Source organism: Schistocerca americana, chromosome 9 (assembly GCF_021461395.2).
Source record: "Schistocerca americana isolate TAMUIC-IGC-003095 chromosome 9, iqSchAmer2.1, whole genome shotgun sequence".
Lineage (NCBI taxonomy): Eukaryota > Metazoa > Arthropoda > Insecta > Orthoptera > Acrididae > Schistocerca > Schistocerca americana.
Window position 1 is genome coordinate 4,541,323 of NC_060127.1, and position 60,948 is coordinate 4,602,270.

The window sequence follows — 60,948 nt, forward strand, 5'->3', positions numbered from 1 at the left end:
AGGGAAGCAAGTGGGTGCTTAAAACATCAATGTAGGCCTGTGCTGTGTTAGTGCCACACAAAACAACAAGGGGTGTAAACCCCCTCCATGAAAAACACAACCACACCATAACACCACTGCCTCTGAATTTTACTGTTGGCACTACACACACTGGCAGATGACGTTCACCAGGCATTCGCCATACCCACACCCTGCTATCGGATCGCCAAATTATGTACTGTGATTTGTCACTCCACACAATGATTTTCCACTCACTGTTCAATCATCCAATGTTTACGCTCCTTACACCAAGTGTGGCATCATTTGGTATTTACCAGTATGATGTGTGGCTTATGAGCAGCTGCCTAACTGTCATAGTACTTACTGTGGATCCTGATGCAGTTTGGAATTCCTGTGTGATGATCTGGATGTATTGTCTATTACACATTACGACCCTCTTCAACTGTCGGTGGTCTCTGTCAGTCAACAGACGAGGCCAGCTTGTATGTTCTTGTGCTGTACATGTCCCTTCACATTTCCACTTCACTATCACATTTGAAACAGTGGACCTAGGGACGTTAAGAGAGTTGGAAATCTTGCGTATGAATGTATGGCACAAATGACATCCAATCACCTGACCACGTTCAAAGTCCGTGAGTTAAGTGGAACCTCCATTCTGCTCTCTCATGGTGTCTATGGCTACTGAGGTCACTGATATGGAGTACCGGGCAGTAGGTGGCAGCAAAATGCACATAATATGAAAAACGTGTGGTTTTGGGGGTGTCCGGATACTTTCCATCACATAGTGTATGTCTTCCTGTTTCTTCATTCCTGCTTTTACTTCATCACTTAACTTTAGCTTTTCAGTGACTGTCAGATATTTCTGTGTAGAGGCCATGGGTAACACTTTCAGCTCACACTCAACCAAAATAAACACTGCATCAAATCACACCTGCACAGAGGGCATGGGAATTGCAATGTGACACCGATCTCACTGACGCATCGATGCAGGGATGGGAGGGACTGGGATTCCCCCTTTTGTGTGCTCTTCAATGTATGGAGGTACTGCATGAAAGACTTCAGTATATAAAGGTGACTTTGATATGAAGAATTTTTTTCCACTGAACTTCGATATATAGAGGTAAAAATCTGCCTTTCTCAAAACTTCCAAAAACTTCAATATAATGGTGTGTTTTCTTTAAAATATCAGGGTTTTTGGCTTCTGAGGGAAGGGAATGAAGAAATAATTTGATACAGATAGGCCTTCAATATATTGAGGTTTGATATATCTAGGTATGACTGGATCACTAATGCAAAACTAAATTTCTCTTTTCTCCCATAATATTCTGCAAACCATGGGGCTGTGACTAACTGCTGATGATGCTGCGGTGTACAGGGAAGTATTGTTGTTGAGTAATTATAAGGGGATACGGGTGACTTAGACATTTGTTGTGAAGTATGATAGGTCAGTCTAAAGTGTAAGTTAATCTACATTAGTAAGAAAAAAGAATAATGTAATGTTTGAATATAAGATTAGAGGTGTGATGCCTGTCAGAGTGTTGTGTACATAGTTCTGCGTAGTCAGTGCATACACAACATTCCCATTAGAGCGCATCCCGCTAAGCACAACAGCGCAGGCGCAGTGCTCGTCCATCTCCGACTATGAGATGGCGCTGCCTTAGAGACGGACCAAATTCTGCTTCCGCCGATCCGCATATTAATATGTAACACAGTCAATGAGATTGCTGCTAATGTAGAACCTGTTCTCCTCACGGATCACACTCGCGCAGTGATACCTGAACGCGCGAGGTATTATAACGAGTGTACAGACCTCCGATTAGTCAGTCTGCATTTGTCTGCACCAGTATGTGCCAGTCTGCGTTTGTCTGCACCAGTCTGTACCAGTCTGCATTAGTCTGTACCAGTCTATAGTCAAGTTTCAGTCTGCACCTAATAAGATTATCATATTCCTGTACTTAGCCATAGAGATAAATGTATAGACACTTTTGTCAAGTATCAGAGATATGTGAGAATAAGATTAACGTACCAATACCAAGGGAACTTCAGATTGCCAATGTTGGTCACCATCAATCTGGTACTCTAAGCGTGCAAGTGGCATTTCTATCGTCTGACCTAACGGCAGAAGATAAACACGCCATAATAAGACCACGAGACATGTTGCTGACACTCACCTACTTCGTTAGAGCGACAAGTCAAATAAACTGATGGTGTGTGCACTGAAGGTCTTACAGTACGCACACCACACAGAATAGCATCAATTGAATATCTAGGTGTAACGAAAAGTGGCATGAAATGGAACAAACATGTAAGACTGGTATTAGAGGAGGAAAATGGTTGACTTTGGGTTATTGCTAGAACTTTAGGAAAGCAAAAATTGTACAGAACAATAGTGCAATCCACAGGGCCAGTCTAAGGCACAAGTGACACAAGCCACTGCTTGGGATGCCAAGCTAAGAGGGACTGCAGGGGCTTCACAGCTACAAGATTCCCACACAGAATGTATTGTAGTTAGTAGCAGCCAAGATGGAGGGGTGCCAAGTGTGTGCATATCACAACTGGTAGTGAAAAATGACGTGGAAGAAACTGTATAAGGTATAGAGAGAGGGGGGGCTGGGGGGTACCAAACAACTAGTTGCTTGTGTGCAAATATGTTCTCAAACCGGCTCTGGCAATCCATTCTCGAGTACTGCTCAAGTGTTTGAAATTCCTGCCAACACAAGACATTGAAACACTTTAGACGTAGTCTGCTAGATATTCAATCAACATGCAGGTGTTATGAGGAAGTATGTGACCTCCAGTGATTTCCTACATCGCTTGTCATTTCCTATGTAACTTTATTTTCCTGCAACAATTAACTTCTGTGCAATCTTTTGCAGATGACCATATTGCACTAGCATAAGATGAAGATGATCAGAAATATATGGTAAGAAAGTTGAAAGAGGAATAGAATAAAGCTGGCCTCAAGATGTAGATGAGCAAGAGTGAGTACTTCGCCATTGAAAGAGGAAAACTAAAGAATTTGGAAGTAGACAGTGAAGTAAATGGAGGCATGAAAAAGGCAAAATAACTTATGGTATTAGTTAACAAACAGTAGAGAAGTAATGATGAAACAAAGGGCGAGCTGTAACAAATGCAACGAACACTGTTCTTTGGAAAAAGAAGATACAAACAATAAGAAAGAATGAATAAGACTACAATTCTGAGTGTTATTTTGGATGGAGAAGAAACCAAGGATGTTAGAGGGGGAGAAAAAAAGCCACTGAGGTGTGTCAGTTGAGACAAAGCTCAAACCATTATACTGTCTAACCATACTAGGACAGATATGATAAAAAATTAAATAATCTGCAAAGGATGAATATTGATTACAACTTACAACAACAACAGCTGATGTGATTTGGCCATGTGAGTAGGATGAATAAAGACAGGATACTGAATAAAATACTGAGGTGGATACTATCACAGCAGAAAAAACGGGTTGCCCACAGCACAGCTGGCAAGATGATGTGCAGGAAGCAATGGAAGCAAGAAATATGAACACTGAGGAAGTTAAGAAGCAGAAAATGGAGACTTGGAGCACAGAAGTGGTGCCAGCCTTAGATACCCCAGAAGAAGAAGAACAAACAACTGTGGAGCAACTTTACAGAAAGTGGCCATGAGGGACAAACCATTTGGTATTCAAGTAAAACAGCAGAATTTGATGGCTGTGAGTGTGTCTCGCAAGGGGATCTGATGGGCTGCACAGTCCTCCCCCCCCCCCCCCCCCTCCTCCTCAATTCTCTCCACACTTATAAGATTTTAAGGTCAGTGCCTGAATGTCAGTTTCTTAAGTCAGTATGACACAGTTTTCAAAAATACTTCAAAAATTTGCCTTTCAGTGTTAGCAGATTTCTAACTGCTGTTAAATACTAAACATTTGTTTCTTAGTAGGCGAATTGTAATGTATAAGGCTTCTCTGCCTGAGGTTCTTGTTTCAATTACATACGGGAGCAAGTTCTTTTACTTTAACATACATTCTATGCCTTTTATATAAGGTCTATACATGTTATAAAATAGAAATGTTAATTAACCAATAGCAAAACATGTTTTTAATAAAGGTAGCATACTGCTATTTTTTAACTGCTAAACACATGAAAATAAATTAAAATTGGATAGACACATGTAAATTATTTTTACTTCAAAAACTGACATATAGCAGCAACACTGTTCAATCTTCAGAAGTAGAAAGATATTTTATTTTCTATTTAATACTATGGTAGTCAGCCTGGCCATTACAGCCCACTACTTGGCAGTCAACTTTCAACATGGGTAGTTGGTGGTAGAGGTTTTAAAAATTTTTCATTAGGCTTCATAAAATTTTGTAATAAAGTATTTGGTGAGTAACTGTTATTATATGTTTTAACTTGATATAACCCTGCTTTATAAATTGTATAAAGTTACTTCTCTACATTATAAATCACTATTATTGTAGAATTGGTGGGCAGTTAGAAAATCTTACTACCAACAGAGATATGAAAGTGTGTGTTTAATATGTGAAATTTTAGTACCAAACTTTAATTTATTCTTAATACTTGCATTTGCCTGTGATTAGTAATTAAAAATAAGATATTTTATTTTTATTTAAAAAGCTGTAATTCAATATTTATTAATTTTATATCCATTCGATAATAAATAGAGAAATAATAAACAGTAAATATGCTACTAGTGAGAACATGGCCGAGCACCTCGTGACTACATGATACAGTCAGCTGAGAGTGATTCTTCTAATATGTTGCAAATGTATTGCATTTAATAGCAGCCAGAAGAACTGCATTGCACTATTTTAAGAAACTGATGCATGGGCATTGCTCTCCAAGTCCTCTAACTATGAGCACAAAGAAAACTGAAAAGAAGGGCACACTGTAAGTTCCCAAACATACAGAGGAGAGGTTGGAGCAAAGCACCAGATTCCACATTTCCCCTGGGAATTCTTTGCAATTTGAAAGTTTGTTTATATATTTGTACTTTATCATTATGTAATGTGTCTGAAAATTCAAGTGTTTGTATTAGTAAAACTAACAAATGAAATCACTGTATGGCATTATTGGCTGGGAGACCGCATCTAGGGTTTTTTGGCTGGCTAGTGCAAGTCTTTCTATTTGATGCCACTTTTTTTTAATGAATATAAACTTTTTATTTACAGGTTGGAAAAATTACAGAATGTTAAAATGTAGAGCATTAATGAATATGAGATGAAATGATTGGGATGACAAAAATGTGCAGCCCCCAAGTGAAGAAAATCTTAAACCCTGCCACGAATGGAATCTGGGACCCCACAGTCAAGAGGCACTGACGATAACCGCTCAGTGATGAACTGTGGGTGAGAATACTAGTGAAAATGACTCACCACCTCATATGACATGAGCATCATGTTCAAGATCTTTAAGCAAAGATAAAATACTTGAGAATATACTTAATCTCTTGAAAATTCCACATACAAGTAAAGAAGATAGACATATCAAATAGTAGGAGGAACTGTTTCTGTGTAGAAAGTAAAACAGTTGTTCTTACTATCAGAAAAATACAGAGCACAAGCCAGATTGGGGACGTAAAATGAAAGCGTCATTCTTAAAGGAACAGTTCTGATTGTACTCAGTTTAGCACATTTCTTTCTTTTTAGGACTTCTATATGAACCTAGTAATGCCTCCCCCCCCCCCCCCCCCCCCACCACCACTTTGTCCCCTCACCCTGATTCTTTAAGGAACTGAATCACCCAGTTCTTTTTTTTTAAGCTAGTTTTTAACTCATGTCAATGTTTCTGACATCATCTCTCCCAAAATATGTGTCATACAATGATATAATTTGGCAGGTACATTCAGTGGCACATAGAGATGCTGTCCGCAATATATGTTGCAAATACAGTTAATAGCAAAGGACTAACAGATTAAAACATCATACCTGATGCAACACTTTTAGTGCATGGACAGTGAAAATTAGTAAGTGATAATATTTCTTTGTTTCATAATTTTGTGCGGGATGAGAGAGAAGAGGTTTTCTGTAAAGGTTTGAAATTATGTGCAAAGTTTGTTGCGAGTTAGTAAGTACACTCATTCTGAAATACTGGATGAATACAGTCTGGGTAATATGCATCCTGTGAGTTACACAGTTTCTTTCTTTCACACTTGACTTATTGTGTTAAACTTTTAATGTGAGATTTTAGCTCTTAATGAGTAGATTACGATAGTATTTTAAAGTTATACATTCACTCAATAATGATACTGAAAATCAACCTCTTGTTGCCCCTGACAACCTGCAACTGTGAGCATTTTATCTGATTGGTAGTATAAACTATGCCCGCTAGTTTGTCACATGGGCGCATCTACCACTGTTAGATAAGAGACTATGACTGTTACTTAAGTAGCAGAGTTGTGGTAAGTTATCAACCTACAGTCACATTCTGTGAAGATATGGGTGAATGGCCACTTCATTTTAATAGCAGATGTTCTCTGATAGCAGTTATCTCACTGTTTATGTAGTGTCATTAAGGACAAGCAACAGATAAGGTAATTATACAGATAACTGCTGTAAGTACTGAAGAACTGAGTCCCACAGCACAGTCTGCAGACAGTACACAAGTATTACTCACTACTTGCTAAACCTGGAACAGCAAGATGACTGGCAAAATGGAATACTTAACTTTCTTCAATGGACACAAAATGCCCATTCTAGGGCTTGGAACAGCACAGGTATGTCAGATTTTGTTACATGTCTACAGCAGTATGCCCATATTCTCACATTCTCTTCATTATTTACTGAAAAGTCAGAAATCTCTCAATCTGTGATTTGTGGGAATACAGACAAGATTTGTATTCATTTATTCACATCATATGGCGTATTACAATTGAGGTATATTGTATCATGTGGTTCTTTTCAACCATGCAAATTGTAACTGGAGTCCTTTTTTTTTAAATTAAATAGATCTGTTTTTTGTTTTTATTTGTGAATAATTTGTGTTGATTTTGGAAATCATTGCGTTCAGTCCGCCATGACGATTTCAGTTGTATTTTACAGAATGTAATTGGCAGGAATGCATATCAGATAGCTTCAGCATATGACTTATTATGATGTGCAGTTAAGATTTTTGGTTTAACGTATTTAATGGAAGAATTCTTAGCCAGCCGCTGTGGCGAGCAGTTCTACGCGCTTCAGTTTGGAACCACGCGACTGCTAAGGTGGCAGGTTCGAATCCTGCCATGGGCATGGATGTGTGTTATGTCCTTACGTTAGTTAGATTTAAGTAGTTCTAAGTTCTAGGGGACTGATGACCTCAGATGGTAAGTCCCATACTGCTCAGAGCCGTTTGAACCATTTTGAAGAACTCTTTTCGAGATTTTTCCTTCCTATATCGACTCACAGCGATCCAAAGAACATAAGTTAACAAAGAAATCAAGCATTAGATTATTAATAAGACAAGGATGTTGTGACAACAGTCCAGGATTTTCATAATAATTGGCAAAAAATCTAATTGTACGGTAATTGTACATTCTTGCATGTATTTGGTCTTAGTGGAATAGTATAATTTAAATACTACTTGAAGTTTACGGGAATTTCAGTGTCTCACAAGGCAACCGGTACTACAGAAGCATGTGTGACACCTTCAGCTTCAAAAAACTGGCCATCTAAGCAGACTTAAGTGCAGTCATTTTTATTATCAGAAAATGGCACAAAATCTGAAAGCTTGTGGTGCTTACGCACAATTTATAATCATTTGTCAAACTGGAATTCTGCTGATGACGTGTAATCATTACCGGAAATGTTTCCAGATAGTCAAATTGTGGCAAAAATGCAATTGCAAAGAACAAAAATTGCGTACAGTGTTAGTTATGGTATTGCTATGTACCTTCATGGCAAACTTATTGATATGTTTAAAAAATGCGACAATGTTCTTGGATATGATGAGAGTTTAAACACCGTTTCTTGAAAAACACAAATGGACATTGAAGTTAGATTTTGGGATGGAAATAAGTCACAGGTTTGAACCTGATATTTACTCTGCCTTAATTCAACGCACAAGGGCCAGTGACTTATGCTTTGAAAGGATCTTTTGGTTTACAGGATCTTCCAAAAATTTTGCAGTTGCCTATGGCTGGACCAAACGCGAATTTTAAAGTTTGGAAGGCCTTGAATTATGAGCTAAAAGAAATTTCTGAAAGCACGGAACTCTTACAGTTAGGTAGTTGCAGCCTGCACGTAGTTCATGGAGCTTTCAAAACTGGCATGTTGCAAACACATTGGGAAATTGCACAATTTTTAAGAGCCTTATATTATTTGTTTCATTATACACCTCCACGAAGAAGTCAATATACAGAATATACAGCCTCCTCAGATTTTCCTTTGCAGTTCTGTAGCACAAGATGGATCGAAAATAAAACTCACTCTAACTCAGCAAGTTTTAAAACCTTATCAGAAGCAGTTAAAGATAAATTCTTAGGTCTAGAATTTTTTGCTGTGACTTCACGTGCATTTGAAAGTTTTTTATGTGATTTCCAAAATTATGTACGTATGGGACCTTTTTTGTACAATGAATTGTTCGCTCTTACTACCTCTTAAATGCAGCGAGTTGTCAGATCAGTGCCGGCCATTGTGGCCATGCGGTTCTAGGCGCTTCAGTGTGGAACTGCGTGACTGCTATGGTCGCAGGTTCAAATCCTGCCTTGGGCATGGATGTGCATGGTGTCCTTAGGTTAGTTAGGTTTAATTAGTTCTAAGTTCTAGGCTACTGATGACCTCAGGAGTTAAGTCGCATAGTGCTCAGATCCATTTGAACCATTTTTCAGATCAGTCACTTTGCCAAAAGAAAAATCCCCCATGAAGAATAAGAAGAGGAATCGCAGTAGCATATGTCTCTACTGCATGTGTGGCATTTCTTTCACTATGATTTGCCATGCTTTCTTAGGCACTCAGCTTGCTCTACTGGTATATAAGATGGGTGCGAGTGTTCCACCATTACCACCTAAGTTCTAAAGTGTTCCACCATCAGCACCTAAGTTCCATCATTTTTTTCCAAATCCTCAAATGTCATGCATTTCGCCTTTCTTTTCGCATCTGTTTACTTCCCCTCCATATGGATCTTTTACCATCTCATCAAATTACCGTCTTTACTAACTCACATTAAATGCTTCCAACAAACTGCACCACCCACAAACTCGACTTTCCACTGACCCGACAGCTACACTCATCCCTCCTCTCGCACTCTATGAAATTCATCCCAACATTTATCTATCCTACTAACCATACATGCGTCCCATCCACTGCCACCTCATCATGGCTCCCTTTTGCTTCCCTCCCCATCTCCCGCTATTCCTTTGTGCTCTTCATATTATAGGCTTGCTGATATTGCCAACTACTCCTTCCTCCCTGCCTACCCACATCCACTACTCCTCCATTGATACTGTCCATCAGTCTTCCATCTTTATACCCACACCCAATCTTTTCATCTCCAACTACAGATGACCATTACCAGGACAGTCCTTCAGCTTTTAGTGACAGTGCAGTGGTTCATTTTTAAGGTCACTGTGTTCACATCATGTTTTGAATGTATTCTTGTTATTTTCATTCTACATTTTTCTAAAAATTATTTTTCTTTTACATAAGACCTTTCACAAATTCATCTTTCCAAATTTTAGTATCAGTTATGAATATATCACCTTTTAATATAATAGAGGGAAACATTCCATGTGGGAAAAATATATCTAAAAACAAAGATGATGTGACCTACCAAACGAAAGCGCTGGCAGGTTGATAGACACACAAACATACACACAAAATTCAAGCTTTTGCAACAAACTGTTGCCTCATCAGGAAAGAGGGAAGGAGAGGGAAAGAGGAAAGGATGTGGGTTTTAAGGGAGAGGGTAAGGAGTCATTCCAATCCCGGGAGCGGAAAGCTTTCAACTTGAAATTAGCAGAGATTGAGGCCTGGTGGGTAACAGGAAGAGAGGATATATTGAAGAGCAAGTTCCCATCTCCGGAGTTCGGATAGGTTGGTGTTGGTGGGAAGTATCCAGATAACCCGGACGGTGTAACACTGTGCCAAGATGTGCTGGCCGTACACCAAGGCATGTTTAGCCACAGGGTGATCCTCATTACCAACAACCCACATCCTTTTGCCTTTCCCTCTCCTTCCCTCTTTCCTGATGAGGCAACAGTTTGTTGCGAAAGCTTGAATTTTGTGTGTATGTTTGTGTTTGTTTGTGTGTCTATCGACCTGCCAGCGCTTTCGTTTGCTAAGTCACATCATCTTTGTTTTTAGATATATTTTCACCTTTTAATATATTGTTTTTTCATCTTTATGTGTGTTACATGTCCTCTGGCTGATGAATGGGTTGATTGTATTGCTGACAGCCCACCACCTGCCCCCTATGAAATAGTATTAAAAAAAATAGAAGGTTCTGTGGCAATCTGTGCAACTTGCTCTGCAGGTGACTGATGGGTTTACAGCTGATATATTAGCAGCAGACAAGGTCTGATTATGGCTGAATTCCCAAATTTTATGGGTCATAAGGTTTGACTAGGCTGTTATGAAGGTTAGAAGGTGGCCTAAAACAACAGTGGGTGGCACGGGAAGGAAATCAGAGAAATAGGACATTATTTCAGGGCTCAACTTGAGAAAGTCACAGCCTTGACAGGGTAAGTATTGAGCCACTCAAGGCCTGCCTAGTACTGGATGACGAGGAGGGTGCTCCTTGGCTTTTCTGTAACTTTTTAGTCGGAGGGTGAGAAGAAGATACTATCTGGGACATTTGTTTGTGAATAATACCTGTGGGGTAGTTCTGGGAGAGGAGAGTCCAGATGATGTTGTCAGTGTTGAGGGATTCCATGCTGGAGCAGATTCATCTGCTGCAGATGGCTAGGATGTAGAGAAGGGGCCGTCTGATGTGGACAGTATTGTACTTGTCAGAGTGTTGGCATTGTTGCTTATCGTTTGGTTTTATATGCTCTGGTGTTTGGATGTGGGCTTCAGAGAGGTGGAGGTCAACACTGAGGAAGGTAGCTTTGGACATGGAAAAGGACCAGATGAATTCGAGCTGGGAAAAGAAGTCATTACAGGAACCCACTCACTGTCAGGGGACTAGCGCTCCCAGGATTGCCTGCGGGGTTCACTACTGCTTCCGTAGAACTTGTCATCCATCCTGATCATTGACCCCCAATTTCTACTCTCTTCCCAAAACATACAAAAACCACCGTTCCTGACCGTCTCATAGTAGCTGGTTCCAAAGGCTGCACTGAATGGTTTCCGGACCTGGATCACCTGCACCTCCTGAATTCAATGACTCCATATCGGTGTGACAGTCGTGAGGTCCCAATCGACACGAGTAGTGATACTGTGAAGCAGTAAACTGCAGCCTTGATACATGGATAATTGGGGTTGAAAGGAAAGGAAACAAAATGGGATTGAGAAGAAGATGGAAGGAAAGACATTTGGTCTGCTTCTGTCTGTGTATGTGCGGATGGATATGTGTGTGTGTGCAAGTGTATACCTGTCTTTTTTTCCCCCTAAGGTAAGTCTTTCCACTCCCAGGATTGGAATGACTCCTTACCCTCTCCCTTAAAACCCACATCCTTTCATCTTTCCCTCTCCTTCCCTCTTTACTGATGAAGCAACTGTTTGTTGCGAAAGCTTGAATTTTGTGTTTGTTTGCGTTTGTTTGTGTGTCTATCGACCTGCCAGTGCTTTTGTTTGGTAAGTCTCATCATCTTTGTTTTTAGATATATTTTTCCCACGTGGAATGTTTCCCTCTATTTTATATATATACGGATCAACACCTTCAACCCATTACATGCAGTCTCCCATCCTTCATCAAAGACACCAACCACTTTCTCGAACGCCTGGAATCCTTACCCAGTCTGTTACCCCTGGAAACCATCCTTGTAACCATCGATGCCACTTCCTCATACACAAATATTCCTCACGTCCAGGGCCTCGCTGCGATGGAGCATTTCCTTTCACGCCGATCACCTGCCACCCTACCTAAAACCTCTTTCCTCATTACCTTAGCCAGCTTCATCCTGACCCACAACTTCTTCACTTTTGAAGGCCAGACATACCAACAATTAAAGGGAACAGCCATGGGTACCAGGATGGCCCCCTCATACGCCAACCTATTCATGGGTCGCCTAGAGGAAGCCTTCTTGGTTACCCAGGCCTGCCAACCCAAAGTTTGGTACAGATTTATTGATGACATCTTCATGATCTGGACTCACAGTGAAGAAGAACTCCAGAATTTCCTCTCCAACCTCAACTCCTTTGGTTCCATCAGATTCACCTGGCCCTACTCCAAATCCCACGCCACTTTCCTTGACGTTGACCTCCATCTGTCCAATGGCCAGCTTCACACGTCCGTCCACATCAAACCCACCAACAAGCAACAGTACCTGCATTATGACAGCTGCCACCCATTTCACATCAAATTGTCCCTTCCCTACAGCCTAGGTCTTCGTGGCAAACGAATCTGCTCCAGTCCGGAATCCCTGAACCATTACACCAACAACCTGACAACAGCTTTCGCATCCCGTAACTACCCTCCCGACCTGGTACACAAGCAAATAACCGGAGCCACTTCCTCATCCCCTCAAACCCAGAACCTCCCACAGAAGAACCACAAAAGTGCCCCACTTGTGACAGGATACTTTCCGGGACTGGACCAGACTCTGAATGTGGCTCTCCAGCAGGGATACGACTTCCTCAAATCCTGCCCTGAAATGAGATCCATCCTTCATGAAATCCTCCCCACTCCACCAAGAGTGTCTTTCCGCCGTCCACCTAACCTTCGTAACCTGTTAGTTCATCCCTATGAAATCCCCAAACCACCTTCCCTACCCTCTGGCTCCTATACTTGTAACCACACCCGGTGTAAAACCTGTCCCATGCACCCTCCCACCACCACCTACTCCAGTCCTGCAACTCGGAAGGTGTACACGATCAAAGGCAGAGCCACGTGTGAAAGCACCCACGTGATTTACCAACTGACCTGCCTACACTGTGATGCATTCTACGTGGGAATGACCAGCAACAAACTGTCCATTCGCATGAATGGACATAGGCAGACAGTGTTTGTTGGTAATGAGGATCACCCTGTGGCTAAACATGCCTTGGTGCACGGCCAGCACATCTTGGCACAGTGTTACACCGTCCGGGTTATCTGGATACTTCCCACCAACACCAACCCATCCGAACTCCGGAGATGGGAACTTGCTCTTCAATATATCCTCTCTTCCCGTTACCCACCAGGCCTCAATCTCCGCTAATTTCAAGTTGCCGCCACTCATACCTCACCTGTCATTCAACAACATTTTTGCCTCTGCACTTCCGCCTCGACTGACATCTCTGCCCAAACTCTTTGTCTTTAAATATGTCTGCTTGTGTCTGTATATGTGTGGATGGATATGTGTGTGTGTGTGTGCGAGTGTATACCCATCCTTTTTTCCCCCTAAGGTAAGTCTTTCCGCTCCCGGGATTGCAAAAACCCACATCCTTTCGTCTTTCCCTCTTTCCTGATGAGGCAACAGTTTGTTGCGAAAGCTTGAATTTTGTGTGTATGTTTGTGTGTGTTTGTGTGTCTTTCGACCTGCCAGCGCTTTCATTTGGTAAGTCGCATCATGTTTGTTTTTATATATATATAAATTGTTTAATGTATGCTAAAGAGAACATAAAGAACTTTAATGTAAGATCCAAAGTGCATGTTCAAAATACTCGAAATAATAGTAACATAGACCTACCATACACAAGGCTGACATTAACACAAAAGAGCCATAAACACCTTAGCTTGAAATTTTATAACAAACTCCCAAAGGGGGGGGGGGGGGGGGGAGTGTTGGTGGATTTGGCATGCAAATAGTTGTGCGTATGTGTAGGCTTCTGGTATAGTCTCTGCCGTGGTGTGCCGTCTATTGTCCTGCATACTTCCACACCCAGGAATGGAAGTGCTCCACTCTTCTCTACCTCGATCATGAACTGTATCTTCCTCTGTATTTTATTAAAACATTCACGAAACCTGTGTAGATCTATTTCAGCAAGAAACCCAGTTGCGAACTTATCGTCCACATATCTTAACCAGAATTGTGGGTGTAAGGCAGCTGAACAAAGTGCTGTCACTTTGAAGGCCTCCGGGGATACATCTGCCGCTAACAGGGATCAGGAAAAGCCTGTTGCTAAGCCACCTGTCTGCCTGTAGTATTTTCCTTGCCATTTTAAGTATATTGAAGACAAACATAGCTCATCGAGGTCACATATATCTGGCGGTACTTGCTCTTGTAGGATCAGACAGTTTCATCTACTGGCAAGTTTGTGAATAATGACTTTATGTTCATGCTGATCGTGATGTCTGTAGGTAAAATTATTTATCTCTTTGCACATTCTATGAAGTGCCTCAGGTTCTTCACATGAGAGTCTGTTTTGCCGGCTAGAGGTCTTAGTTTACAGACTAGACATTTTGCCGAATTACATGTAGGTGAATTGATTCCATTCACTATTGGCCTTAAAGGATAATTTTCCTTTTGTATCTTTGGCTATCAGTAGATTCTAGGAGCAACTGAGAGTCTGGGAATGCATCCCTTGGCTGTGTCGGTGTCAGCTCTGGAGTTCCTGATTATTAGTTTTCTCTCATTATCTACCTTTTAATTTGAAGAAATGTGATCCAATATTTCACAACCATGACAACAACCTCACTACTGTTTGCCATATTTCTTTTTGGTTTAGAACAAACATGCCTGATGTTTATCACTGCAGTGCTGATTGATAGTTGTCTGATTATCCAGATTCAGTAATAAAGATATCTGTTAGCTGAATGATAAGTAGCAGTGTTAATTGTAAACAGGTCTCTTTTCTTAACTGATTTACATAAGTGCCATTATTTGACAAGTGTGAGTGTGGTCTTGTACATATTAAGATAAGGATAGCAGATAAAGAGGCCAGTTTGGTATGAATGATGAAGTGGCAGCTTTCCTATTAATTTCAGTGTATTACATGTAATATGTGTAACCACAAATACTACCTACTGGTACAGTGCTAATTTATTATTGATACTGTGTACCAATGTGAAAAATTCATTGGGGTTGCGACGAAGCAAGCTGGGATCTCTTTACTTCCTATCTTGTTATGCCCTCTACCTCCTTAAATTCATTTTTTTCGTTTTTGATTGATTACCAGTACCATTAACATACATGAGTATAATCTGCAAAACCCCTGGGTAACAGCTGCTAGCTCCAACCGAGTGTATGGCACAGTGCTCAGCTGCAGCTGCGGCAGCACGAGGACACTGGATGGGAGAGCTGCCTCAGTGAAGCAGTGGGAGCTGGTGCGGCACAGCGAAAGTGTCTGGCAGGCAGTCGTTGCATAGCCACTCTGGTGGCCAATCGAGTGTATGCCGTGCTGGTGTGCAGTTCCCAAACCTGGGACCCCTCAGAGATGCCCACAGATGAACGCAATTGCCCGGAGGTTGTCCCATCCCGGTGACACCAGCTCGAGCCACAGGATCCTCAGGGCTGTTAGTGGCTCTTAGACCGACAGCTAGTGGCTAAACATAAATGTAGAAGAAACTGACTTGGCCACACGGAACCAATAGCTGACACAGAGTACGTCTCGGTTTCAGCAGTAGTTGAAGGTGAGGTACTGCTAGTTTGGAACCGTGGGTATTTGTAGTGGCACTGCACTGCTTTGCTGTGACAGGACACATAAATGACTGAGCCAGTGCAGCACTGGGGCACACCGTGAGGAAATTCAGCTCAACACTACGGAAGACCATGGCATCTCACCATGCTGCTTCAACAATATTCCATTTACTTCAGTGGGATTTCATAGGTGGCTAGCTTGCGTGCCTCACCAGGCTTATTAAATTTGAATGTAAAGGTGTTGCCATAACAATTTTTTTTAAAAAAGTACTTTAGAACTGGTAAAAAAATCCTGATACACCATCTGCAGTTACAGAATGTTATTCTGTAAGAAATTCATTACAAATAGTTCACTGGGGCAATTTTTTTTAAAAAAGAGCAAAAAAAATATTTCGTTTCCTGTAACTCTCTGTTGCATGTAATATTTATGTTGATAATTTTTAGATTATGTGTGTCTGTGATTAGCTGAATAAAACCAGTGTGAATGACAATGTCAGCGGCATGATAAAATTGTTCTTTATTCAGTTGCACGTCGATGGACATAACCTGAAAATAATCATTGACGTACTTCTTTAAATGTAAATTACTACAAGCAAATTATCACACTACTGTTGATGTTACAGGCACTGGGAGATGATGTAGAGAAGGCGATAGATGCAGCACTGGAGATTGGGTACAGACACATAGATACAGCCCGGAGGTATAACAATGAAGCCCAAATTGGGAGGGCACTGAAGAAATGGCTCGATTCTGGAAAAATCAAGAGAGAAGATCTTTTTATTGTCACAAAGGTAAGACGTTCTGAAATAATCTAAGGACTACCTGCCAATAAGATATGACAGCTGAGTTCAAGCATATCAAAGAACATGACACTGCACAGAAACCTGAAAACACTAGCCTGTCAAGAGTAATAGCTTTAGTAAAGCTAATTTCACATAATTTGTTGACTATTGTGACCATGCTATATATTCAGATGATTTCGCCACAGTGTGAATAAACAACATGGACATTGTAGTTGGTTCATTGTGTGCTGAAATGAACTGCACAAATATGAACACAGCAAAAACAAACAGTTACCTAGATTTTATGAGCTGTGGTCCTAGGCTTACATCAGAAAAAGCAGTGAACTGAAAACAAGCATAAGTTAAGGAGACCTGAAGATGAGGACATCTGGCATTTCTGAACACAGCAGCAGAAACTGAAACTGCAAGAATGAAAAAAGTGAAACTATCAGTATTAACTGAGCTAAAATAACTTAATTGAACTGGAAACTTTTAAAACATTAAAAAAAACTGAAAGATTGGTGGAAAGAAAATGGAATATTAGAAAAAATTTTAAATGTAAGGCTCTATGAAAATTTATGTTGGATAAATCTTCTGATAGTGAACATGGTGAAGCTCTTTTACAAGATAACTCTCATTATGAAAATGTGGACTTGAAATTATGGCACTTTAAGGATGGCAAACAAATTCTTTCTTATTTGTGGAGTTTATAGAAAAGAGCAACAAAATATGACGAGAGCCGATAGGCTATAAATAAGACAAGTTCATAGAAAACAATTATTTTATTACCAAAAGTTTTGTACACTTATGGTTACTTTTCAGCATAATCACTGAAAAGATTGAGACATTTATCGTATCTGTGGACAAGCTTTGCAATATCCGCTTCAAAAAATGTTGCCGGCAATGATTTCAAATGAGCATTGATGTTGTTTTGAAGATCTTAGTTGGCTTGAAAGTGCTGCCCTCCTATCCATGTCTTCAGTTCAGGGAAAAGGTGAAAGTCACTGGGTGCCAGGTCAGGACTGTACGGTGCATGATTGAAAATGTCCCATTGAAATTGTTCAAGGAGCTGTTGGGTTGTGCCAGTAGTGTGTGAACGAGTGTTGTCCTTGATCAACACAATTCCTGAAGTCAGCATTCCTCTTCGTTTTTTTGCATCTCTCTCCACAAACATCATAAAGTTTCACAATAAGCAGCTGCCTTGAAAGTGGTTCCAGTTTGCATAAACTCTACAAGCAACACACCTTTTTGGTCCCAAAATGTGGTAGCCAAATCCTTTATGTTGTTGAATGTTTGTTTGAATTATTTTGGTTTGTTTGGTGAATTTGGATGCATCCATTGCTGTGATTTTCATTTTGTTTCTGGTGTCCCATATTGGATCCAAATTTCATCTCCAGTAACTATTGATTTCAAAAGTTCTCTCCTTCATCGTGAGAAAGGCCAACAAAATTCAAAGCTGATGCCATTCGATGACTTTAGTGGGCATCCGTCAACATTTTTGGAACCCAGCAAGCACAAAGTTTTTTGTAGCCTAAATGTTCAGTAACAATAGAGTGTACAGTGGATCTTGAAACTTCCGAAATTTCCATAGACAAAGCAGCTATTATGAACCTACAAGTTTCTCTAACCATTCTGTCAACTCATTCAACAAGCTCAGCTGTAATGACAGACTTGCGTCCTTGGACGTCTTCGTCATGCATGTCATTTCAGCCATCTTTAAGCTTTCAGCACCATTCACGCACAACACCGTCAGTCATGAAGTTATCATCATACACTCGGTTCATTTTCCGATGAATTTCTGCTGCGCTATTCCCTCCTGCTTGCAGAAACCGAATTACACTTTGTAATTCACACTTGGCGGGAGCAACAATGACGGCAACCATGTTTACGTGGCTGTAGTGCAACGCAAACTGATGCCTTGAGGTCAGCAATGGCGGAGTGTGTAGGTCAAGTGTTGTGCAGCAGCCTACAGTGCATGTCCACTTTCTGCCACTCGCGTAGCTTCTATACTAAGCAATCAGAGGTTGAAAAAAGAAAACAGCCCTCATATAAGCAGTGGAACTGTGTACAAGTAATTTTTCTGCTTTGTATCCATAGAATATTATAGATCTATTACGTCAATAAAATGTTGTTTGGCTGATTTAAAAATAAAAAGAGCTGTTGTTGTTTAGGTGTTGAAAGATGACCCACTCTTGGTTGAAATGTGTGTCATCTGCACAAAACACATTGTAACTGGAATGTAAACTTTGACCTTTCGCTTATTACTTGGAAATACAGAGGTATGTTTTCCAGAAGTGTGCAGGGAAATAGAAGAAATGTACACTTTTTAGTGCTGAGACTGCGGCTGAAGAACATTTGTACAAAAATACACTACACAGTGTCAGACAGAGCGCATGCTCACCATCACAAAATTCAGTTGCATCTGGAAATGCCAAATCTAAAAACATGACTAAAACAATAATTGGTACAAGAGAAAAACAAGGAATGCTATGTGGTGAAAAGAGAGGCTTTGTTTCATCCGAGGAGAGTTAGAAGTGAGACAACTCCAGAAGATGTCATTAGTTTCCTGCAAAAGACGTTTCCTAAGCATAACAACTTCACTACTGAGAAGCCTGAAACTAAGGGGCTTAATAATAGTTTCAAAGCAATGTTGACTCTTAGCTAAGAGATAAAGTAATGGATAGCATTATATGACCCAAAAATATTATGAAAAAGCATTTTTTATTCCAAAGAAGACCAACCTCCTTGTAAAATAGGCTCCCTTGTGACAGGCGGGTACCAAGAGCAATTAATAGGAGAACATTCCCAAGTGTCAGTGAATGGTGGCTGTGTAAAGGGGGTAAAATAGTGCAGTACATATTTTTTGTGTTTCTTTTCAGAACATGTATATCATTTGTTTATCTTGTGTAGTAACTATCAATCCCGCTCTCCTTAAAAAAGAAAAAGCCACAATCATGTCACACAGCTACATGTAGAGAAAATCTTTTGTAGAATAGGAGTTGCCAAGCAGGTATAATTTCAGTTTGTGTTTGAAGTTACTTTTATTACCCATTAAATTCTTTCAACACAGATTTTATGACAGAATACACCTCATTGCTCTTGGTATCACACTGATGATACAGTGAGGGCTAGTGTACAGTAAATCATTTCACCTTCTAGTATTATGTTTGTGAATGTTACACTTCTTTTCATACTGATTGCTTACTGACAACAGCAGTAAATGTACTGTGAGACTGTTGTCAGTGTACCAAACTATTTAAAGAGCTTCTGGAATGAATACCACATATTATCCTTGTTACACACGCCTCTCTGTGTTGTACATTAAGATGTTTGTGAGGGATTTGCTATTTTTTCTTAAACAACAAATGTGTAAGACTTTTCTATCACTTCCGCACTTCGTTTAATGACCTATCCTAGATGAGGGTTTTCTCACTGTGGATCCACAGAACAAAAAGTACATCTAATCTAAATGTTGCACGTTGCTCTCATAGCCACAGAAAAGGGCAGCCAGACACCTCCCTTAGTGTGGTGTCATGCAATGGACTGCTCAGTTGCTTTCATAAAGAGCAGGTTTCTTCATAAAACACATAAAGGAAAATATGTACTAAAGAACTGGTGACAAGTATTCCCAGCTGCTTGAACAATTTAGAATGGGAAATCCTGGGACTTACTTTTCAACTTATTCTGATCTCTCTAATCTGTGCAGTGAAGATTTTTGTGAGCATCTGATGGGAAAATAATTTCAAATGGTATACATACAAGCAAAATAAGTTGTCTTCATGAGCCTGCCTACTTTGTCAACCATTGAAACTAGCTTTGTTTTCCAGTATTACTTAAAAAAGAATTTTCCTGTGTTTCAGCTGCCATTGACAGGAAACCGTGCAGAATGTGTGGAGAAGCACCTCAAGCAGTCGCTGCATGACCTGCAGCTAGACTATGTCGACTTGTACCTTGTACATAACCCGGTCGGTTTCTACGACGTGGATCCAAAGGATAATGGGAAAAAAATGGTGCCAGATATGAACACAGACCATGTCAGCCTGTGGAAGGTTTGTATATAAGGTGACAAACTTTTTCGTAGGTAATCTGTAGAAAGATGATTTAAGGGAACATTTGATTTATTTTGATTACAATGATGTGATTTTAAAATACTCACTCATATTATTGCAAAACTATGGATGTTGAACAATCTATGGGTGGAAATTTAGCTCCTGAAATAGGCATCACACATTGCTTGAGAGTTGCTTAAAATATCTGTAGGTTAAAGGAGAATCGTAACTAAACAGTCCTGTACCGTGATGTTTCACTCTGCTTAGGATTCTTAGGAATCCTAAAGAATAACAGACATGGGGTCCTATTTTTGTGGCTACTGCAGCTGCTCACGATTCACACACTCCCTATTGTATAGTAATGTAACAGTGTTAGGTTTAGTCTTGCGGAGTCTGCAATACGCACTTTTAGTACACTTCTCAATACATTACGTGGAGTATTATGTTGCCATATAACTTCCATTGTGTCACAGAGATGCTGAAAGAACTGAACTGGCAGATAATTGAAGGTAGATGCAAACTATCCTGTGAAAGCCTAGTTAGAGTGTTTCTAGAACCAATTTTAAGTGAGGAATCTAGCCGTATGCTAATAACCCCTACATATCGCACCCATAGGGATAATGAAGACAACATTACTGTAGTAACAGCACACACAGAGGTGTTGTTGTTGCACTCCATATGTGAATGGAAGAGATGAAACGGTGAAGGCAGCACAGGATGAAATAGATAAAAAGATAAGGACAGGTAGGAATCCACGGACAACTGATGAAATAAGAAAATTTAAAAATGCAGCAAATGGTGCAGGTGGAAGGCAATAGAAATGTCTAATAAATGAGGCTGACAGGAAGTGCAAAATGTCTAAACAGGAATGGCCAGAGGACAAATGTAAGGATTTGGAAGCATATTTCACTAGGGGAAAGATAGAGACTGCCTACAGGAAAATTAAAGAGGCATTATGGAAAAAGAAAAGCAGTTGTATGAATATCAAGAGCTCAGATGGTCAAACAGTCTAAAGAAAGAAGGGAAAGTTTAAAGGTGGAAGGAGTGTGTGGAGAATCTATTCAAGGGACATGAACTTGAAAGCAATATATTCAAGAAAGGAAGTGGATGTAGATGAAGATGAGATCGGCAATTTGATACTGCGAGAAGAATTTAACAAAGCTCTGAAAGATAAAAGTCAAAATAAGCCCCAGGAATAGAGGATGTTCTGTCTGAATTACTAATAGCCTTAGGAGAGGAATCTATCTGGTGCACAAGTTGTATGAGACAGGCAAAATATCCTCAGACTTCAAGAAGAAAGCAGTTTCTGAGAGATGTGAAAACTACCAAACAATCAGTTTAATAAGTCACAATTGCAGAAAATACTAGCGCTAATTCTTTATAGACGAATGGAAAAACTGGCAGAAGCAGGCTTCGGGGAAGATCAGCTTGAATTTTGTAGAAATGTAGGAACACACAAAGCAATACTGATCCTACAGCTTACCTTGGAAGACAGGTTAAGCAAAGGCAAACCTACATTTATAGCATTTGTGGACTTAGAGATAAAGCTTTTGACAATGTTGAGTGGAATAATCTCTTAGAAATTCTGAAGGTAGCAGGGGTCAAATAGAGGGAGCAAAAGGCTATTTACAATTTGTACAAAAACCAGATGGCAGTTACAGGAGTTGAGGGGCATGAAAGGGAAGCAGTGGTTGTGCAGGGAATGAGACAGGGTTCTCGCCTATCTCTGATGTTATTCAATATGTTCATTGAGCAAGCAGTACAGGAAACCAAAAAAAAAATTGGATTAGGAAGTAAAGTCCAGGGAGAAGAAATAAAAAATTTGCAGTTTGCTGATGACATTGTAATTCTGTCTGAGATAGCAAAGGACTTGGAAGAGTAGTCGAGTCTTGAAAGGAGGATAAGATGAACATCAACAGAAGCATGAAGAAGATAATGGAATATCACTGAATTAAATGCTAAGGGAATTACATTAGGAAATAAGACTCGTAAAGGAATAGATGAGTTATGCTGTTTTGCAGCAAAATAACTGATGCTGGCCAAAGTAGAGAGGATATAAAATGTAAACTGGCAATGGCAAGAAAACCATTTCTGAAGGAGAGAAATTTGTTACCATCGAAAAGAGATTTAAGTGTTATGAAGTCTTTCCTGAAGATGTTTGTCTGGAGCGTAGCCATGTATGGAAGTGAAACTTGGATGATACACACTTTAGATAATAAATGTCGTGTCACAGAAGGGTGATGAAGATTAGATGGGTCAGTCATGTAACAAATGAGGAGGTACTGAATAGAATTTCAGAAACAAGGACTTTGTGGTAAAGCTTCATCAAAAGAAAGGATCAGTTGATAGGATACATTCTGAGACATCAAGGAATCACCAATTTGGTATTGGAGGAATGTGTGGGTGGTAAAAATCATAGAGGGACACCAAGAGGTGAAGACTGTAAGCAGATTCAGAAAGATATAGGTTGCAGTGGTTATTCGGAAATGAAGAGGCTTGCACAAGGTCGAGTAGGATGGGGAGCTACATCAAACCAGTCTTTGGACTGAAGACCACAGCAACAACAACAACAACTAGGGAGATCAAAATTTAATTATAACGGGGAAATGGAAGAGTCAAGGGACATCAAAAGGAAGCAGTGACTAAGAAGGGAGTGAGACAGGACTGTTATCCACCCCAATGGTATTCTGTCTGTGCACTAAGCAAGCACCAAAGGAAAGCAAAGAAAACTTTGGAGTAGGAGTTAAAGTCCAGAAAGAAGAAATAAAAACTTTTGAGGTTTGCTGATGTTATTGTATTTCCGTCATAGAGAGCAAAGGATTTGGAAGAGCAATTGAACAGAATGTACATTGTCTTGAAAGTAGGATATAAGACGACCATCAAAAAAGCAAAACAAGGATAATGGAACATAGCTGAATTAAATCAGGTGATGTTGAGGCAGTTATGTTAGTAGTAGGTGAGTTTTGCTATTTGGGCAATAAAATAACTGATGATGGCTGAAGTAGGGAGGATATAAAATATGGGCTGGCAATGCAAGAAATGTGTTTCTGAAGAGGAACTTGTTAACATCCAATATAGACTTAAGTAATAGGAAGTCTTTACTGAATCTATTTGTCTGGAGTGGTAGCCATGTTTGGAACTGAAACATGGACTATAAGCAGTTTAGACAAGAAGAGATGAAATGTGCTGCTATAGAAGAATGCCAAAGATTGGATGGGTAGATCATGTAACTAATGAAGAGGTACTGAAGAGAATTGGGGACAAAATAAATTTGTGTCACAACTTGACCAAAAGAAGGGATTGATTGATAAGACACATTCAGAGACATCAAGAGATCACCAATTTAGTACTGGAGGTAAGTGTTAGGGTAAAATTGTAGAGGACAGCCAAGAGATGAATGCAGTAAGCAGATTCAGAAGGATGTATGTTGCAGTTGTCATTCTTAGATAATGAGGCTTGCACAGGACAGAGTAGCATGGAGAGCTGCCTCAAACAAGTCTTCAGGCTGAAGACCACAACAACAACAACAATTGTATGTTGTTTGATCTGTCTATCGCCCTCCCTCCCCTCCCTCCTCACATATTTACCACATATAATGCACTTATCTTCCCACTCTTACTAACTCTTGCTTGGTGTTTTGTCAGTAATCTTCATTTTGCATTTTACCCTATCTTCCACCTTAAGCTCTCATGTTTTCAGATTTCATCCAGGTGCAATCCACAACCATCTTTCTTTCCTTCTTGTCCTGTCTGACACATTATGGGTGACTTTTCTGTAACTTTCTCCATTTCCTAAACCTAACCAGTCTTCTCCCCTAATCCCTCACCTCTCTTCCTCCCCTTCAATCCTTCTGCCAGAAGAAGGAGCCACTGACTCCTGCTGCTGCCATTGGTGAGTAGATTTTTTTATCTGTCCAATTATATTATGTTTCCAAAACTTGATAATTTTGGTTGGCTTAATATGATTAGCTAGATTAATCAGTTTTTCATGTTTAACATTTGAATATTTTTTCAATAGGTTCTAATCCAGTTACAATTCTCTTGGATACGAAAGATGTTGATTTTTCTCCATAAGTTATAATTCTTAATGCTTGGTTCTGGACTATCTCTAACCTGCTGATCTTTCTGGTGGTAGCCATAACAAATGCTTCACTACTGTGTGTTAAAATTGGTCATATGGGGGTTGTGTAAGTGTTGTTGAGCAGTGTTCTTGAACATCCCCATTTACTACTGGCTAATGTCTGCAGTACACTGACTCAGCTTTTTTGCTTTCTCAGCAGTTTTATTTATGTGGGGCTGCGAGTTTAATTTTTGATCCCTACACATGCCAAGTATTTAGGGTGTTCGTTCTGCTGTATATACTGCCCTTCAATTTTTAGAGTTAATTTTGGGTGAGAGTGACACAAAGAAAATATTTCCTAGTGTGTTTTCCAAGTACATATTTATTTCCATAAGGTTTTCATGTGACCAATCCTTTGGTGCAATTTGTTACTTGGTTCATTTTATGATATTTCATTGCAGTTTTATCTGCTGACACCACCTGAAATAGTTAAGGTGACCACTAGCAACAAGCAGGAAAGCAATGTTTGTGTCCCAATCCGGCACAAATTTTTGATGTCATCATTCCGTTCTACAGTTGGATGTTGCCCATATTTGCAGCTGTGAATATATTTTCAGGTCCATTTTATTTGATAATTGTCTCCTTTTGTCATCTGATAATGAAATACAAATAAAAAGGTCTTCCGCATATATGTAATTTTTACTTCTTCTGTTGTAGATATGTATCAGGAGAGGTCATTGATGAAAGTATTGCATAATTTTCACTGGTCACTGCACTTGAGAAACTCCCTTCTTGGATTTGTTATACATATTTAGTTAATGCATTGCTTATCTTAGTTTGGTATAACATTCCTTGTGTGAAGTCACATGTCCAGTGCAATATTTTCCCACAAATGTTTACATTGTGGTGCTGATAAACTCGTCACCAGAAGTATCGGTACATAAACAAACCATCTTTGCATTGTATTTCATCTCTGACTTCTTTGATTCCTGCCATGTTAAAGTTCAGTTCCGTATGTGTTGTTCTGCCATGATGTGCAATAAAATATAGTTCTCAACATCCACCACAGTGGTGACACCGAGCTTCTTAGTTATTCGTTTTCGGTTTCCGACAGTGCCCGCGATGACCGCGCCAGATATTTTCATGTGTTTTACCACAACAGTGTTCAAACAATGACTTTGGCTCCACGCCTAATACCCGATTTTGTGACAAATATGCACCGTGTTGCTGGTGATGTACACCCGCCAGGATTGCAACACGGCGTTTCTCCTTCGACGGCTCCCCTGGTGTTGCTCGATATTTTCGAGCCTGTAACAACAAGTGAGGTTAGAAACACGCATGACTCTGGTTACCAAACGCCATTGTTACCGCCATCTCATGTGGTCTTGAGACTGGTTTGATGCAGCTCTCCATTGTACTCTATCCTGTGCAAGCTGCTTCATCTCCCAGTACATACTGCAGCCTACATCCTTCTGAATCTGCTTAGTGTATTCATCTCTAGGTCTCCGTCTATGATTTTTACCCTCCACACTGCCCTCCAATACTAAACTGGTGATCCCTTGATGCCTCAGAACATGTCTTACCAACCGATCCCTCCTTCTAGTCAAGTTGTGCCACAAAGTCCTCTTCTCCCCAATTCTATTCAATACCTCCTCATTAGTTATGTGATCTACCCATCTAATCTTCAGCATTCTTCTATAGCACCACATTTTGAAAGCTTCTATTCTCTTCTTGTCCAAACTACTTACCGTCCATGTTTCACTTCTGTACATGGCTACACACCATACAAATACTTTCAGAAACGACTTCTTGACACTTAAATCTATACTCGATGTTAACAAATTTCTCTTCTTTAGAAATGCTTTCCCTTGCCATTGCCAGTCTACACTTGACACTTAAATCTATACTCGATGTTAATGAATTTTTCTTCTTCAGAGATGCTTTCCTTGCCATTGCCAGTCTACATTTTATATCCTCTCTACTTCGACCATCATCAGTCACTTTGCTCCTCAAATAGCAGAACTCCTTTACTACTTTAAGTATCTCATTTCCTAATCAAATTCCCTCAGCATCACCTGATTTAATTCGACTACATTCCATTATCCTCGTTTTGCTTTTGTTGATGTTCATCTTATACCCTCCTTTCATGACACTGTCCAATGTCCATTCCGTTCAACTGCTCTTCCGAGTCCTTTTCTGTCTCTGACAGAATTACAATGTCATCGGCAAACCTCAAAGGTTTTATTTCTTCTCCATGGATTTTAACACTCTAAGCGCCAAGCCCGTAAAATTTACGGGCCTGGGATCGCGCGAAAATCACCAAGCCCGTAAAATTTACGGGCCGCTACATTTAATTTCATTCAAAACACTGCAACGTTATTTCTACGGGTTTGGCCAGCGCTATACGTTTTTCAGATGTTTATTAACAAAATGCGTCCATAGATGTCACGGCAGCGCTGTAATTCATGTTAAAACTTATCTTTGCGTTCTCAGTCTGTATATCATTCAGTTCATCAGTTGTTTGTCATCATGTTTCGGCGCGGTTTATCAGACGCAGAAATTGCGGATTTGATCAATCATAGCGACACTCTGGATAATGTAGAGAGTGATTCAGACGATTCTGAATGCAATGGTGTGTTTGAAGGTACGTATTTCCGAATTTTCCACGTAATTGTGCAGTACGCACATATCTGTTGAACATGTGTAAACGATGTATGTAGTTACACATAATGTGATATTCTTTTTAGAAGACGAGATTGATGACAGTTTGTCTTCAGATGAAGACGAGAATGATGTTGAAGGTGTTGCTTCAAATCCAGCAGCTGTGCCGTATCCGAAAGACAGTGAGTGGACTGCAGTTGACACCTACCGACCTCTGCCTGTCAACACGACACCCAGGCAGATACTAGTGGATATTGATGAGTCGAGTTCTGTACTGGATTGCAGTAAAGTGTTCCTTACTGACAGTGACGTAAATGAACTCAAGAGACAGACAAATTTGTATGCATCACAGACAATACAGAAGAAAAGAAGAGGAAATAATCTGAAGCCCCATTCAGTTTTGAGTTCGTGGAAGCCAGTGACTATAAGTGAGATGAGGCGTTTCTTGGGTATTATTTTCCACATGTGTGTTTCGAAAAAGCCAAAAATTGCGGACCATTGGAGCACTAATCCTGTTCTTAGTTGTAACTTTTGTCCCCATGTCATGAGCCGTTTGCGTTTCACTCAGATACTGTCATGCTTGCATCTTGTTGACAATTCAAATCAGAAAAAACCAGGCGAAGATGGATTTCATCCACTTTACAAAGTTTTGCCATATTATAATAATTTGAAGGAGCGATGTATCCAGGCATATCGTCCCTCAGAAAAAGTGACAATTGATGAAGGAATTTGCCCATTTCGAGGTCGTGTGAGTTTCCGTGTTTACATGCAAAATAAGCCTCATAAGTATGGACTGAAAGTATATGCTGTTGCTGAAGCCAGTAGTGGCTATGTTGTAAATTTTGAAGTTTATGCTGGTAAGCATATTGTTGACAATTCTTCGTCTGCGGTTATTTTGCGATTGTTGTCTGACAGCAGCTTGCTGAACAAAGGCCACACTGTGTATTTAGATCGATTTTATTCCAGTCCAGAGCTATTTCAGCAACTGGCAGAGAAAGGCACTGGAGCTGTTGGTACTGTGAACAAATCCAGGAAAGGATTGCCTAAAGATTTAGTATCTGCTAAGCTGAAAAAGGGCGAAATGTCTTTTCGGCGTAAAGATAATGTATTGGCAATGAAGTGGAAAGATAAGAGAGATGTGTATACATTGTCTACAAGGCATCAAGCAACATTTGGTACGCATACTAAGAGAAATGGGTCTGTAGTATTGAAACCACTTCAGGTACTTGATTACAACCTCAATAAAATTGGAGTGGATATTGGAGACCAACGCCTGCAGTACAATCCGTTCCAGCACAGAACTGTGAAATGGTGGCGAAAATTATATTTCCATTTGCTGCTTATGGGAGTATCAAATGCATTTTGGCTGTACAATGCAGTGCACAGGAAGAAAATTACAATAACAGACTTTATAACAGTGCTTGCAGTTCAGCTTGTTGAAGACGACACACTTGAATTCATTCCAAGAAATGAAGGAACTGTAGGTCGGCTAACAAAGAGACATTTTTTGCAGCACATACCTGCAACTACTAAGAAGTATGCTGCTCGTGTGTGTCACGTGTGCAGTTCCAGGAGCAAGAAACAGAGTGGCAAGGCTTCTCGCAAAGAGACACGATACGAATGTGAACAGTGTGGCGTTGCACTCTGCCTGGAACCTTGCTTTAAAATTTTCCACACTAAAAAACAATATGATTCTGTGTGAAATTTATATGTAATACTGTATACTATCAGAAACATGTAATGTAGTGCCACAATTTTGGTTAAAAATAAATCACAATTGTATTCCCTTATTCGTATGACTTTTTCTAAATTCTTAAAACATCTAAGTGATTTCTATAACTGTACCTTAAAGCTGTGCATTGTAAAGTAGTTTCTTTCACTCAGAATTAAAGTAGAAATGTGCAGCTTCAAGATGGTACCAAATTTGCCACAATCCAAACAGTAGATTTGATGCAGTAATTTTTTTAATATTGGTAAAATTGCCCGGTTTCTAGGGACGGGTGCATAAAATAGGCCTGGTACAGAGAGTGTTAATACCTACTCTGAATGTTTCTTTTGTTTCCTTTACTGCTTGCTCAATATATGGTTTGAATAACATTTGGGAGAGGCTACAACCCTATCTTACTCCCTTCCCAACCACTGCTTCCCTTTCATGTCCCGCAACTCTTATAACTGCCATCTGGTTTCTGTACAATTTGTAAATAGCCTTTCACTCCCTGTATTTTACCCCTGCCACCTTTGGAATTTGAAAGAGAGTATTCCAGTCAACATTGTCAAAAGCTTTCTCTAAGTCTACAAATGCTATAAACGTAGGTTTGCCTTTTCTTAATCTAGCTTCTAAGGTAAGTTGTAGGGTCAGTATTGCCTCATGTGTTCCAATACTTCTACGGAATCCAAACTAATCTTCCCCGAGGTCGGCTTCTACCAGTTTTTTCCATTTGTCTGTAAAGAATTCGGGTTAGTATTTTGCAGCCGTGACTTATTAAACTGATAGTTCAACAATTTTCACATCTGTTAAAACCTGCTTTCTTTGGGATTGGAATTATTATATTCTTCTTGAAGTATGAGGGTATTTCGCCTGTCTCATACATTTTGCTCACCAGATGGTAGAGTTTTGTCAGGACAGGCTCTCCCAAGGCGGTCAGTAGTTCTAATGGAATGTTGTCTACTCCCGAGGCCTTGTTCCAGCTCAGGTCTTTCAGCGTTCTGTCAAACTCTTCACGCAGTATCCTATCTCCAATTTCAACTTCATCTACATGCTCTTCCATTTCCATAATATTGCCCTGAAGTACATTGCCCTTGTATAGACACCCTATATACTCCTTTCACCTATCTGCTTTCCCATCTTTGCTTAGAACTGGGTTTCCGTCTGAGCTGTTGATATTCATGCAAGTGGTTCTCTTTTATCCAAAGGTTTCTTTAATTTTCCTGTAGGCAGTATCTATCTTACTCCTAGTGAGATAACCCTCTACATCCTTACATTTGTCCTCTAGCCAACCTGCTTAGCTATTGTTCACTTCCTGTTGATATCATTTTTGAGACGTTTGTACTCCTTTTTGCCTGCTTCATTTACTGCGTTTTTATATTTTCTCCTTTCATCAATTAAGTTCAGTATTTCTTCTGTTACCCAAGGATTTCTACTAGCCCTCGTCTTTTTACCTACTTGATCCTCTGCTGCCTTCACTACTTCATCCCTCAAAGCTACCCATTCTTCTTCTACTGTATTTATTTCCCCCATTCCTGTCAATTGCTCCCTTATGCTCTCCCTGAATCTCTGTACAACCTCTGGTTCTTTTAGTTTATCCAGGTCCCATCTCCTTAAATTCCCACATTTTTGCAGTTTCTTCAGTTTTAATCTACAGGTCATAACCAATAGATTGTGGTCAGAGTCCACATCTGCCCCTGGAAATGTCTTCCAATTTAAAACCTGTTTCCTAAATATCTGTCTCACCATTATATAATCTATCTGAAATCTCTCAGTATCTCCAGGGTTCTTCCATGTATACAACCTTCTTTCATGATTCTTAAACCAAGTGTTAGTTATGATTATGTTGTGCTCTGTGCAAAATTCTACCAGGCGGCTTCCTCTTTCATTTCTGTCCCCCAATCCATATTCACCTACTATGTTTCCTTCTCTCCCTTTTCCTACACTCGAATTCCAGTCACCCATGACTATTAAATTTTCGTCTCCCTTCACAATCTGAATAATTTCTTTTATTTCATCATACATTTCTTCAATTTCTTCGTCATCTGCAGAGCTAGTTGGCATATAAACTTGTACTACTGTAGTAGGTGTGGGCTTCATATCTATCTTGGCCACAATAATGCGTTCACTATGCTGTTTGTAGTAGCTTACCCGCACTCCTATTTTTGTATTCATTATTAAACCTACTCCTCCATTACCCCTATTTGATTTTGTATTTATAACCCTGAATTCACCTGACTAAAAGTCTTGTTCCTCCTGCCATCGAACTTCGCTAATCCCCACTATATCTAACTTCAACCTATCCATTTCCCTTTTTAAATTTTCTAACCTACCTGCCAGATTAAGGGATCTGACATTCCACGCTCTGATCTGTAGAACGCCAGTTTTCTTTCTCCTGATAACAACGTCCTCTTCAGTAGTCCCCACCCGGAGATGCAAATGAGGGACTATTTTACCTCTGGAATATTTTACCCAAGACTACGCCATCATCATTTAACCATACAGTAAAGCTGCATGCCCTCGGGAAAAATTACGGCCATAGTTTCCCCTTGCTTTCAGCCATTTTCAGTACCAGTACAGCAAGGCCGTTTTGGTTATTGTTACAAGGCCAGATCAGTCAATCATCGAGACTGTTGCCCCTGCAACTACTGAAAAGGCTACTGCTCCTTTTCAGGAACCACACGTTTGTCTGGCGTCTCAACAGATACCCCTCCGTTGTGGTTGCACCTACGGTACGGCTATCTGTATCGCTGAAAAACGCAAGCCTCCCCACCAATGGCATGGTCTATGGTTCATGGGGGGGGGGGGGGGGGGGGGTGAGAGAGGGGGGGGGGGTAAGGTGTCAGCATTGTACATTGAATAGCTTTGGGAGAAAAGGTTTCCAGGAAAAAAAGAGAAAAGAAGGAAGAAACATAGTGTCAAGATGTTATGAGATATGACAGACGTTTTATTGTCAATATTATTACATATTTCCATTAATATTTTGCCAAACCCCTACACTGTGTTAGCCAAGTAAATGTTCACTGTATGGAATGTATTCCTTAAAAGGTATTTTTACTGCCTGTTAATAAGATTCACTAATCTCTTGAATCTCCTATGGCAATTTATTGTACAGTTTTATTCCTTGGTAGAAAATGTTGTTTCAAATTTTATTTTATTCTCTCTTGGCAAATATTAGTTCATGTGGATATTTTTCCATGGTCGTGGGCAGAGTTGTTTGTACAGTATTTATAAGGATTTGTGTAGATGTGTACAAATGATTAATAAATGTCTGCACGTGTGGTTCCTGAAAAGGGGCAGCAGCCTTTTCAGTAGTTGCAGACAGATCTTTATGATGAGCTCGACTAATAATTTTGGTTAATATTCTTTTTGTTCTTTTATGTACCAGTGGTTTGAAAACTGTGTTCATATTTTGAGCATTTGTTCCCCAGTAAAGAAATCCATAGCTAAGAGCTGAGTGTATTAGCACGTAAATAAAAGAAACTGATGACAGGACTCTAAGGGCATAACATGTGGCTGACATTCTATTTGCATGTAAGTCTGTGTGTCCACACCATTTCAGCTGAAAATCAATATTCACTCCTATAAATTTGCATTTGTTACACTGTCTACAGAGGTGCCATCTACATGTAATTTACTGTGTCTTATTCACTCTCAAAACTGAAACTCCCCATTTAGTTTCTTTACATTCAGTGTCACTTTATTGTTCTCAGGCGATGGAGTCACAGGTGGATGCAGGCCGCACTCGGTCTATTGGGTTGTCCAACTTCAACTCAAGGCAGGTGAAGCGCATCTGGCAGTCGGCACGCATCAAACCTGCCAACCTGCAGGTAGAGCAGGCAGAGCCAACTGCGCGCCTTCTGCCGGGCCCTTGACGTCACCGTTTGTGCCTACATCCCGCTGGGGTCGCCAGGCGAGCGGCCTCCTGGTCACACGGCGAACACTGTGGATGCTAGCAAGTATGTAACACTTTATTGTCTTACATTTTGTACAACAGTATCACACGAGCACTTCATAGTGCCGTAACAGTTTATGAGAAGCCAGTGGTCATTTGTGGGTACATAAGAAGAACAGACAAAGAACAATCTGGAGAACATTTTCCCACACAAGCGACAAATTATTTTAGTGCTCTCCTCTACTCCGTCATGTCTCTCAGGCATCAGGTTCCTGTCCTTGGGCTCTCAGTAAGATTTTAAGCTAAGTCTAGTGATTGTGTAAATGGGTTATTTTCTCTTTTAAAATAACTTTTACATAGACAATCTTCTCTAACGCAAATAAGTTTCTTAATCTTGTTCCAGTACTGAATATTAAAAGAAGAAACAATTTCCATTTAAGCTAATTCCAGAGATTCTTAAAAGCTTGTAGTGAAAGCAGAAAGGAATACACCTATTGTATCTTTGTAGCCTAAATACAACTGTGCTGTGTATTAAACTGAGTAGAAATAATAAAAATATAAAATTGTTGTTATGTATCTTTAGTTTAATAATGAAACTTTTTAAATTCTATAATTTACATATTATTTCACTTTCCATTGGAAGAACTGGAACAGACATACAGAAATTATCAATTTATTTTATCTTGACGTGTTAAGCATTAGACACTTTTTTACTGCAGAAGTTCTATGTTACATGTCGAGAAGACTCACTAGTGAATTGGTATATTTCAGGAAATTTGCCATGGAAGTAGCCAAAATTGGTAAATGTGATCAAAATTTTTATGTATCAAACTGAAAAGAAAAACACAAATTTGTGTGTGATACAGAAAAGAGAAACTTTGTGAATGAAGTAATTTGTGGACAGCACATGGAAAACCTCCTTTAGACTGTATGGATGTACAGTAAATTGTGCCATGTAATGTGCTGAAGTAGTACTGTATTTCTTGTTAAGGTAGGCCACAGGTGAAATATGAGCTAAGTTACATGTGGTCAAAAGGTTTATGTTTCATATACATTTGTATTAACCAGGACAATATTTGGGACTGAAGTCAGTGATGTCTTATAACCAAACACTTGCAGTCACCTGACAAACGTCTCATTTGCAGACTCATGTTTACTTCAGCACTTTTGCTTCCGTTATCTTATATGCCCAGCTTTCACCAATTTCAGATTTTGCTACTAATTATGCCACATCCTGTACATAAACTCCACCTTGGGTACCTCTGATGCTCCTCTCTGCTTTGTGCTGATTTGTGAGGAATGCTTCTGTACACAATTTATAAATATTTTGTGCAAATTAGCTGAACTGTGACAGTGTTCATTGATAAAATGGAGCCTACAGAGAACTTTCCTGGTGTGTGTTGCTTCCATGGTTTCAATTGTACTTTTTGCTACCCATGCAAGTCAAGGGCAGGACACTAGTCCCCACTAACTATTTTATGTGTCAATCATGTATCATATCACATATTAGCATCCTCGTGAATACTTCAACAATGTGTTGTCCCCCAGATGTTCATCATTTACCTTGTAGCTGAATAATACTGGTTCTTCCTCTTTGTTATGGGCACTTTATGTCATTCATCTGCATTTACAGAGAACTGCCATTCATTAAACAAAATGGAAAATTTGCCCAAGTCTATAGGCATTTCCTGTATAGTGTCCAACTCTCCTCAGTCTAGAAAAGTGTCCATTAATCAGGATAACTTTACAATAACATGTCAGAAAACAATGAAATGCTTAGCTTCTAGTAAAGTGCAGATTAAGAACTGCCTGAAGGATTTATTTATGGCCGACTCCTACTCCATTGATGAATTTCTTAACAGAACCAGCCGATTTCTTGTTCTTTTTCTTCTTCTTTTGTATAGACCATTTAACAACCATGACATTCGTATTGTGTTTGGAGTGGGTTCTCGTGTTCGACCAGTAGTTGTGCATACTTTGGCTGAACTGTTGGGATGCAGCTGTGGAGAAGTCTGTACTGGACTAGACATCTCTTCATAGCCACATCTGCAACTTTTTCTTAGTGTTTGTAGAGCACCTAATTAGGGAAAACATTGTAAATATGTACTGTGAGACTGAATGCTGCCTGCTGGCATTTTGGACACATGACATGGTAAATAAAGTATACTAGTGCCCAGAAGTCAAGCATAATCATGAAAACATGAAAATGAAATGAGAGAAGGTGAGCAATCACCCAACGTCAATGTAAATACTCACCTGTGAACCCTGATTGTTTGTTCTGCATAGGAGAGCAATACTCTGTGCTGCGAATAGTGGCATAATCGAAAGACAAACATGAACAATGCACGAGAACATTCATACCGCAGTCTTCTTTGTCCATCCATAGTGACCATAGCATAGTCTCTTAGTGAAGCTGAGAACGTAACACCACAGAGATGCCACTGGGACCCTGTCTTGTAAGGTGGAATACTTGGCCATCTGGTAGGTGCCAGACACTTACTGAAACCTCGGTATCTTTGGACGTGCCGCAATGTGTCACTTTGAGGCTTTGGCAATGCTTTTGAGACACAGGAGATGTTCATTGCAGGCCAAGTTATCAAGAAAGGTATTAAAAAAGAATAATTGATTTTTCTGTCATAAAATACTTTTATTTGTTGCTTGAGAATACAACAGTTTACAAATAATACTATAAATCAAATAGCCCAAATAAACTTAAAAAATGCCTAATACATAAACTGTATATAAATGTAACCTACAAATATTTAAATTTATTCTTAAATGAAGGAAAATTACTTTATGAAGGCATAGAGCCTTTACTAATAAAAATTAAGGAATACAGTAATTTGCCTGATAAGACAGACTTTAGAAAATTTCTTTATGAAGGCATAAAGCTTTCTCTATTGAAAAACAACTAGCCTACTTTTAAAAAAAACTGGCTAAAATTTTTTTAAAGGACTGCATGATGTCCTTTTGTTTTCTGCACTGCACTCGGCATCTTGATGCTTCATCATGGAGATGCTGAAGGAACAGTAACCCTATTACCGATGCTCTTGTTGTTCAAAATACTGAAGAGCCGTTTCGACAGCCTTTAGTCCCTCACTATGTGATATTTTAGTGTGTTGTATGGCAGAGTCTTTAACATAAATGTCTTCATCATTTTTGTGGATTTATTTGTTAATTGTGACAGCTGCAATAATTTCTGAATCGAGCGTAATCCCTTGCTCAATACCATTCTTGAACTACTCTTCAACTTCATTTTCATTGGCTTCTTCACATCCAGGAACTTTGTTCATGAGATTGATTATGAACTTATTCCCTTCACGATCGAGATGTTTCATCCAGGATTGAACTAGCGTTAGTGCCTCTTAACTCATTCCAGGAGTCCACCATCCATTCAACAATATCCCATAGGTCAATATTCTTTAACTTCTGGATAAGACCTTGACTATCATTGTTTGTAGGAAGAAGGGGGATAACAACTTGTAATGCACCTCTCTCTCTTGGGGACAAATATTAATTATTATCAGTATTAGACTATTAAGCTACAAATTATCATTTTAAACCTGTGTAGTCTCTCTGGTGTGCCTAGTCGACCACCAGTCCCCGTCACGCTGTTCACTCTAACAACAGAGTACATACAGGGTTGAAGACATGGAGAAAGAAAGGCATCATCATCACAATTTGAATTTAGAGTAATATAACTTTCTTACCTTTATTGGTCGTTGTTGCACACTCTTGGTCCAGCGATGAATCTCGGCATCCGCTGTTTGTTAAATCAATTTGAGGTCCAGGGTGTGTATTCTGCTGCGTAAGAACTGACACGTATTTAAACTTCCAACTTTTATTTTATAAATGCTGATTGTGATGATTTTCAATAATTTTCAATGTAACAGCTTTTCCAATACATCATTTCGTTCCCTCTATCCTTGACCTTCTCAAAGCAAGCGTATTACAAGATGTCTCAACACCAACTGCCCATTGTCTCTACACCCGCCAACAACCGGTTCCTGTTCACAGAGCTTACAAACTGTGCAGTACTGACAACCTTGGCTGTATATTGATATTTTACACATCACACGTATACATATATGAAAAACATAGTATGAAAAATGAAAAGTGTTTATAATATAGTTCTGTGGCAATATACCTTATGATTGTCCTCATATTAACAGTTTTGTAACAAAATAATAATATTTCAGATTATGTTTATGCAGTTAAAGTTCACTTGCTCCTTCAAGTTGATTGACTGCACTGCACACCTTGCCAGCCGGTGGTATCAGTAGTTTCAGTAGTCCATTACATTACAAACTTACACCCACATCTTCTCTCGAGACTAACCAAAACTCCTCGGACTGTGGACTGGTGTAACGCTGCGACATTGGGTGGTAAAAACAGTGCTCGTATTGTTGTTGTTGGTTGTTTTTGGGGAAGGAGACCAGACAGCGAGGTCATTGGTCTCATTGGATTAGGGAAGGACAGGGAAGGAAGTCGGCCATGCCCTTTCAAAGGAACCATCCCGGCATTTGCCTGGAGCGATTTAGGGAAATCACGGAAAACCAAAATCAGGATGGCCAGACGCGGGATTGAACCGTCATCCTCCCGAATACGAGTCCAGTGAGTGCTCGTGTGCTCCCATTTTTTAACTCTTTGATGACTGGGTGTGAAGATGCATTGTCCAAAATCAGAATAGCCTTCCTTGGCAGGTTTTTAAATGTTAAAAACTGCTCAACCGATGGGACAAATACTTCAGGTAACCATTCTTTGAAAATTGCACCGTTAATCTAGTTATTTGATGGGTTCCAGTACCAAACTGAAAGTTTATCCATTTTAATGTGCTGAAATGATTTTCCAGTGAGATCGAAGTTTTAATTTGTGGTCACCTGTTGCATTACAGCATGCTAGGATTGTGACCCTTTCCTTGTTGGTGACTGTTCTTTGTTGAAAGCTAGACTTGTAGCTGGTAACAGATTATTGATTAGCCCTGTTTGATTGCAATTGTACAATTGCTCTCCAACCAAACCTTCAACTTCAACACATTTCTGAAACTTTTCCTTAAACTTAGACGTACCCTCCATTTCACCAGATAGTTTTTCCACAAATATTAAACTATTGGACTCCATAGCTTTCTTTTGCAGCAATAAGCCGCACAGTACTTGTGCCAAATTTATGATTGTTGTCATTTTATAATTCTTTATAAAAGTTTAAGCCTTCTCTTGCAAGACCAGCCCACTAACTGACATGCCCTGTTCTCTTCTTTGTTGAAACCAAATGTAAAGTGGCTCATTCACCTCATTAAACTCACTTTCCTTCATCCTTTTCCTTTCTTTCAATATTTCTACGGAAATTTGCTTAACACACCAAGGCTTGATATCTATGCATTTCTTCTTCCAATTTCCATTCGTACTTGTGGTGACTCCCAAGTTCTTAACCACTGCATCAACACTTTCTCCCTTTTCCAGTCTCTCTAATGTGCCCAAATTTTGCTCCATAGATAAGTTAACCTGTTTTATTTTAACAAAACTTGCCATCACAGAGTACTATACTGTAAAGCACCAAAATTTTTGGAACTGCTCTGTACAATATTCACTCACATCAACTTACAAAATGCTGTTAGGAAATCAGTGGGATGTGATGCAGGACAAAGGGCTCTTCTGCCCCACCAGAGGGTGACAGAGTTACCTGGACTGCCCGTTCATTGAGCACAGAGTCTGTGGGACTCTACTGTACAAAGTCGACCAAGAAGAACCACCCCAGACTAATACCAATATTTGGGCATAACTGCCTAATGAAATCAAGAATACACCTGCAAGACAATTGGGCTGGCCTGCACTGACACAGTTTCTGGCTGATCTAAGTGCACAGTGTGGCACAGAGGCACACTCAAGGCAGCAGGGCGGGCTGCGGTGACGGGGCCACATCTGTGAACCAGTAGCTTCTGGCAACAGACGGGGTTGTAACTGATCAAAGTGGTGCGCCACCAGCATATTGGCCGTAGGGACATGACAAAGACGGCATCCCTGGTGACGGACAACAGTGGCTGGTATCCATTGTGTCCAGCGACCAAATCCTTTTGCCTACACTGGCAATCCAGGTGCAAAGCAGCCGGACAAACCAACTGCAGCAGTTGTGGCATAGGCTGCATAAGGTGGGGGAGCATGCATGGCTGCCGGGCGTGAAGCAACTCAGCTGGGCTCCAGCCCCCCATAGGCGTGAAATAATAGGTGCTCAGAAAACAGAGAAGGGCATTGTCTAGTGGAGAATCCTCAACAAACTTTATCATTTGGGATTTGAATGTAAGCACTAGTTGTTCCACCTCAACATTTGATTGACAAATGCTTTGAAGGGAACAAAACCATTGAACAGTGTGAGAAATGAACTGGGGACCATTATCGGAAACTAAGGTATAAGGCAACCCCACAATAGAAAAAAATCCTCAAGAGCTAATGACATCGACATTGATGCACAATAGGGAATGGATAGAATCCAGGAAAATGGATCCAGAATCAAGAGTCAATAGGATTCGAGAAGGGATCAGCAAAGTCTACATGAATGCGTTCAGAATGCTGGCGTGGAGTGGGCCAGGGGGGACAGAGACACCCTGTGAGCTGCCTGTTGCCAGCACACTGTTCACAAGCAGGGACAAAACAGACAATTTCACTAGCAATCCCTTGCCAAAAAAGATGCCTCCTAGCTATCAGTTTAGTGTGCAGAACTCCCCAATGGCCTTGGAGGAGAAGGTGTAGAATCTTGCACTGGAACATGACAGGAATTCCGACTCTGGGAGAGAATTCTTCCACAGACAACAACAAAACACCATCAAAAACAGTGAGGTAATACTGTAAGGAAAAATAGTTGTGCAGGGGGCCTGAAGCCTGACCTGGTCACTTATTTGGCCAACCCTGTTGAAAAACGTGAACCACCTGGTAGAGAATTGGGTGAACTGCAAATGCAGCTGCTATGTGTGAGCTTGTAATTGGGAAACTCTCAACCGAGGTCTGAAATTCAATATCAAGAGGGAAGCAAAGCACTTCTTAATGATCACAGTTAGGATCGGGACTCACAGGAAGCCGGGATGGGGCATTCACATTGGCCTGTTTAGACATAGGTCAAAAATGGATTATGTAATTGTAGTGAGACAAAAACAGCACCCAGCACTGTAGGCTGTGTGCTGCTTTGTCAGGCAAGGAGGTGTAAGGCTTAAACAAGGAAACCAAGTGTTTATGGTCAGCTAAAAGATGAAACACTTACAGTTAAGGCCATGAATTTCAGCTGCCTGGGCCCTGTACGACTGGTTTGGTTTTTTGCAGTATTGTCGCTATGACATGTTCATTTGCGATGGTATTTGGACAATAAACTGCACATGTGATCAAAAGAAACAGATCCCAGTTCTTGTAAAGGGGCAAGCTGACACAGTAATTGATGCACCTTAGGTGGAATCCACAACAGAATGCACGAATTTGAGGCTGTCACATCGAAAGCCAAAAAAGGCTGTCTGAGTCTTTTTTTGTAAGCTACCAAATCCTCGGCCGAATCATCATATGGAGGAAAAGTGGGTGGACAGACTGGGGGAATGGTACCCTGTCTGTTAAGGGAAGCCGGCAAAGTAGTCACTGCTGAAGTAAGCTGTTCAATCAGGGCTGGTAGCACGGCGTCCATAACGACTAAACCTGACAAAACCACACTTAAAGGTTGCACATGTGGAAATTGTTCTAAACATGTTGCCCATTGTGTAGTAACCAGCTAATACATGAAACCGATCCAAGTAACAGAGATATGTCTTTATTCATAAACCTATGAAGAATAACGGAAATAAGCCTCTCATGACTCCACACGTTGCAAGACAAAAAAATCATACAGAAGGTGCAACATAAGTGATTCACAGAACAACAGAACAATTGATGTGAGCCTTAAAAAGATCAAGCTGGTGCTGTTCTGTGCACAAGTAGATGCGAGATGCCAGTAGACAGTGGGACGGAGACTGCACTGTGTGCACGCTTCGTACAGGTGGCCTGTAGTGGCCAGCCCACACTGATACAGTTGGCGGTTAATCTAAATGTACATACGCAGCAAAACTACATCCTGCGCACCCCCATTCACATGCATTGGTAGCACAAGACAGCAAATCTGTTACTAGGAAGTTAGTAAATAACAGTGTCACATCAAAGCTAACAAGAATGTCACTTGCTGTTACCCTGACTGTGTGTATAACTTCTAAAACTTGTCTCAAATATTTGATGAAAATATTTGCTTTTACAACTAGATGTATCAGTTTTCAAGACAAATAACTTGCAAGAAAGTAAGTTGGTGAATTAATCAAATTCATTATAGGCCTCGAAGGAGATGATTCTTTGTGTAACTTGGCTTGTCCATATATTATGGGTAAGCCAGGTATTCAAGGCATTAGATTCTTTGTAATAGAGCTACACATTCTGGGGTCTGATATCAGATTTTTCAGTTTCCAAATGATTCTGTTCATCTCATCATTTTTTAACTTGTGGTATGTAGGATCAGCTAATAGCTGTTCCATCTTCTTGCAGTATTCCACACCTTCATAACAACTGTAGGTGTCCTCATATTTGATTTTGTCACAACAATGCTTTCATTACTCTTAGAGTTCATTAAGAGCTTTCCTTTTCTGCACCGATAGGTCGGTTTTGAGCAGTTTAGATTTCTGGAGAATTCTCGACACATTGTGTCTTACTTCTTCGACCTGCACCTTCAGGAAACAAAACAAGGAAAACTTCTCTTACTATCTGATAACGATGGCCCACCATCTGTAGCCCAAGATTTTTAACCAATACCCCACTTCTCCAGCACAAGTGTGGAAAAACTCTGCTTTATAAAAGATGGCAACACTGCTCTCTGACAATGTCCAGCCTACTGTGGACACCACAATGTCCTACAGAAGATACCAGCAATGGAGTTAAAAACATTGATTGTCTGAAGAAGTGTGATGAGGCCTAATAACCCAGAAGATTTTAACTTCACAGAAATAATAAATTTGAACATCATGCATGATGCAGTAGATTTCACACATCTCATTGTTTATGACTTCATATTTCCTGAACTATGATAGGTAGGTGGTTCTTATCCCAACAGCGATTGATGCCTGACAGTAAGTATGTGTATCGAGTCTGGTTGAAATCGGCTCAGTGGTTTAGGAGGAGGTGTGGCACATTCATACATACCTAGATTATTATAGTGTGTATGGATGTATTTTATTACAGTATTATTGTATTACATACATAGCCCATACCCTAGAGGATCTCTACACTGCAGATCTACAGGACAACCAGTGTAATTCAGCTGCTCTGAACTAAATCAAACCAAACTGTGGTCTGCTGTGTTCTGCACAGTGGCTTGATGAGCATGTATCTAGTTGTTGAATAACTACTTGGGTGTGGTCAGGTGTTTAGTATTCTGTGTAACAATACCCTGTGACTTCACATCCCTCTGCCACATGCAATCAGACTTTTTCTTTCAATTTCAGACAGCCAAAGCGAGACCAGCTGACTAACCCAGTGGTTTCACAAATCGCACAGAAGTATGGGAAGACAAATGCTCAGGTGCTGTTGTGCTACATCATACAACTCGGCGTGGCGGCCATACCTAAGAGCACTAATCCGGACCGTCTCCGTCAGAACTTTGATGTAAGTACGTGGACAACCTCTTTGTGTGATCTGTTGGATACAATTGCAGCAGCTTGCTCATATAATTGTGACATTAATTCTGGACACTATTGAAATGTTCATTCATTTAACGAGATTTATGTAAATTGTAGTGCACTAAATCAATGGATTATGCTTCTGCTTTTTGTTTACCATATGCATACTACATATTCATCATATTTAGAAAATGATATGTTACTTTTATTGATAATAAATGAAGAGACTTAACTGACAATGATTTAAAAACTTCATTATTTTACATGTTTGTGCAGCTGCCAAGTAAGTTTGTTATTAAACCTCCTGGCAGATTAAAACTGTGTTCTGCACTGAGACTCGAACTTGCGACCTTTTCCTTCCACAGGCAAGTGCTCTACTGACTAAACTACCCAAGCATGACTCATGCCCCATCCTCACAGCTTCAGTTCTGCCAGTACCTCGTCTCCTACCTTCCAAACTTCACAGAATGGAATAATTGCTGAATACACAGAGGCATTCAGATAAACATTTCTCGTGCTCCATACGTGAATGGAATGGGAAGAAATCCTAATAACTTTTGTAAATGCCTTGTTGCTACTGCTGTGGAGGCTGAGTTGCCCTAATTGGAATTTCTTCTTGAAAGAGATATGCAGGTTTCACACAGTCTAATGCGACAGTAGTGGTTTTGCCATTAACGATAATATCGAGCATGCAGTCTCCTCATCACACCATTTTATGTGGTCCTGACTAAGGTGGATGTATCAAGGATTTGATGCCGTCACAGCATAGCATTATGTGTGCATATGTAGGACCCTTTCCGTGTCTGGACGGTTGTTGGGACCAGATGGGGAGATGTGTTCTCTCAACTGGCAAATAAAAATCGCTGTCTGTCAGGTTGGGTAGCTGCTAGGACTGTGGATCTACACCACAAACTCCCTTGGCAAGTGCAACGACAGGCTGCACACAAGTTTGGCAGCTGAAGGTTTCAAATCTGGCTTGTAAATGTTTCTCAGACTGAGCAAAATCACTGGCAGCTCTATTGTCCAGCTTGCATCGTGCCACATCGGGGCCACTTTCAGTGAATCGTGCCAGCATTCTATCATCCCATAGCTTGCGAGGTCATAGCTTGTCATTCTGTGGTGCACAGTGCCACAGAATTTAGTCAGTTGGGCAAATAGATCAGACTCAAAGTGGCGTCCACCATCAGTCGTGACATGCAAAGGACAGCCAAAGCATGACACCCAACTAGAAACAAAGGCAGAAGCTAAAGTTTCTGCTGAGATGTTGTCTACTGGTGTGGCTTCTGGCCAGTGGGTGAAGTGGTCTATCACTGTTAATAAATACCATTGGCCATTCAACGGAAGAAAAGGGCTGACCACATGGCTTTGAATGTACGCAATTCAAGCTGTTGTGTCTGGAAAGTTGACCACATTTCTGGTGACTTTGCAGCGTTGGCTTTTAATACGTATCCTTGACCAGTCTTGGCAGTCTTTCTACACTCCTGGTCACATAAAATGACTGGCAACCAGTTGTGTTCCGCACAAATTCCTGGATGGCACAGGTAATGTATATTATTGAAAGCGTGCCTCCTGAATGCCTCGGGTAGGGAAAGGCAGGTTTGCCACTGCACACATCTGAATACAGCTTGCCGTTGGTGCTGGGAATCTCTACTATCTGAAGTCTGAGCGATGACTCTGAGTCTTTGAGCAGGTTGTGCAGTCTGTGGTCTGATAATTCTGTGAAATCTGTTGAACGAGTGATGCTGCCGATGTGGGAGAGGCAGTCGGCCACTACACTGTCTATTCCAGGAATGTGTTTTATATCTGTGCTGAACTGAGAAATGCAGACTAATTGGTTGTGTTACTGAGGTGAGCAATACATGTAATTTTGTCAGAAGCTATATGTGACAGTCTTATGGTCATTAAACATGGTAAATTCTCTGGCCTCCAGCTGAAATCAGAAATATTTAATAGTTCAATCAAATTTCGGGCTTGCAGCAAGTCATCATTCAATACCTTGCACGACATTTCAACTGGGCACCTGCCGGTCATCTTCAGGTGAGCTGTCACAGACTGACGAAAACGTCCCCCATTTCGCAATATACAGTGCACTGTAACTATTCTGCGCACGGGTCGAAAACTTGATCGATGAACCACACTGCCCGCCGGCAACACCCTCACTGGTGGAATAGCAGAACTCAGTCGCCCTCTGCATTGCTGTTTGCCGTGGCCATCGGCACACTCTGTCATTTTCGATTGGAGCAAATTGTGGAGATGACGGGATTCCGTGCACTGTCCAGCAGGTAGCTGCTGTCACAGTTCAACAGATATACCACCAGGCATATTTATATGGATTCTTTAATAATGGAGTCCCAGAAAGATGTTGCTGTAGACAAAATCATTGTTTTCTCATACTGTATTGAATGTCCAGTGGAAATGCAATGTTCAATAATAGCGGACTTGCTTGGCTGCAAAAGGCAGGTGTAACATTGATGTTCAGTGCAGCATTCTTTCACGGAGGATACTTGTGTGTTAGGTATGTTGCATACTTATTGGGTGTTTCTTCATTTTGATTGTTTTGTTTGTGCATGTGATTAGTGTCTTAAACCAGAAGCAGTGAACCATATAGAAAATGAATGAGGATATATATAAAGAGCCGAATATCCAACAATATCCAATAATGAATAAAAAAATAGGAGTGCGGGTTAGCTACTACAAACAGCATAGTGAACGCATTATTGTGGCCAAGATAGACACAAAGACCATGCCTACTACAGTAGTACAAGTTTATATGCCAACTAGCTCTGCAGATGATGAAGAAATAGATGAAATGTATGACGAGATAAAAGAAATTATTCAGGTAGTGAAGGGAGGTGAAAATGTAATAGTCATGGGTGACTGGAATTCGTCAGTAGGAAAAGGGAGAGAAGGAAACATAGTAGGTGAATATGGATTGGGGGGAAGGAATGAAAGAGGAAGCCGCATTGTAGAATTTTGCACAGAGCATAACTTAATCATAGCTAACACTTGGTTCAAGAATCATAAAAGAAGGTTGTATACCTGGAAGAATCCTGGAGATACTAAAAGGTATCAGATAGATTATATAATGGTAAGACAGAGATTTAGGAACCAGGTTTTAAATTGTAAGACATTTCCTGGGGCAGATGTGGATTCTGACCACAATCTATTGGTTATGAACTGCAGATTGAAACTGAAGACACTGCAAAAAGGTAGGAATTTAAGGAGATGGGACCTGGGTAAACTGAAAGAACCAGAGGTTGTAGAGAGTTTCAGGGAGAGCATAAGGGAACAATTGACAGGAATGGGGGAAAGAAATATAGTAGAAGAAGAATGGGTAGCTCTGAGGGATGAAGTGGTGAAGGCAGCAGACGATCAAGTAGGTAAAAAGACGAGGGCTAATAGAAATCCTTGGGTAACAGAAGAAATATTGAATTTAATTGATGAAAGGAGAAAATATAAAAATGCACAAAATGAAGTAGGCAAAAAGGAATACAAACGTCTCAAAAATGATATCGACAGGAAGTGCAAAATGGCTAAGCAGGGATGGCTAGAGGACAAATGAAAGGATGTAGAGGCTTGTCTCACTAGGGGTAAGATAGATACTGCCTACAGGAAAATTAAAGAGACCTTTGGAGAGAAGAGAACCACTTTTATGAATATCAAGAGCTCAGATGGCAACCCAGTTCTAAGCAAAGAAGGGAAGGCAGAAAGGTGGAAGGAGTATATAGAGGGTTTATACAAGGGCGATGCACTTGAGGACAATATTATGGAAAAGGAAGAGGATGTCAATGAAGATGAAATGGGAGATAAGATACTGCGTGAAGAGTTTGACAGAGCACTGAAAGACCTGAGTCGAAACAAGGCCCCGGGAGTAGACAACATTCCATTAGAACTACTGATGGCCTCGGGAGAGCCAGTCATGACAAAACTCTACCATCTGGTGAGCACGATGTATGAGACAGACGAAATACCCTCAGACTTCTAGAAGAATATAATAATTCCAATCCCAAAGAAAGCAGGTGTTGACAGATGTGAAAATTACCGAACTATCAGTTTAATAAGTCACAGCTGCAAAATACTAACGCGAATTCTTTACAGACGAATGGAAAAACTGGTAAAAGCGGACCTCGGGGAAGATCAGTTTGGATTCCGTAGAAAGATTAACATTTCTAGCATTTGTAGACTTAGAGAAAGCTTTTGACAATGTTGACTGGAATACTCTCTTTCAAATTCTGAAGGAGGCAGGGGTAAAATACAGGGAGCGAAAGGCTATTTACAATTTGTACAGAAACCAGATGGCAGTTATAAGAGTCGAGGGGCATGAAAGGGAAGCAGTGGTTGGGAAAGGAGTGAGACAGGGTTGTAGCCTCTCCCTGATGTTATTCAATCTGTATATTGAGCAAGCAGTAAAGGAAACAAAAGAAAAATTCGGAGTAGGTATTAAAATTCATGGAGAAGAAGTAAAAACTTTGAGGTTCGCCGATGACATTGTAATTGTGTCAGAGACAGCAAAGGACTTGGAAGAGCAGTTGAACGGAATGGACAGTGTCTTGAAAGGAGGATATAAGATGAACATCAACTAAAGCAAAACGAGGATAATGGAATGTAGTCTAATTAAGTCGGGTGATGCTGAGGAAATTAGATTAGGAAATGAGACACTTAAAGTAGTAAAGGAGTTTTGCTACTTAGGAGGTAAAATAACTGATGATGGTCGAAATAGAGAGGATATAAAATGTAGACTGGCAATGGCAAGGAAAGCATTTCTGAAGAAGAGAAATTTGTTAACATCGAGTATAGATTTAAGTGTCAGGAAGTCGTTTCTGAAAGTATTTGTATCGAGTGTAGCCATGTATGGAAGTGAAACATGGACGATAACTAGCTTGGACAAGAAGAGAATAGAAGCTTTCAAAATGTGGTGCTACAGAAGAATGCTGAAGATAAGGTGGATAGATCACATAACTAATGAGGAGGTATTGAACAGGATTGGGGAGAAGAGAAGTTTGTGGCACAACATGACTAGAAGAAGGGATCGGTTGGTAGGACATGTTTTGAGGCATCAAGGGATCACAAATTTAGCATTAGAGGGCACCGTGGAGGGTAAAAATCGTAGAGGGAGACCAAGAGATGAATAAACTAAGCAGATTCAGAAGGATGTAGGTTGCAGTAGGTACTGCATTTCTTTGAACTTGCATTCCCACTGAAAACATTAACCATATGGGGAAACTCTAGACAAAACAGCTGGATCACAAAGGGAATAAGGGTTTCATGCCAGAAGAAAAGACTACTTCATTAAATATGTAACTCAAAAAAATCCTCACCTGTAGTATGCGCATACTATAAAAAATACTCCAAAATATTAAGAAAAGTAATAAAAGCAGCAAAAATAATGCATAATGATGAAATCATTTATAATTCAGCTAATAAATCAAAGGCTATGTGGAGTGTTATAAAAAAGAATGTGGAGAATACAGACAACCTTGGAAAAATATAACACTATCACATAAAAATAAAAAAGTAACAAACCCCTTAGAAGTAGCCAACACATTTAACAACTTTTTCACAGGTGTTGCTGAAAATATGTTACAATCAAACTTTAAGAGCATCCAGCCAAATGAATATATAATAAGTGCTTGTAAAGGATCAATGTACATCAGTTCTGTTTCACAAGATGAAGTAGCTAAAGCAATAAAAGGACTAAAAAATTCCAAATTGGCAGGTATTGATGGTATACCTGCAACAATGTTAAAGAAGAGCACATCAAACCTAATTGAAGTACTCACACATTTATGCGACTGCTCACTTCAGGCAGGCACTTTCCCTGATGTGTTAAAAACGTCAAAAGTTATTCCTGTGTATAAAAAAGGGGATAAAGACAATGTAAATAACTACAGACCCATCACAATTTCCTCCTGCATCTCTAAAGTACTGGAAAAAGTTATGTATGAGAAACTTATGAAATTTATAAATAAAAACAGCATCCTATGTAATGAACAACATGGATTCAGAAATAAGAGGTCAACGACAACTGCTGTCTATGAGTGCATCAATTCCATCCTAAACCTGATGGACAAAAAACAGGAAACAATAGGAGTCTTTATTGACTTGTCAAAAGCTTTTGATGTGCTGGACCATAAAATTCTGCTATCAAAGCTAGAAAGATATGGTATTCGAGGTCTGTCCAACAAGTGGATCAGGTCCTTCCTGACAAATCGTATGCAGGCAGTATGCGTCAAGCACACAAATATTGAAGTAAAAACTGTATCTAATCACTTATCTGACTATAAACAAATAAAATGTGGTGTACCCCAAGAATCCGTATTGGGACCCCTTCTGTTTCTTCTGTACATAAATGATCTAAGCTTAAATATTGATGCACACAAATCAATCATATTTGCAGATGACACCACGATTCTACTAAAAGGAGACGACGATGAACAGTTACAGCAGACAGTAAACATGGTCACGAAACAACTTAGCAGCTGGGCACAGAGTAATCAGCTTGTAATAAACAGTAAGAAAACCGTTGCTCTAAAATTCCACAATGTTCCTAACAAGGACATGTTTATCCCATCAGTCTCTATCAATGACGAACCAGTTGGTAACAGTACTGAAACCAAATTCTTAGGACTTTGGCTGCAGAGTAACATCAGATGGAATAAGCATATTGAATATCTCAATGCAGAACTGAGCAAAACATGTTATCTTCTTTGTTCATTAAAATCATGCTGTAGTGAGAAAACAGTATTGAATGCATATCATGCGTACTTTGATTCTCGTCTTAGATATGGGGTCACCTTCTGGGGAATCTCTAAAATAGCTAATAGCACTTTTAAACTACAAAAAAGGGCCATTAGAATCTTGTTTGGGTGCAAGCCTAGAGACTCTTGTAAACCCCTGTTTAAGAAATCTGGTATTCCCCCATAACCATGTGTATACATTATGGAAACCCTTTTGTTCTTTAAATTAAATGTAATAGGCAAGGACCAGAGACTACAAAAAAACTGTGATATACATGAGCACTTTACCAGACAAAACAGAAACTTACATATGACTCAAATCAGCACAGCACTGTGCCAAAAAGGTACTTTTCACATGGGAGTTAAGCTTTATAACAAACTTCCTGAAAACATAAAAGCTATCACTGAGCTCAATACATTTGGAAAATCGCTAAAGTCATATTTACAGCATCACTGCTTTTACTCCATTGAAGAATATTTAAATTTATGAAATGTGTTATATAAGTACTTACGTGTAAAGTGTATAATTGTAAGCTTAAATATGTATGCCTTGAAATTACTTTCAGACTGTATATTTATAACTTGACTTGTCCAATGTCTTATGCATAAGCTGCTATGTAGACAACAGGACCAATAAAATACAATCTACAATCTACAATCTACTGGGAGATGAAGAAGCTTGCACAGGATAGAGTAGCATGGAGAGCTGCATCAAACCAGTCTCAGGACTGAAGACCACAACAACAACAACATCCAACAAAATATTTTTGGTTCTATGTAGTTATCTTCCATTTGGTTACTTGAAAATAAACAATGTTAGACACACACACACACACACACACACACACACACACACACACACACACACACACACACAAGTAATTGCTTTGCTTGTATACAATGATCCAACACTGAATGATGTATGAGAGTAATAACATGCAAAACAATCAGTAACCAGAAAACAGAAAACAAAAAACAAAGAGAAATCATCACCTCCCAGTTTCTCTCTCACACATTCCTTCCCCCCCCCCCCCCCCCCCTCCCCAAATGCTACTATTTATCTTACCATTTACTACATCGTTTATGTACTGTACCAAAACTTCAGAACTTTAGTTTTGGCAGAGTGCAACTCTGCTCACAGCTGAAAGAACATGATCCATTATGGCTTTGGTTCAACAATGAAATATTTTTGCCAGTGAGGCAGGGACGTAGTGGTACCATGCCAGAGAGGAAAATGTCCACTGGGAAAGAGTTGCACATACTTAAAATACCCACTTGAGTGGACAGTGGTCTCCAGTCAGAAAATGATATGATACAACAGGAAATATGATGAGGTATTTGCTGCAATCAAAATGTAAACTTGGCATCACCTAATTGGTGAGAGAAAGAACTGAATTACGGTCAACTTGCCATGGAAATAACTAAGACTTTTAGATATCTGCTAACATAATCTGGAAAGAGAACACTCAGAGATTTGTGTTTAGTGATATATAGCACGTAATTTTGTTTTTTGTATCTGAAGTATGTCACCAACATTATGGAACAGGAAGCAACCAAATTTGCAAGAACCTCCTTATTTCTCAATTACCAAAATCATGATGAATTTTATACATACTTGTACTAAGTGTTATGAAGTCTTTTCTGTAAGTATTTGTCTCGAGCACAGCCTCATACAGAATTGAGCCATGGATGATAAACAGTTCAGATGAAAAGAGAACAGACGCTACTGAAATATGGTGTCACAGAAGAATGCTGAAGATTAAACTGTAGGTCGAATGCTGTGGAGGTTGGGTGGGCAGTAGAATCCACTGGAGGAGTGGTGGGTGGGATCTTGTGTAGAATATCTCTCATTTCAGGGAATGATGGTAAGCAATCAAACCCCTGACAAATGATCTTATATCCAAACCTGGAGTTTTTGTTGTTTGATTGATTTCTATGATCTCAACTGGTCAAGCATTAATTTTATGGAATTTAAAAACCCAACTTTTCATTGCTGGAAGTTTGGGATCCACTTGTTTTATCTGGTGCATTACCTTCCTCTTCATATTTATCAGGGCGAAGAAATAAAAAAAAGTTTTTTTTTTTGTAATTCTGTCGGAGAGTAAAGGACTAGGAAAAGCAGTTGAACACAATAGATAGTGTCTGGAAACAGGTTGCAAGACAAACATGAACAAAAGTAAAACATGGGTAACAGAATACAGTATAATTGTATAATGCTGAAGGAATTAGGTTAGGAAATGAGATAGTGATAGCAGTTGATGAGTTTTGTTATTAGGGCAGAAAAATAACTAACATGGATACAGAAGAGAGGGCGAAAATATGGACTGATGATAGCAAGAAAATGAAGATGAATTTATTAACAGAAAATATAAGTTTAACCCTTGAGCAAACACGCCTATATATGAAGTGCACCAATCACAAATAACATTGTCTTGTATCATTCCATTGTTCTATAATTGAGAGTCCAAACCTATTTCTTCTTCATTGTTTCAACTAATGTAGTGATAAGTTCTGTTGCCATACTTCCAAGTGAGCAGCTATAAACCGTGGGCCTGGTGAGAAATAATTTATGATCCATGCAAGAAAATGACTCAGATTCTGAACTAGCAGTGTCGTCCCACAATGAGATAGTTATCTATGAGATAATCAGTAATCAAATAAGCAGTTGGCAGGGATCTGATGCAACTAGCTTTACACAGAAGTGGAATGTGGATGATAAGTAGTTGAAACAAGAAGAGAACAAGGTTTTGAAATGTGGCACTACAGTAGGAGGCTGTAGATTAGATGGGTGCATCGAACATCTAATAGGACACACTGAAGAAAATGGGCATAAAGATATTTCTGACACAACTTGATTAAAAGAAGTGATTGGTTGACAGGACACATCCTGAGTCTCATCAACCTCACATCCTGAGTCTCGTTAACCTCGTGACAGAAGTGCGGTCAGTTAGAATTGTACAGGGAGACTGAGGAATCACTACAATAAGCATACTCAAGTCAGTATAGGCTGCAGTTGATTACGCAGAGACAAAGAGGCTAGACCAGCATGGTCACCTGCATCAAATCAGTGTCCAGACTGAAGACTGCAGTAGTGACACCCACATCAGATGCTCGGTTGTCGTCGTGCATCGTACACTGATGAGCCGAAACGTTATGACCAGTGCCACCTGGTGGTGCTGAGTGTATGTGACATGGTAAGAGAAAAAGTGGAGCACAGACAAATGGGGAATCATTCTAAGGATGGGGGGTAAGTGGTGCAAATGCAGAAATCCACCAAATTAAGTGAGTTTGATGAAAGCCAGATTGTTGTGGCCCAGTGCCTGAGAGTAAACCTCTCGGAAACTGCCCAGACGGTCAGCTGTTTGCACACTACTGTCATGAGCATCTATGGGAAGTGGTTGAACAATGCTGAAACCACAGGTAGGTGATAAGAACGTAGGGCTCAGAGGATTGTCCACTCTAAATCAAGACAGGCAGCAGTCTGTAGCAGATCTCATGAGAGAGTACAGTGATGGTGCAGACACAAGTGTTTCTGAGCACACTGTTCAGTGCACAGTGTTGAACATGGAGTTCTGCAGAGGACCCCTACGTGTTCCCATGTTGAGCCAACAACATCATCATTTATGATTACAGTGGTCACGGGATCATCAAAATTGGCCCACAGATTAATGAAATCATGTTGCCCAGTAAGATGAGTCCCATTTATTGTTAAACCAGTTTGATGGTCATGTCCGTGTGAAATGCTACTTGAAACGTGCAGTGCGCCGTGCACCACAGACACAGGCCCGTGGGAGCACTATTGTGTTATCGGGGACATCACCTGAGCTTCTGCGGGACTCGCATTAGTAATCAAAGGCATTGTGACAGCTGTGGACTGTGTGAACATTATTAGGGACCAGTTGTAATCCCTTGTGCTTGATGTCTTCCTGAACAGTGATAGCATGGGCTTTTAAATAGCTGATCATAATGTTTTGGCTCATCAGTGTATGAGAATTGAACTGTCATTCATGTAGGTGCTCTGGGTTCTGAGAGTACCCGAGTACAGTATTCCCTTAAAACTGCATACTTAACGTGTTGTATGAATGCGTTCTGTAACTTGCAGGTGTTCAACTTTGAGCTGTCCCCAGAAGACATGGACATGCTGGAGCACCTGGATAAGCGACCAGCAGGGCGACAAGTCCGAGGCCTCTTTCCTGGGTAAGTCCTAAGTTCAGTTTATACAAATCACACTATTTTCAGAAACTTAAAATTTTAATTTGTTAAACTTTCCCACTGTTCATTGTCATAATATAGAACTGGGTGTACTGCTGGTGGCCTGCATCTTCCCAACATTATATTTTGAGGTCATACCTTGATGTCATCATCAGTGTTTCGTGAGACTGATCACTTTGGTGGCTGGGTCCCATATTTATGCCCATGCTTGGTGTTTACTGTGCTGTCCAGACTCACTGTGGCTGTTTCTTTCAGTGGTATCCTCCTCAAGATATTCCATATTCTGACCGCACATGTTGCGGTTGTCTTCCATGGTGGCAGCCATCCAGTGGCGTTCTGTATTAGGTCCACACCCAGCAGGCACATTTCTAGCACTACCCTGGAGCTGTAGACATTTCTTGTGCCGTTTGTGACCACAGCAGCTTTCTCTCATGGCAATACCACCCTCCTGGTGTTCTGAATTCAGTGCATGCCTGTGAGATTTGATTCCTGCAACATCAGGCTGCTGCTGGAGTTGCATATTATGTCTGCACACACCACAGTAATTTCGTGTGGTGGTAGCTGCTGTCAATTGTTCCGTATTATGCGTGCTCCCAAGTTGTGCAGTGCATGAGGTTTCAGGTCATTGAAGTTGTTTCATATCTTTTCAGTGACCGCTATGGCTGTCCCTCAAGGAGACAGTTTCCACCTGGTGCTCTTTATGATGTCTGATACTGTTAATTATGCCCCCAGTCATCTGAGGTTCATCACCGGACCAGGTAACTTTTTCCATGTTTCTGTAGTAGTTCCAAAGCTGGATTCTGTGCCATACTTAGCTGATATCCAGCTTCCCAGTTCATTAGGTTCTCCACCATCCTGATTTCAGTAGATTCACTGATGACACTGTCTCAGGATATATGGGTTTGACCCAGGATCTTGGTTTTGTCACACTTTATGGTGCGTTAAAGTTCCAGGCATTGTTCTATTGCTGATTTAGTGGCCTTGGTGTTCCTTCCATCTTTTGTTCACTCTTCTGGTGCTTCCACTGATTTAAGACATACTGTGTTCACATTGCAGACAGAATGGGTAACGCCTCGAGATGGACACAACCACAAGAAACAGCCACATTGGGCATAGACAGCATAGTGAATTCAGGCACCACCCAGCCATAAATATGGGGCCTGTCCAGCAAAGCAACCAATCTCAGGAAACACATGATGATGACACTGAGTTACGACATCAAAATATTGTGTTGAGAAGATGTGGGCCACCAGCAATACACCTAGTTCTATAAAATGACACTTAAAATTTTGGTTATTAGTTAAATTAAATTCTGAACAGGTTATTCTTTCTGCTTGAAGTATGCAAACAGTTTGGCATACTGGCAATAGTATCACAGTACATATACTCCCCTGTGAAGTCTGTTCTCAACAGGCAATCACAAGTAGAACATAACAGAGACAATCTCAAATATAATACTAGATGGAGAAATGACTCACACTATCCATCACTCCCTCTCTGGGAGACATCACCTTGTAGAAGCACTGTCTGTACATGCAGAGAGGCTTGTGTGTTTGTGAGAATCTGAGGTTTATACTTGGCTGTCACAACTATTGCCATGGTTTCCCATTTTGGATGAACCTCAGGAGATGAACTAGATGAAAGAGTCCCACAATGCCCCTCCCCTCAGTCACTCCCATATTTGCTTCCACAGCATTCCACTTTTCCCTAGATAACAAACTGAAGATGTGATGCAGTCCTTACTGAGAGTGTGTGGCATGTGGGAAGATGTATCATTAATGGAACCTCAAGGATACCAGGTGACCACCCTGTGTAATTTGCCTTGCACTGTGTGGGACTCTGTGGTGTTGAATAAATAAATCCCCAATTCTCATAGGATGGTAATGGATAACATGAAACAAAATTAACTTAAGATGAGACCTCATACATCCAGACCTATGGAAGCTTTTTCTGCAAATGCCCGCAAATGGAGTGGGCAACAGACCATTCCAAGAAGTGGAAATGGTCACTGAGAATTTGGACCAGGTCTAGTCAAATCCTTGTTTGGGGCTCAGAGGAGGAAACTCCTCAAAGGACAAACAGGAAAGGAAGGTAATGTATGGCATCCTAAACATAAATGGAGGGAATTAAAAGGTCTTGAAACTAGGAGCTCCTAAAAAAGACTTCCTCAGAGTGGAGGAGGTAATCATATGGGGAACAAGTGAACAAGAGAGTAGTCTGATACTCTCATTTCTCAGAATAAATGGATCCAGAAAAAGCCAAGGCATAAAGTAAGGAAACACTCCTATAATAATGCAGTCTCGTTTTCAGGAGGGTGGTAATCTATCAGGGACATTTGATTGTCAGCATCACCTCACAGCAGATGGAGCTTTTACAGATGGATCTCTCTGGGACAGTTGGTGGCGACACAAGTCCCGGACCCAAATTCAGGTCAGTCTATTTGGACAAAGGTGCTCTTTTCTTGGATGGTGAGAGGATGGAAAAAAACGGATTGGCCATGCCTAAGATTATGCCTAAGACATCCGCGTGGTAGAGGGTACGAGTTTCTGGTAAAGACAGCAGCTGAGCTCTTCAGAACCGCAAAGGTATCAATTTGGGTAGGAAACCTTCTTAAGGATACTCCTCCTAGCACTCTGTTTGAGAAAGTACTGGTATAGAATCAAAAGATCTCGACAAGGACTCAGGGTAATCATCTGCTACATTTTCGTAACACACAAAAAAACGCAACTTCACTGATGGTGCTCTCAAAAATCACCTGGTGACTGTATGGTGCTGAAACTTGGACTGAGCATCTGGAAGGGATGAACATAGTGGTCTACGCATCTGAACAACAGCATTGCCAGATTACTCACTCTGTTGTCAGTCTCATTACTTTTCTCACACATCTCATATACAGCCGGAATAACCTGCCATATACACAGTGTGTCATAATAGCAAGAACCAACACATGTGAAAGTTTGTGTTAGTAGAAACCACATCATCCCACTGCCCATTATTGAAGGATGTGGTAAATGCTTCATGTGGCAACTGCACATGTTGCTGCTCATGTAAGACTGCATCTGAAGCCCCAATATTATCTGAGATGCATTTAAAATGGCTAGATAAGAAGTAATGAGAACCATTATTTTTCATAAAAAATGACTTTACTGAAAGAAGTACTTATAGTTGCACACCTTAAATATAATCACCTCCATTATTTATGTCCAGAAGGCATCATATACCATCTGTGCATCTGTTTCTGTTGATGTCCCATATTGACCCCCCTGTGGCACAGATAATGTCATAGCAGTGGTTCTTTCACTTTGGCAAAGAAATTGTAATCACAGGGACTCGCGTTGTGTGAGTGCTGTGGACGTTCCAGTCTCTCCCATCACCAGTAGCACAAGAGGTCCTGGATGGCAGCAGTGATCTGGCATCCTGCATTGTCATGTTGAATGATGAGGTGCTGTTACACAAAATGCTGTCTCTTTCCCCTGAGCATTGGACTGAGGGGGTGTTGCAGGAACGTACAGTAGTAAGCAGCATCTACTATCACCCTCGGTGGTAAAGTGTGATGCAGTATTACCCTGTCAGTGTCATATACTACATTGAACATCACCTTCACAGCTCCTCGGACATATTGTGGGGTATCGGACATGCTGCAATTTTGCAGTATCCCAGGATGTTGTGCAGAACGTGGAGCACAGTTTTTGGCATATCTGACTTCTGCTGTCAACTCTTGCACAGTCCAATGGTGATCAGTGTCCAACAAGGATGCGAGGAGTTGAACTGTATTGTCCTCCATGCGGGATCATTCTGTGCGCAGGTGATCCTTCACAGCATCTGTGCCTAATCTGAACACTTTAACCCATTGTGCGATTGTGCTCACCGCATGCTTCATGCGGTCTCTGGAAACATTCTTGTGTACTTAGACCTTGCTCAGTTTTGTTTTGAACCGAGAATGTTGCTCTATCTTTGTAAACACGATGTTAGGGTAGTTGCACTATTGCTATGACATTCAGCGATCTACACACTGCAGTAAATTGACAGAGTACTGTCTCTGCACACTGTACAAACTCGTCTCACAGGCTCTTATTGTGTCAACACAGATTGCAGCTCACTGACTTTTGCTGGTTTGATATTACAGCAGTCTTACCACTACTTTGTATCCAACCCTCTTATGAAATGAGACCTGTAGGCTGCCCTCCAACACCACCTGTCCTCAGGCCTCTGGATTTTTTTGTCTGTGGCCATCTCAAAAGTGAAGTGCACAACATTCCTGTTGATACGGTCAGAGAACTACACACCCTTCCCAAGCTTTACGAGATGACACTTCTCGAGTAGAGATGTACACTGATTACTCAGGGTGTCCTACCTTCTCTTCATTAATAAAAACGTTTCATCTAGTTTGTTGTGTTTTATGTTCTTTGATCTCAAATTACAGAATGGCAAACCATCCAGAATACCCGTACAGTGAGCGCTACTAGTTCTGAGAGAAGAGGATGACGGACATATGTGCATGGACATCTCTCTTCTGAAGATTTTAGACTTGCCTGAGGAGAAGCATGCAGGAAGGAAAATGGCTGTGAACAACTAATTGTAATAGTTGTAACAAGAAATGAAAGAGAACTGACACTGTTTTTGTATCAATAAAGGAACAGTAGTGAATAGTCCTATTCCTGAATTTCCTCAGAACCTCACCTTGTCAATTCAGGCTCAAGCAGCAGTTTCATCTAGGAACATGTCTATCAAAATGCAGGTACATACAAAAAATTGCTATATTAGACAATTTAGTTCTAGTCCTCATCATAAAACAAGTGACAGTCTGTAAATTATGACAAAGTACTAAAATGACAACTGAGTATATCACATTACAGAGTGTTTAAGAAATATGCATCTCGTTTTACAAGACTGTATTTTGTCTGTGAATCCAGTTACAAAGTTGAGGTAGATTTTTACTTCTTGATCATTTATAAAATGACCAGGAAGCATATCCTTTTAATTTTCTTCATTTATTCATGGTAGGCAAACTGCAACTTGTTACATCCACTGCTCTTCACAACAACTCACCAGTTCTCCTATTACTGCTGATATGATCACAGTCACAGTCACATATAAAACGTCTTGACAATGCATTCAATTTTAGGAATTGTTGCAATTTGTGTTATAGATAAACTACAGTGAAAGAAGACTAATACAAATAATGTGACATCAAGGTCACTAGAAAACAAAAACATATCTGAAATAAATTAGTTTGAAACTATGTGCAAAGTTTGTTGAAAGTTGGTAATTACACTTGTTCGCAAATACTGGATGAATATAGTGTGGGTAATTTCCAGTCTGTGAGTTATGCTGCCTCGAGACATATACACAGTTGCTAACTCTCATATTTGACATATTGTGTTAAACCTTCAGTGTAAGACTGTATCTGTTAATGAGTAGACTGTGACAGCATTTTAAAGTTTTACATTCAGTCAGTAACAATACTGAAAATCAACCTCTTGTTGCGCATGACAACCTGCAACTGTGAGTGGGTGACCGTTTTATTTGTTTAGTAATATAGGCGCCACCTGCTTGTTTGTCACGTGGATGCAGCTGCCACTGTTAGGTAAGAGACCTATGGGAAACAGAATATAAATAGCACTATGCGGAATAAACTGTCCCCACTAATATCTGCACATACATATATTTTGACAATTATCATACATGTGCACACAATATAGGGTATACGAATAGACTGAATTAATGCAGCAGCTTGGATGAGCGACCTGAGTCCCAAAGATTAATGTTGTCTATGGTCGATATGACCCATTGATGCCAGACAGACACCCCCCCCCCCCCCCCCCCCCTTGTAGTACAGAGTAGTGCATGCGAGTCTTGAGGGAAGACCATGCGGGCATCGACACTGTTGGTGGTCATACAAGCTGGTAGACGCATGACTGGGACCTCCACCCCGACCGGGGTGGGATGTGGATGCGGAGGCGGAGCGATGGGAGGCATGTCCATCTCGAAGACGTTGAGCCAGCGAGGACAGACAATGCGGCAGCAACCCCGAGAGCAGGCGGGTTGAATGGTGGATGGCGGGGTGTAGGTGTGGCAAGCCCGGATGCTAATCGGTCATCTGGCGGGACGCACTCACGAGGGAGGGTTAGGCTATGCACAACACTGGCGTTTAACTGGTCATTGGGTGGCGGGGCTGTGGTGTATGTGAACAGAATGAGAACTCGGTCATCGAGAGTGACGATTGAAAAGTCGTGCACGCGGTGTGGGGGCACGTTACAGAGCAGGGTGACTATGGGAGAGGGTGAAACCAGCTCACGGGGTGGAGGGTGGCGTGTTTGAGAAACCAGTGAAAGGCGACAGGGAAGTGTCGGGTGAACAAAACTGTGTGGTGGCCCAAGGAGAAACAGTGTCGGTCTCCACGGCGGCAGAGAGACTGGTGAGAGAGTCATTAGGAGAATCAGACTGAGCCAGCAGAGGGACATTGGGGCCATGAATTCTGGTTTGAGTCGGTGTAACAAAACAGTTTGCAGACTGTCTTTGGTGATGATGTTGAAAGTTGTATCGCCCCACCAGAGGGGCCAAGATAAGTTGGTTGCAGAGGTTGTCAGACCGAATCGTCTCTCAGCGTTACATGGGAGCAAATGTTGAGAGTGGCTGGCACGTAAGTGTCTGGTGGGGAGTGGCTGATAGGTGGGTGCAGTCAGGCATGTTTGAAGTGGGTGCGCATGTGACTTATGAAATCTGGGGAGAGGGGGGGGGGGGGGGGGTCTTCAGGTGCTTGAGGCTGAACGAGTTCCCCTAGTATGATGGGGTTCTCCCTGAAAACAAATTGTGAGATAGATCTCTGTAAGTCGGGCTTGAAAGTCGAATGCAGGCTGAGCAGTACCCGTGGAAGTGCTTTGGACCAGAGGCAGTGATGGCACCTGAGTGCCGTTTTTAGAGTGTGGTGCCACTGTTCCACTAACCTGTTGCTTTGTGGGTGGTAGGCTGTGGTGTGAATTTTCTTTATGCCACAGACGTTACATAAAATGGTGAACAGGAAAGACTTAAACTGCCGACCCTGGTTGGTGGTGATGGTGGTCGGACAACCAAACCTAGCAATCCATGAGGAGATGAAACCCTTGGCCACGGTCTCGGCATGTTAGGTAAGGGGACTGCCTCTACCCAGTGGGACGTGCGACCAGTTGTGGATAGAATGTATCTGTGGCCCTCCAACGGTGGAAGAGGACCGATAAGGTCGATATGTACATAACGAAATTGTCCTGGAGGGATTTCGAACTTGCCCAGTGGTGGGGTAGCGTGGCGGCCAATTTTGTTGCATTGGCAGGGGATGCAGCTGCGTGCCCAGGTCTGGCAGTCCCGTTTTATACTGTTCCAATTGAAATGTTTGGCGATGAGCCATGTAGTGGTGCGGACGCCAGAGTGAGCGAGGTTATGCAGCGCATTGAAGGCCTGCCGGGAGCAACTATAGTTCAATTCCTTTATCATGGTGGCTCACGCATGCCCGCCCAGACGCAGGAGATTGCTGCGTTGCCAGTTGCACACGACGCACGCGCC

At 40.6% G+C, this 60,948-nt stretch overlaps 1 pseudogene; it reads left to right on the forward strand.

Moving 5' to 3' along the window:
- The first annotated feature begins 6,576 nt into the window (after nt 1-6,576).
- On the forward strand, nt 6,577-57,875 carry LOC124551190 (annotated as a pseudogene).
- Nucleotides 57,876-60,948: the final 3,073 nt, after the last annotated feature.